Source organism: Netta rufina (genome assembly GCF_964035555.1).
Source record: "Netta rufina genome assembly, chromosome: 1".
In the NCBI taxonomy this organism is placed as follows: Eukaryota; Metazoa; Chordata; class Aves; order Anseriformes; family Anatidae; genus Netta; species Netta rufina.
The window spans coordinates 160,105,924-160,178,012 of record NC_140123.1 but is presented as its reverse complement, the minus strand read 5'-3'; the positions used below and the strand labels follow the sequence as shown (position 1 = coordinate 160,178,012).

General features: G+C 41.8%; 2 protein-coding genes across 2 annotated transcripts; one reads left to right on the top strand and one right to left on the bottom strand.

Moving 5' to 3' along the window:
• Positions 1–11,725: 11,725 nt before the first annotated feature.
• USP44 (ubiquitin specific peptidase 44) lies at positions 11,726–29,560 on the top strand. Its single transcript, XM_084306941.1, has 6 exons — positions 11,726–11,797; positions 16,162–17,676; positions 26,035–26,233; positions 26,733–26,841; positions 27,602–27,807; positions 28,199–29,560. The coding sequence occupies exons 2-6, from the start codon at positions 16,243–16,245 to the stop codon at positions 28,393–28,395; spliced, it is 2,145 nt and encodes a 714-aa protein (XP_084163067.1). The 5' UTR covers positions 11,726–11,797; positions 16,162–16,242; the 3' UTR covers positions 28,396–29,560.
• Positions 29,561–33,450: 3,890 nt separating this feature from the next.
• METAP2 (methionyl aminopeptidase 2) lies at positions 33,451–51,585 on the bottom strand. Its single transcript, XM_084305366.1, has 11 exons — positions 51,301–51,585; positions 50,721–50,822; positions 47,452–47,517; positions 47,017–47,119; positions 40,666–40,827; positions 38,782–38,963; positions 38,606–38,700; positions 38,422–38,518; positions 37,822–37,925; positions 35,498–35,613; positions 33,451–34,250 (listed from the first exon to the last, which is right to left on the bottom strand). The coding sequence occupies exons 1-11, from the start codon at positions 51,467–51,469 to the stop codon at positions 33,998–34,000; spliced, it is 1,449 nt and encodes a 482-aa protein (XP_084161492.1). The 5' UTR covers positions 51,470–51,585; the 3' UTR covers positions 33,451–33,997.
• Positions 51,586–72,089: the final 20,504 nt, after the last annotated feature.

Here is a 72,089-nt window from a genome sequence, read left to right as displayed (position 1 = left end):
TGTTTCCCATACAACAGCCTGGATGTCTTTGCAAATGCCCACAGACTCCTGCTGTTTTACCTTTCACTTTAAATGACTTCATTTTAAAGCTGTTCACTGTGGTTGCCTTCCTCCCACCACAAAAAAAAAAAAAAAAAAAAAACTACAGTGGTCACCCCTGGAAAGCCCCAGCACTTATCAGCAGTTACCACAGTGTTTAAGGCCCCTGTACACTGCAATTCTGCAATTCACTGTGTGGGAGCAGATCAGCAAGTCTGTGTGATGTCGTGTCCCCCCCACACCCCGATCATGCCCAAGATACCACAGCATCTATAATTGGAGCAGGAAATGCCTGTGGCATTGCCCTGGTGAGCACCACAAACAATTTCCTTTCTACTGCTGCTTGCAGAAGCTGCTGCTGACATACCCAAGGAATTAGGTTTTCTTTTTGGCCCTAGCTGGGTTGCAAGAGCAGTGTTTTTTGCTCCACCTTTCTCCCTACTTTGCTGCTTGAATGGTGATTTTTTTTTTCCTTGTTTTTTGAATGTCTCAGTGGAGGGACCGTCCTTTTGTCCTACAGGTGCAGTACCTATGGCTGTGGGGCACCAGTCCCTAGTGGACACAAAGGCAAGATAACTGCCCTGGGTTAGCGGTGTCCATCCTGCCATGAGGCTGAAGAGCAAGCACTGACCACCCATCACAGCACTGCAAACCCGCTCACCATCAGGCTGGCTCTGCAAGTCACAAAGGTTAAAGCTGACTTGTGAGGAGGCCTCCAGTGCGTATCAGTGAGCCCCGAGCAGACAGCAACAGTGTAGAAGGCATAGTTTATACAGGAGAACAACCTTGTAGTGTAGGAGTTATCCCTCTATTTCCTAGTTTAAGCTCTAGGAAAAGAGGTTTATTTGTTTGTTTAATATCCCCAAAGATGTCATTTTCATAAAGATTAAGCCCATGAAATGTAAGATTAAAGTAACAGTCTTGTTCTCGCCCCAGATCGCACCATCAAGTTCACAGCATTGGCTTTCATGAGCCAGACTGCAGAGAAGACCATGCAATCACAGGCCCTGTGACCACTTTGGGGAGCAGGCAAGCCACAAGCAGAGGTGTGAGCAGAATCCCAGCTCCTGATTCCCAGGGCTCCAAGGGAGAAATGGAGAACAGCAGGACTAGATGGGCCCCCAGAAAACCCTGCACAGAGGCAGCAGTAAACCACTACCAGATCTGTTCTGATACAAATGAATCTTTTATTTATTTATTTATTTATTTATTTTAATTCAGTGGCAGCAAGTCCATAAGCAGTCACTACATTGCACCTCCTCAGCTAGCACTGGTTTGGCCAGCTTGGAGGGAGACACCAATCTCATCTGTCTCTGCCCCATGAGAAGAGCTTCAGGGACCTGGGATGGTGTCTACCAGGGTGTTATTGAGGAGAGGCAGCTGGGCTGCTCGCAGCCTGATGGGAGAACAAGGGGCAATGGGCAGAAAGTTGAAGCACAAGAGTTTCACATGTAGGATATAAGGAACATATTTTTCCCTGTGAGGACATGCAAACAGGGCTGCCCAGAATGGCCGTCCAGTCTCTGTCCTTGGAGGTTTTCAAGACTCAGCTGGATGAGATCCTGAGCAACCCGACCTCACAGCTGCTCCTGCTTTGAGCAAGAGGTTGGACTGGATGCTTTGAGCTCCAGGGAGGTTGGACTGGAGAGCTCCTCACAGCCCTCCCAACATGAACTAAGCTGTGTTTCTGTGAGGCTCTGATCCTCTGTGTGACAGAAACAGATAGATATGCTGTATAAGCCAGCCTTCATAGACAGTAAGCTTCTCAAGTAGAAATATCTTTGAAAATAGGATTCCTAAGGGTAGAGGAGGACCTAGTTCGGTGCTTTATTCCCAGATCTGCATACTCTTCAAAGAAAGGTCTGATAAAGTTGATACTGGTGAAAAGCCTGGCAAATTAGAAAGATACAATTACGTTTAAATCTAGTCAATTGAAAATAAAAAATCAAAGTGATTTCAAAGGTCTTGCATGTCAAATGCCCTTTGACACCATAAGTGGTTTCACAATCCCATTTTATTGCATGACTTTCTCACTTTTATTGCACGGAAGTCTCACCCATTTGGTGGAGCACCGAAAAAAAATGAACGACTAGAGAAAGGAGAGGAGCAGTGAACTTCCCTAAACCCAGCATGTCGTTGAGGGTTTCAAGTAAACAAGCGGGAAGGATGTTTCCTTCAATTGCTCAAGTTATAGTACACTGAGGAGGCGGCTGTTGCCGTATTAGGTGAAATATTTTCAGAACTGCGTTTCCAACTGGTATTTCTTAAAGTGACATCTCAAATCCCTCCCTGCTGCTGCCTCCAAACAGCACAGCAGCCTGTAATGAGCTCTGGTTCCTGAGCCGCTTGGCAGCAGAACCACGACAATTGCAGCACCACCCCCTCCACGTAAACCACAGCGTCTCATCTGTTTTGTAATTGCAGCTTTCGTGAAACCTTGCAGCAACAGGACTGAGCGCCTCCGCAGCAAACTGTGCGAAATGTCATTGTTGTATAACCAGGAATGGTCAAAATCCTGGGTTAGGCTGAAAAGTCAAAACTTTGTTTTTTGCATTTTTCCCCGTGAGCAATAAACAGCGGAGGAAAGAGAAGCCTCCAAAAAGTTTCAAAATATGAGACAAATAAAAAGTATTCCAATGCTGACAGATTTTGAAATATTCTTAAAATAGCACAGAGACAGTTGTTAATAGGATCAGGCATTAATTAAAGCACATAGACAGTTGTTATGTGTAGGAAGGTGTGCGTTCACACATGTATATGACAGCGGGGGCAGGCATTATGTTCCCCTCCTCTGTGGACTGCCTCCTCCACACCTGGATCTGGCCAGGAAGGTACAATAGACAGGCACACACACACACACACACACACGGCCCCCAAATCCTGCCAGAGCTAAATCCTGAAGGCCACAGAGAAGAGTTGCCAGACAAATGAGCGTGGAGAGCTGCTTTTCCTTGCCCCAGACAGGAAGGTCCCACAGCAAGGCCCCACAGCAAGGCCTGAGGTGATCCTCATGGATGGATGGCCTGCCCCAGGGCCATCGCAGCGGTGCCAGTGCCACCCTCTGCATTTCCAGGACTGGGCAAGCCAACTATGACTCTGTCCTCACCTCTTCCCCTCCTGTCGGCAGCCAAGGCTGGGCTGAGCAAGGGGAGGGACCCCCCTGCCAAGGAACCCAGCTTTGCCCCAGCCCAGCCTGGTGGGCAGGCCCCCAAGTGTCCATGGAGGGGGACACCAAGCTCCTCTTGTGACGTGACTTGGCCCTTCCAACCTTACCTCCAGCACTGTGCGGGGAGGGAAATTCCACCATATGGAGAAAACATAATTAGCTTTCCAGCATGTTTCCAGATGTCCATTATTTTCCTCTTTTCTTTACATGAGGGCTTTCAGAGAGATACCTCAAGTTTTGGAAAGTCAGCTGTCACCCAGAACTTGCTTGTACTTAGCCCCATGCAGGTGAAGCTGCCCAAGAAGCATGACAACTATCATAAATTAATGCCTTACACTTCCTCTCCTATCCCCTGTGTCTATGTAGTCAATTTAAAATGCAGGCTCCTCACTGTAGGAACTTCCTCTTGCTATGCATTTGTACCACGTCTAAGGGAGCAGGACGCCGCTGGCATCCTGTCACATCTTGCAAGAGGTGGACTTACGTGACTGCTTCCTCACACGTGGAGCAGCATCTTCTGCTTCCGCAGGGCTGTGCTGCAGCTCCCCACCTGCCCCCTATCCACCCATGAGCCCCACTATCCAGACACAGCAGTGATATGCCAGCATTTTGGGATCCAAATGGAAGGAGGTAATGCCCACAGCACATCCTGGATAAAGCACAAGCAGAGGGAGACCTGGCACCCCTCTTCCAGGATCTACTGTCAGCTGCCCACTGCTGGTATCTGGCTGGCTCACACATTCAGTCATCATCTCGTGCAGAAAATCCACTGTCAGCATCTGAGGCTCTTTAGCCCTGTTCTGATACAGGTGAAAACTCATCTTGCATGAGACACCACCACCCTTCATGGGTATGTGAGCATGCACCCATTCAAATACACAAATACAATGAAAAAAAAAAAAAAAAAAATATATATATATATATATGAAGCATAAACCATCTTTCAAGACCATGTCTGTACTTCTTGTAAATCCTCAAACTCCCACCGGATTCAGCTGGAATTCAGCAAGCACAAAAAGTACACATTGTGTAGGAGATGTTTCTGTGCTTTTATTACTGCGTGATGGTCTCATGTGAGGCAGCTGTTGGCTCTCCACTGTCAGTGTTTAGGCGGTAACAGAAAGGAAGCAAAACAAAATGTGGCCTAAAACCCTGGAAACACACAAGTAGATATTAACAGCTGGGATGGAAGAGAACCATTTTTTCTAAGCCCACGCTGAGATTTTAAGGTCTTTGCTTCTTCCACAGAGGGAACGCTGAGTGAAAGGCACTGCAACCACCAGAGGATATATTTGAACTATTTGGAAGTCATGAGAAGTTGGTATGAAAAACTGTGTCTCTAATTGCTGCAAGTTGGAGAGCTAAAACTTTCCAAAGGTGTTTTTTGTTGTTGGGTTTTCCATCTAATGCAGATTCTTTCTCCCTGACTCAAAATACTCATTTAGGCATGCATGAAAAGTATGAAAGTCGAGTGAACACTCTGCAAGCATAGCACCAAGTCTCCAGTGGTTCATTCTGGGGGACGACATCTACGCCAACAGCAGATCTCACTGTCTGATGTGGACTTTCTGCCTGACCCTGCTCTGCTGAGGGGCAAGGGGAGCTGGAGGCCCCCATCACACTGCGATCCACACCACATGACAAACGCGCTGTTGCATTGCCTCCCTCTTCTGTACCATTCTCTTACACACCTATCTTACATTCCAAAACTGGGCATCACGATCAGCAACCATGCAAACCAGTGTTCTGCAATCAGGGAAATTACAGAAAAGTTCACTTTTACAGTTGGTCATCAGAAAGAAAGTGCTTTTATGACAACACCGCTATTATTTTATGTGCTGCTTTCACATTCTGTTTTTTGTTTCCTTTCTCTGTAATTTACTCAGCAGGAGAGAAGCATATAAATTTCCTGTGCATGCTCTGAGCATTTTTGCCCTCAAGAGATCAGATCAGCATGCAGTGAGCGGGGGCTCTGCAGAATTGACACAGGAGCGGCAAAATCAGCACTGCAATCTGTAGGAAGCAAGGAAGCAATGAAATTGCATTAAGTTGTTACGGGTGTAATTTAGGAAATCTCTCGTTGTCACATACCTTGGAAAATAACAACCACAAGACCCACAATAAGTAAGAGTGATAGCAGCAGTATATAATGGCATGTTTACAATTCAAGTTCAAAAAAAAAAAAAAAAAAAAAAAGGAAAAAAAAAAAGGAAAAAAAGTCTTTTATTGTTTCCCAGGGCTGGTTTCTTGCAACTTGAAATAAAGTACTGGAGCAATGTAGTGTTCTCTTGGGGTTAATGTTACATTAATCAGAACTGACAAGCATGAAAATCATTCTTTGTTGTCTTTAAATTGCTAATTTAAGATTGAAATCTAAAACGCTTGAGCACTGATCGTTAACACAGACAATCTTCTCTCCAATGGGCCGCTACACAATTGTTTTACAGTTGGTTGAGAAAACAAATGCAAAGTCTGTAACTAAATCCTAATGTATCATTTAAGTGTTTCCATTCAAAGACATTCTTTGACTAAACTTCACCGAATTGTACTACAGTTTAATTTAGAAGCAGCATTTGCACAGGCATTTACATCTGAAGGCAGAAATACTGTCATTGTGTCACGCAGTGTGGTGGCAGCAATAATTTCCCCAAATCCAGATATTTTTTTTTTGTTTCCATTTACAGATATATTTTATTGAGCTCATTCTCCGCTGACTTACCAAGCAAAGGCTGAGATACTCAGGAACAAACAAAATAGTTTAAATGCTTACTTAAATTAAAAAGAAAAAAAAAATAAAATAAAAAATAATAATAAATAAATAAATAAATAAAAACACAAGCAAAATTATTAAATGATACAGACCAAATTCAGTGCAATAAGGAAAGGCACAAAATAAAATATAGGGGAACAGAGCACTCTTAAATGTGTGGATAAAAATCATAGTACCTAGTAGCAAAACAAATGGGATACCTGGTTAATGGAATTACAGATTGTGTTGGGGGCCAGATAAAGCCCAGTTTGAGATGTGTGAATCTTTACAGGTTCAGGTCTCCTCTCAGCCCCCATGAAGGCCGTGGATGTATGCACTCAGAGATAAGCTGAAGTTCAATCTTCAGCTTGGCTAAAGCTAAAACAAACTCTGTGACCTAAAACCATTTTTTTCACCACAAAACCCACCGGCAGGTCTCATCTGGTGTGGCCCCACGCAATAAGGAAGGAAGGGGGGCGCCATTTTGGCAGAGGGAAGGCTTGGGAGAAAGAAGGCCGGGGAGAAGAAGGCCAGGGAGAAGAAGCCTGGAGGGAAGGAAGGCTGTGGGGAAGAAGGCAAGCTGTGCCCTCATTCCTGCCCCCGAGGAGCAGGGGAGGCAGAAGCTGTGGCACCCAGCTGCCATTTATCACGGCTGAGCACTCTGCCTTTCTCAGCAATTCCAGTGAAGCGGGGCTGAAGTGCGCTTACTGCATCCATTGAGCTCGATGGGAGATCCGCAGCAAATCCCGGGGCAGGACTTGCCTCACAAAAGATGCGTTGAGACACAAGCACTGTCATGCAGAACAAGCTCTTAGAGCAGAAGAAAAGGGCTCAGCATTTGGCCAAGGAGTGGGGTCATGCACCAGGAGTGCTTTGTGCGCGGGGGAGGACCGGGTATGGCTCCCCAGGCTCACACCCAGCAGAGCCCTGGAGCACTGGGTTCAAAGGACAGGAAAATGCAGAGATTGTGCACAAGGACACTTTGGGCACCCAGCTACCAAGTACAAAGGTGTTCATGGGCAGTGCCTGCACCAGGGGGCACTTCTCTTTCCTTCTTATCGACAGAGTAGGCGCACAAAACTGCCCTTGGATGTAGAGGCAATCTGAGAAGCGTTCCTCTCTTCATTCAATCAAAAATCATTAAGAAAATTGTGCATGGCTAGCCTGAAGGCAAGTCCAACACAAGCATAACAAAATGTCCATCATGTCCCATGCTCCTTCACAGCCCCACTGTGTACAGCACTAGGGCAGACCCCAGAAGTGCAGATCAAGAAAATATTGACAAGTGTGTTGTCACACTGGATTCAGAGTTGTAGACTACTCCTGAGTTTGAAAACCAAACCAAACCAAACAAACAAACAAACAAAATCACCATACAGATGTCCTGACAAGGAGCATTAGCAAGATTTGATTGGCACATTTTTGTTCCGTTAAATCCCATCTCTCAAGATTTCCTACATGTGTTTATTTTATGTGTATGGAAGAGCAACAGGAAGAGGATCTGTTTGAGCATCTTTAGTAACAGTATTTGCAGTGCAGCTGAGACTCAGAAGCTGACCACCTGCACAGAGACAGAAAACCAAATGCGTAATAGTGAAAAGGAACCTCAGTCTCAGAGTCAAAAACTACAGCACTTGCCTGAACAACTGTTTGTTAAAGTTCTGCTTTTATTTCAAGCTATTTAAAAATGAGAAATTATAGGGGAAAAAGAATCTAAACTTCTATTAAGCATTTAGGTACATTTAACATTGTCAGTAGGCCTCAAGAGCCCTGTGCCCAAATAATTGCTAAATGTTAAACAATTTCAGGCGCGGGGATGAATTTGTTTTCTTTCACCTGGACAAACCAATGTGAAGAAGCAAAGGGAAGTCAAAGGTGATGAGGAGAAGAATCAGCATACCGTTATCTTTGTCAATAAAATATTTTCCCGAAATTAGTTTTAGAATGAGTATTTTCTGTTTTCTTGATTCTTAAGCAGAAAACTGTAGAAATGATTGGAAAAGTATCCTAATGCCATGTTTACACATTTATTGACTGACTAGCAGAATTTTTGGTTTTGCTTTTAAACCTGGAGATCATTGAGAGACTCAGCAATCCTCCCAGACATTCATCCCATTTAAGAAAAATATGTATTTGCAAAATGCATCTTCTACTTTTGGACCTAACCCAAATTCAATGGGGTGAGTAGGGGTGGGAACCAATGCACAAGGCAGACACACAAATTTAAGTAACCCCCCCCCCCCCCCAGACTATGGGCAGGACTCGGTTGCCTAAGCATAAAGCACCCATTCTTACTGAGGGAGCTGAGCTGGGGACACTGATTCATTTAAGTAACCATCAGCTGCCTGCTTAGAGTTTGCCTGAAGAGATCTCCAGTTCATCTGTCCCATCAGCCAGTGCCATCTGAAGGGCTATCGGTCATCCCATCTTGTCCCCAGCCACTGCTCCAGAGGGGCACCACAGTCCTGCGGGCCCTGTGCCAGACTGGCCAGCCCTGGCTGAATGCCTCGTACATCAGAAGTACCTCAGATGTAGTTGGTTCAAGCCCCATTGACCCTGATGGGAATTAAAACACCCAGCTTGTACGGATGTGTGCATTGTCATCTCAAACTCAGCTGCAGCCCAAGTTTCACAGATGCTGGAGAAAATCCTGTGTTATCCTCAGGGTCTCACACACACAGAATTCCTCTCTGAGCCCTGAATCTGTTTATACACAACTTAAAGCATTTTGTTTGTATTGCGGAATATTGCAACACAACAAACGCCCAGTGATGAAGGTAAGTACGCAAGTATTCCCAAACTGTGTAAATATTGGTACATGTATGTATCAAGCTTTTAGATGAGCTCACCAAGATTCCCCTTTTCATGTACTGTTTTAAAATGCTCCCATTGTTTTAGAAAAAAAAAATAAAAATTTCCTATTTATCATCTAGAGCTGAACTGGAAACCATCAGGCTGCTCATATCAGTCTATGTAGTTTCGTGATTTATTATTCCTCCCCTTGTCCCATCTATTTTCTGTGCCTCAGATGTGCAATTAACTCCATACCATCAGTCCCATCTGTTTATGTCTGCACGGGACATGTCTGTACCATCATAAAAGTGAAAGAACAAATTTCCTGATGACCAATATTCCTTAACTATTGCCTCACACTTCAGGGAAGATGACAGGCTCTCCAGGAGCAGAAATGTCACAGAGGGGCTTCTAGAACTCAGAACAGTCCCAGGGCAAGTAGTGCTGGTCCCAGTGGCCTCCCTGAGGCTTGCACCGATACTGGTTTGCATTACTGTGCAAACCAGTATTGGTGTTCATATCAACAAGAGCAAAAGGTCGCTCCATATTTGTTTAAAGTTAACTTTTTGTTTAAAGCTCACTTTTCATTTCATTTAAAATTTCTGGGCATTTATAGAAGTTCAGATGCTTCATTCAGAATAGCATCTTATGATGTCTTTGTCTGTCAGGTGGACTAAGCAAATATTTTTCTGTAAGTGCACACAGTGTGTGTGTATATATGCATATATAAACATAATGTTAAGGGACATTTAAAAATGCATTAAAGTCTCTGCAGTATTAAAAAGGTTTAAACACACACTGTGTGTGGAAGTGGTGCTCTCCCCTCCAGAGAATGTTTTTACATTTAAAAGGAAGACATGAGGTTACATTACTTTTAAGGATTTATTACATTTGTTTGCTTCTTGACAATATCACATATATCTGGCATCCATTTTCATAAATACCCAATGAATTTAAAATTAAATTACTTTTAGGAAATCAATTTCTGGCTGTCTCAATAAATCACAAGAAATCTAGCTATAATGTCTGGATGGTAAAAAGTCTTGTATACGTCCCTGAGGATCAGGCATTCTCTTATCAGCCTTGAATGTTTTTAATGTGGCCATTACCTTAGCAGAATAAATGCATGACTGTAAGAAAGGCTAAAGGAAGGTCAAAAAAATTAATTGGGATGTCACTAAAGGCATACATGAACCAGGACAGATCTGGTAAGAGCAGCATATAGCAATTCGCTGATTTACCTGTTTGGCTGGAGCCAAATCCCAATCCCAAATCAATACTTTGCAATGGATTAGCCAACATGCAGGAAGAGAGATTGAAGGCCTCCCTGCCTCAATAAGGGTATGAACTGTGCTTAATGAGAATCAGCTTAAGTGTTGTCAAATTAACATGGGGAACCGATGGGGAGAAAAAAAAAAAAAAAAAAAAAAAAAAAAAAAAAAAAGAGAGAGAGAAAAGGAAAGAAAAAGAAAGGAGGAACTTTATTTTCTCTTCATCTGTTCTATGTAAAATCAGATACTGCAGAGATAATGGGCACAGCAAATCTCTGTTATCAGCAGAATGGAGTTTTGGAAGATATGCACTGTCTGGTGGAGGGGAAAGGGGTAACACTGTGCACTGGGGACAGTGATAGGTTGCCAGGATATAAAAACCAGCCTAAATGAAAATGAATTTCTGAGGGATTCTTTGAGGGACTTTGGGAATGGCCAGGCCTTGGGTTGTGCCTGACTGAGTTAACCCTTGGCCCTGTGGTGGGCTTAACATCCATGTTGTGGAGCCACCATGTTCTGCTCTCACTGCTGGCCTCCCTGTGAGCATATGAGGACCAAAGCCCCCATTAGACACCCATGGAAAATGGGGCTTGGGATGTCCCAAAGTGCCCCAGGCCTCACCTCGAGCTCACCACCTGAGCAGTGTGCTGGGGCGTGGGGCTGAGGGGCTTGGATGGAGGCAGCCTGGGGGTCACAGCGGGATGGCGATCGGGTCCGTGCCAACACCACTTAGCTGACAGACAGGCATGCAGGCAGGGCTGGACAGAGATACCGCGTGAGAGAGGCACTGGTGATGCAGCACTGTGGGAGAGCTAGTTTCCCAGCTAGGACTGAAGGAAGAAACGCTACTGATAAAGATGTGGGTAGTGACTTGACAAAAATACACATGGTAGCTATTTGGAAATAGTGAAAGTTGTCTTAAAAACACCCAAGGATGTGCAAATACATCCACTGTGCTGTTGATTTTCGTGTTTTGAGTAGGCAGCATCATTCCTCACAGTAGAGGCTAGAAACGCATTGAAATCACGAGTGAGAAGCTCGGCGAGTCTACTTTTTCATCCCCTGTGGGCTTCTGAGAGCACCACAACAAAGCGACCCTGAAGGAAAACTGAGCTGTGCTGTTCAGCTGCATCCTGCTGCCTGCACCCCGCGGCTGCCCTGCAAGCAGCGAGGGCCGAGCCCCACAACTGGAGGGGAGAGGAGGCAGCCGGGGCCGAGATATTTCACCACAGGTTTTACACCAAAGCGCATTTTCCATGACGACACGAGCAGAAGCACGGAGGCAGATGCACGGAGCCTTGCTGCTGTGAAAAGACCCTGCTGGACGCGGGGGGCTCAGGAGAGGGCTTTTGGTGCTCGTGGCCATGCCTTAAAACCCCCTGGGGGCTCGTGGGACACCATGCTCACCCTGAGCCCGCCCTGAAGCCCCCTATAACACCTTTTTGGGGCACATTCACACAAAGCACGAGCAAACCCGTGCGTGTATAGGCATAGAGCAGCCCAGCGAGGTTTCGCCGAGAGTTTATTCAGCCCTCCCCACAGCACGGGGCTTGCTCCTGCGGGCTGCCACCCGCCCCACAGCCCCGCAGCCCCGCGGGGCGGAGCGGAGAGGGGATCCCCGCGGGGAGGGAGGGAGGGAGGGACGGAGGGAGGGGAGCGGGGGGCGGCCGCGGCCCGGCGCTGACGTCGCCGAGGGGCCGGGACCGGGGCCGGGGTTGGGGCCGGGGCCGGGCGGCTGCGGCTCGGGGCGCGCAAGATGGCGGCAGCGGCGGGTGACGGGTGCGTGAGGGGCGGCGGGCAGGGGGCGAGGAGCCGGGGGGCGGCGGGGGGCGGGCGGCGCTGCCGCGGGGAGCGGGGGGGGACAGGCGGAGCTGTCAGCGGGGAGCGGCGGGGGGCGGCAGGAGCGCGGAGTTTATGCTAGGAGCGGAGCGGGGAGCGCGGCTGGTGCTGCCGGAGCGGGGCACGGGGCGCGGGGCTGCGCGGCGAGCTGCGGTGAGGGCTGGGGGCGAGCTGCAGGGATCGGGGAGCAGCCGGGGGCGGTGTGTGGTGGGGCTGATTTGGGAAAAAGGGCTGTGCGCGGCGAGCAGGGCGGCTGGCTTCAGGCTCGTATCGTGCTCGGTGTCCACAGCTTTCGGTTCGGGAGCTGGCTGTTTGCTCGCCGTGCAGGTGGGAAGCAGGTATGAGCACGGCGAAAATCGGTGGTAACCTGCCCCCGAGTGAGGGACAGACACACAGATACACACAGATACACACAGAGACACACACACACAGACACCCGGGCATCCACCCATGCTTGTGCACACTTCAGTGAAGCGACCTACTGGAGTCTAGCGCTTGAGATCCTGCTCGATTTTTTCCTCATGAGCCAAGCAACTAATTACAAGAGTAGTGACTAAAAAAAAAAGATAACCTTTTGTTTCTATCTGAGTTATAATTCTCAATTTAACAGCTGTGAGAGTGAATCTCTTGTTTATGAGTAACTCAAACGGAAGAAAAACATCTATAGTCCTGGCTTCTGATTTTATTATTATTTTTTTTTCGAGTACTTTTTCAGCTAACAAGTTACCCCACAGTGTAGTTTGCCAGCCATCGTGCAGTAAAACCAGCTAAAGAAATAACCGTGCCTCAGCCTTATCGGCATGCTTTGGTGAAAATAAATACCATGCTCCGTACACATTCAGTGCTGGTGGGACTTTGGCGCAAGGAGACTTTTGTATATCCGTATTTTCCCAGGCAGCTCGCTCCTTTCAGCCCGCTGCTCTGTGTGTTGGTGCTTGTTATCTTGCTTACTGCTTCTGCTTGGGTCTGTGCTAAGAGCACAGGGGGGCTTGATCTCTGGAGTGCTGGTCAATTAATTCACAATTTCTTTGTGTGTGTGCAGAGAACTGAGCCTCGGGAGAGAAGAATGCACAAGCTGGTGCTGAATAACTTTCTTTAGAGAATTTTAATAGTGTAGCATTTGCTTGAACTGTTTTACACCAGCTGCGGTTTTCTACTAGGTGTAGCAATCAAGATCCAGTATTTTTTATATTTCGACCATTATCTGTTACTTCAATTCTATTTTTTTTTTCCTCAACCTATTCTATTTTGCAAATTGTTTGTTGTAAGTTAGTAAATTTTCCCGCTTGATTTAGTGTTTTAGTGCTCCACATCTTAAAACGTTCATGCCGTCAGTGTGCTGCCTGACGTTGAGCTGAAGTTTTCCCGGTCTCGATTTGGCACTATTAGGTTTTTTGTGGTCTTTTTCAGATATTTGTGTCTCTGACCAAACTGTGCATTTTGCTTTCTTTCCATGTTCTTCAAAGAAACTGCCTTCTCCCATGCCAGGCTGGTTCCTCCCCCTCCTCCCGGCTCCTTTCTCCGTGCCTCGGCGGAGGTGGGAAGATGTCGTGCTGGCTTGGCTGCTGGTGGGGGGCAAAGGCTTTGGGGCTTTTCTCTTCGAGGCGTCAGTCGGTCTTGCGCTTTCGTAGAATCCTGTTGCTTTCGCATTTAGAGCTTGGTTGCACAACCCTGGTTTACGCAGCGCTCATCCTGAAATCAGCAGGCTGCTTCTGTCCCCAGTCCAATACGTGCTGAAGTTCAGCCATGTGAGTAGTATCGCTCTCGATGCTGTTTTTTTTTTTTTTTCAAACAGAAAAAAATACAATATAATACTACAAAAAAAAAAAAAAAAAAGAAAATAAGGTATGGAGTGTCTTTAAATGTAAGAAGATTGGAAAGGGTTGGTCTGTCAGACTCGCGGAGTGACAGTATTGCTGTATCCGACAGCCCTGTGGGAATTTTGTTGGTTGCCTTCTGGGAAGCACTGCTACTAATATGTTTTGCAGGAGGGTCTGTCTTCGTTGGCCCGAAAACATATGGATGAATCTTGTCTCTCTGAGTTCTGTCAACCATTTTTAATCATTGCAGCAGACTTTATGTAAGAATTTCTCTAGTATTCCAGGAGGATTTAACATACGTGACAACTCTGAGATTTATGTAAGTTCCTCATATTACGGACATCAGTGTTAGAGAAGCTCAGCTTTGTTGGGGGAAAGCTGTGGGAGAAGACATGGGATAAAATTGGTGGCCTTATTTACAAAAACAGGATTAAGTAGAAACGTAGTATGGACATTTGTAAAAGAATCTCATTAGCAGCCTGTGAATAGACTGCCTTTTAGAAGGAATGAATGTTGTGGACGCTGGCAAGCTGAAAACCTTCAGCAGCTATTATTTTTGTGGTCTGTTGACCGTGGCACTCAAGAGATCTTGACCTCCCGTAGTACGCCCGGGTTGGTGCTTAGCCTGGGAAGTACTGGCGGGGTACCCAGAGGCCACAGCGCCTGAAATTCTTCCCTGCAGTTAGTACGGACTGGAAACAGCTCTGAAATAAATTGAATGGAAATGACGAACGTGTAAAACCGTGTGCACTTCGCTAGTTTCACTGGAGCTGGCTCAACCTTTTCTGTATGACGAGTAATGACACCAGGTGTGCAGGGCCAGGTGCTGGTTTTGTGCTCGGAGTTGTTGGAGCTCTTCGTTAACTGTATCAGAACATCTTAAAAGACGTTGGCCACAGGACAATTAACCAATCCAAGTCGTTTTTCGTTAAATCTTTTAATGATAGATTTCATCCAGTTACCAGAGGAAAAATGAAGCTACTTTCCTATCCAGCTGCTGCTTGTTCACCTCCTTGCCTTCCTTAGTAGGCATGTCGTCAGATGCTAGGATTCCCCCAGTATAGTGCCTTCTCTATCGTGGACATTTTCCTAACTCAGTTAACCTATTCTTGTGCATTTCAGGACTATAGCAGTGGGGAAATACTAACGTATTGAAGGATGATAGCTGGATTTAGAGACCTTTGGATTCTATCCAGAGCTGCCTAAATCACTTAATTTTTTTGTAGCTTGGCTTATTCATCTGTGAAGCCTCGAGTGCTGGACGTTGTACAGCCTAGGCAAGGTCCACAGTATGTATTTGTAATGGCAAAACTTGGGTCTTGCTTGGTGTAACCTGCGTGTTTCACAAGCGCTTGGTCCTCCTCAGGTGAAGCAACTGTTTCATCTGGCAAGTACTGCGCGTGATGTGATGGGTGCTGTGTGCTATGCAGCCTTCCTACTCAGTGACATCGTGGGCACAAAGGCTCCAGATCAAACATAATTGCTTCCTGACACATCATCTGTCTCCAGATGATATCTCTCAAACCAGATTGTAAGGTCGAAAGAAAGATGGCAAAAACAAAGACTGAATCACTGTCTCTTTAAGTCTGTTAGTCAGAGCCTGCCTGTTTGGTTTGGGTAAATGCACCTTACGGGAGAGAGCAAATACAGCAGCTTTGAACAAATAAATGCTGCCAGATATACTTATAAAAGGATATAAGCCAGGGTAAGCCAAATTTTTTTTTTTTTTGAAGATGTATATTAGAAAAATGTTCAAACTGCTATTTTTTAAGTAAGGTTTTCAGCAAATTGAGCTAGATATCTAATGGTATTTCTTTCTTATGAAGAAATCAAAGTCTGTTTTTCCCTGTCACCCTCATTTTTTTTTCTTTTTTTTCTTTTTTTTTTTCCCTCCAGTGCTGATAGGATAACATGTTAAAGTACACATATCTGGAAATATGTTATTGTAGAAAGCACTGGTACAATGGGCTTGCTTGAGCACAAAGGTGCAGTGATTTAATTAAGGGTGTGGCTTAATTAAGGACTTGAGTTATACGAATTCTCATTTGTCTAAACTGGTCATACTGTGTAAACATAATAAATTGAAGTGAACCTTGCACTCCTGCACCTGCGTGCTTAGGGATGTAATTAATAGGAACATTTTAAATTGTGTTTCTATCCAAATTCTAAAACAGTGTATTTTAACTTGATCAGTGCTTCTTTGGGGGGAAAAATCAAACAAACAAAAACCAAAAGAGGCCAGCATGCTCCAGTCCTGGGCCAGAAAGTACTGAAAATATGAACTAAATAGTCTGAATGTCAGGCTGATGATGGTAACACTGAGTGTGGCTCCAGGGAACTGCCTGCCATTATGTGTTTGGTGGGACTTGGTTGGATGAAGATCGTGGTCCTGACCTCAGGTAGCAGTGAGGTATATTGACAGCCATCAAAGTGATACAGCTGGGTATTTGTGCACTGTAACTTAAAACTTTTTTTTTTTTTTAGTTGCAGGTTGAAGTATCATGGACAGAAGATAGCTTGGACGATGCGTTTTGCTAGCGTCTCTCTGCAATTTCAGTTTTAACGATGGATAAGTGTAAGCACATCGGACGTCTGCGACTGGCCCAGGATCACTCCATCCTGAATCCTCAGAAATGGCACTGCGTGGACTGCAATACCACCGAATCCGTGTGGGCGTGCCTCAGCTGCTCGCACGTGGCCTGCGGCAGATACATCGAAGAACATGCACTAAAGCACTTTCAGGAGAACGGTCACCCCGTGGCATTGGAAGTAAACGAGCTGTACGTTTTCTGTTATCTCTGTGACGATTATGTTCTTAATGATAACGCAACGGGAGATTTAAAGCTGTTGCGGAGTACATTAAGTGCAATCAAGAGTCAGAACTATGAGTGCACTACTCGTAGCGGGAGGACTTTGCGTTCGATGGCGGCCAGCGACGACTCCTACCTGGCGCATGACGGTGCCCAGGCCGTGCTTCGGAATCAGGACCGCATGTTCACGGCGCTGTGGCACAGGCGGCGCGCGTTCATGGGCAAGGTGTTCAGGTCATGGTTTCAGCTGACGCCGAGCGGAAAAAAGATTCTGGAGGAAGAAAAGCGTTGGGAAGAGGAGGAGGAAAGAAGGGACAGAGCTAGAAAGAGGAGACAAGAACGAAAGCGCCAGCTGAAAGAAGAGATGGAAAAGATGCCCCCAAGGAAGAGTTCTCGTTTACAAAACCAGATTAGAATGTCCTCAAAATCAGCACCCTGCATGCAAAAAGCATCACAGAACGTGGAATCTGTGGCAGAGTTGAAAGAAACGTATACCTCAGATGAAGTAAGATTGAAAAAAATAAGTGACTCCCCGATTAAACGAAGGCCCACAGTGACTCCAGGAGTAACAGGACTGAGAAACCTGGGAAATACGTGCTATATGAACTCTATCCTGCAGGTATTAAGTCACTTACTTATTTTTCGAGAATGCTTTTTAAAGCTTGATCTCAACCAAACTCAGGAACTGCTGGCAACGGCAGCCAGTGGTAAAACCAGATCTTCATCTAAACACCCTTCAGTAACTGCCTCAACATTACAAGTGAGTGAGAACCAAGAGAAAGGAAAGGGATCATCTTCTGTGAGGCGGTCTAGTTTATCCTCTGGATTAAGTGGAGGAGCATCAAAAAGTAGAAATATGGAACTTATTCAGCCCAGGGAGCCCAGTTCAAAGCATATTTCTCTTTGTCACGAGCTGCATACTCTGTTTCAAGTGATGTGGTCTGGCAAATGGGCGCTTGTGTCTCCGTTTGCTATGCTGCATTCTGTGTGGAGACTAATTCCAGCCTTCAGAGGATATGCCCAACAAGATGCTCAGGAATTCCTTTGTGAACTTTTGGATAAAGTGCAGCAGGAACTGGAGACTACGGGGACCAGATACCCAGCTCTCATCCCTGCTTCTCAAAGAAAACTTATAAAACAGGTTTTGAATGTGGTTAACAACATTTTTCATGGACAGCTATTAAGTCAGGTATGTTTTTATGATGGTTTTAAGATGTGTAATGATTTGTAGTTATGAATTTGTACTGGTTGACGATCAGTGCACTTCAAAGGTTAATAAATTTGTAATTACCAAGGAAGGATGGGGAGGATATAGTATATACTATTTTAGAAGAAAGGTCATCTCAGTACTCCTAAAAATTTCAGTAGCAGAGTCACCCGATTAACATAAAAGTTATAAATTTGGTATTACAAAGCACCTTCCTGAAGCTACTGATAAACATCTGACTGCCATTAAACATCAACTGATAAGCAGTAATAAAGAATTTACAATTTCAAGTATCTAGTAGGCTGTGGTGATACCAGAGAAAAGGTGTTATTCTAGTATAAATGGCAGCTGTTTTTGTAACGGATGCCTTGCAAGGAATCATTTGTATTATTTCAGTAAATAGATTGAATTTGAGATTCATTACTACCAAGTAATTGTTTGCTGCGGTGCTATGTACAATGGTGCTAATCCTGTCCGTTACAACACAAAGATACAGAAGGCTCTGTCAACACAGGAATCAAATTCGTAGGGTGGAGGCAATGGTTGTTTTCCTCTTTTTATGACTGTTGTTTTTTATTATTGTTTTTGCTTTCTTCTTAGCTTCCTGCTAAGTGCTTCAGTGTGTCCACATTCTCTTAGGCACATCCCAACTGTGTGTGTGTGTGTACAAACAACTGAGAACTGCCTGAACCAACAAATGCTGATTTCTGTTGAATGCATCAAAAAAACTAACCGCATTGCAACAGGAGCAGAGGGTAGAAAGGGGTAGAGGGTAGATCATCCTCTACTGTGTGTTTGGCCCAGTGTAAGAGCACTTCTACTGGCATATTTAGTTTTCTCAGGGTAGTTAACATCTCCAGGGTAAGGATTGTGCTGGTAGAAGAGTCTTTTATATCGTATCATCAAAGTTTTTTTTTTTTTTTTTAATTTGAAAATCACAATCCTCTCCAACATAGTAACTTTGATACGAAAAGAAAGAAATTGCCTAAGTATACTGTCACGGTTTGGTTTGCATTCCAAGCCTTCGTATAGGAGTGATTTTCTGGAAGAATTTTGAAGGCTCTGAAGACGTATTATTTTGCTAGCACCACTCCTTTCACTTGTTTTTAGCTCTACGTGAAGAGGCTTGTGGCTAGAAACCCTCCCACCTTCCTGAAACTAGGGAGGGGAACAGTGAGAATTCACTCAAGTGTCATCAAGTGAGCCTGAAAAAGAACTGAACGCGCTCAGGCTGTGCTGTGACTGCAGCTCAGTGCTTCTACCCCAGCTGGTCAGGATCTGTATGCAAAATACAGCCCCGGCGAACTTCACAGCGCCTAGAGCAGGCAGAACAGGAGGAAGGGCGTGAGGCTGCTGCCTGCCCTGATGTCTCCCCGGCTCCTGGGGCAGTTTCCACGGGTGGTGTCCAGCACTTCACCTCCTGACGTTCCCTCTGTGCTCTCGCTCCTCTGCTCCAGTCCAGTCTTCACCAGCCTTTTGAACAGAAGGGGTTTTTGAACAGAAGTGGTACTTTGACAATCCGAACACTTTAAGGGATGTTCGTACTCCTTGTCCCTAAGTGCTTAACCCTATCCACCTACAAGCTGCACGAGTATTACAATTTCTCTGTAGAAGATAGCTGGAACGGTAGCCTGCTGCCTTTATTCAGAAAATAGGGTGGGATTTTAATCTAGAATATTTTGGAATTACATCTTTGTTCAGTGAACAAGGGGAGCGGGGAAGCTGGTTTCTGTGCAGCAGTTGCCTTCCATTTTAGGATCACAGAGTTGTTACACTCGCTGCCCATTCGTACCACGAGTATTAGTTAAAGACATTTGATTCTGTGAGATACTCAAGTGCACTGAAGTCAGTCTACTTGACCTTTAAACCTCGGGAGCTGCTGTTGATACAGTACACAGAGGATCGCTTGCAGTGCAGATAAGCTGTCTGTTTGCTCAGGTTCTGCGTTACTTCCACGTGTGCCATAAAACACAGCCCTTGTGGGTGCTGTGCCATAACCTGCAGGGAAGCCCCAGGCCGGAGCTTGCCATCAGCCCGTTGCCGGAGGGACGCTGCCTGCTTCAGCGCTGCACCTCCGTGCAGAGTGCAGGGCTAAGAGGGGAGGAAATGGGACGTGTGAGAGTCTTGCTCAGGTTTCTTTCTGATAACCAGAAAAAGCTGTAGGTGTTGTCAAAATTACGCCTTTTAGATGAGTTTCTTTTTGTTTCTCTTTTAAAGTTCTGAGCTGATCCAAAGTAAGTCTTCCCCACCTACGACTTCTCTTTATGGAATACAAAACCAGGTAATGAGTAACTCCCAGAATAGCATGTGTGTGTGTGTGGACAATTGGATTGCCTCTTGGCTTTTTTATCGACTTTATCGACTCCAATATCCTTTGTAGGATTAAAGATTTTTGTTTTGCAGTACTGATTGTGAAACCTTACTTCCCCTAGATACTGTGGCTATGTCAGAGACAGCTACAAAGCCTTTCCTCTCTCTGCTTTCCTTTTTTTACACGCTAGTCTTCCTCCAGTGGTTGCCTGGGGAAAATTGTGCTGTGGTACTTCTTGGGCAAAAGGAGCCTTCGTCTTGTAAGCCCATGCTTTCAGACGCAGATCTGCTGAAGCAGTGGCCCATTCCTCAGCCCCGCTAGGACTGCAAGGAGATGCCAGTATGCCTATTAAAATACCAGTTATTTTCCATCCCTCCATGCTTGTACTCTTGTGGAAGAAAGGATACCCATTCTCTGCTGTGCTGGAGTGGAAAATGAGGAGAAGAGCTCACTGTGAAGTTATGTGCTGGGGTAAACTGACCTCGTGAACTGATCCACAGCTCCTTGATGTACACTGCAGGAACTGAAGTAGGTCAGCTACCATCTCTCTGTTTTTTATTGGCTTAGGTTTTTTGTAACGGTCCCAGCTAATTAGCACAGTGTACAGCAGTTTTTAAAGTATGCTTATTTCATTTTCTTCCCAACATTAAGTAAGCAAGGAGTGGTTTTCATGCTACAGGGTGAAAGCCTTGCTGTAGTCAAAATAAACAACATCACCTGTTCTCCACTGCCCGCTGGTGCCCTGCGCTAGCTGCCTGACTGCAGAAAGCTGTCGGGTTGGTCAGGCCTGATTTTCCCATCATAAATCCACGCTGGCAGCTCCTGATCATCTTATCCCTTGGTACACTGGGACATGTTTTCCAGGAACACTTGCTCCCTCAGCCTTCCCACAGATGAAGGTGACGGTTCTCCTGGCTCTGGAGGCTCTCCTCCTCGAAGGCAGGAGTGACACTTGCTTTCTTCACATCCTCAGGGACCTCCTGCAGTTGCCAGGACCTTGCCAAGGCTGGAACAGCCTCGCAGAGCCAGCAGCCCTGAATAAATACAGGATTTGTGTCAGAGCTGCTTGGGACCCAACTCAGTGAAGAAAACTGATGCTGAGTTGTGCTTGCAGTGTTTCACTGAACTGCGTGTTGCAAAGCAGCCAACAGCTGTTGATTTCCCTGTGTTGTGCTGTTGAATAACCCCAGATTTAATGTAAATGACGAAAAGTAGCTAGCCAACGTAATTTCAAGATTTTTTTTTTTTTATGATGAGCCCTTTGGAAACCATGCTGTTCGGGGGTGGGTTTTGGAAGTCTGTTGTGAGGGTTTTGTTGCCTTTGAGTCTGGTGCCTCACGTAAAGCTCTGGGCCTGGTTTCTGTAACAGCAGCAGCAAACCCAGCAGTGAAAGCGCAGGGCACTGGCTCTGCTCCTGGAGGCCTGAGTTTCCCCTGCAGCAAAGCTGTGAGCAGTTCCCGTGTCCTCTTAGGACAAACCTGCCTTTGGTAAGGAGTCTCTTTCCCCAGTAATTACCCTTTAAATATCCAACACCTAGCTGGAGCTGGCTTTTCCTATCTCCAGACACCCTGAAAGCAAACAGGATCCGCTCGATAACCCTGGGGAAGCGGCTGATTGTGTTTAAGGGGGAATGCAGCCAAGCAGTTTGCAGCGCCCTGGGAAATGGATATGCAGGGCCCGGGGAGTCCTAACAAATGTAAATGGTGTCGGGAGTTTCAAAAGGCACAGCCTCCCTGTGCAGGGCCTGCTCCATTTACTTGCTCGACTGGGATGAATTTGCGGAGAAAAGGGGAAATGAGCGGTCGCTGGGCTGTTTGAAGCCCTGGGGTTTTGGGGGCTGTGCTGTGAATGCAGGTCTGGGGACAGCCCGAGGGGGCTGTGATGCAGAGCTGGGAGTGCAGGCTCACTCCGAATAACCTGGTAAAGGCTCTGAGGACTTCGGGTCGGTAATGGGAGCATTTACACTCAAACCAATGCACGACCCATGGGCTGGTTTTCCTATTCCGATCTCTCGAGCATGCTGACTCCTGTGCTTCCATATATTCTCCCTGCTGCCTGAGTCAGAAGGGGACGGGCAGTTGCTTGCCAGCTGGATGAAGGTGACTTTTTACCTTAATCTCTACAGGCCATTGAATCACAGACCGTGGTTTGCCGTAGTTTGCCCGTGTTGTTCTGTTAAACACAGATCGTTTCGATGACGGGGTAGTCAGCACCACGAGGTCGGGTTATCTTTGTAAGGGAGGAAACGCCGAGTGGCCGTGGTGTTGGAGGTCGTGTTATAGCAATCAACCCCCCTGGATTACTTTGCTGTGGAAAAATTGCGCTGCTTTTTGTGTGGATGTTTCCTATCTTGTGAAAACCTCGGTAGCAGTGGAAGCCCAGAAATGGGGCTGCCCATCTTACTGCGCTTAGAGCAGGGATGATAACAGTTGCCTTTCTTCCATTCCTGTGTTGTAGGGACCATAAGCAAAGCAGAGCTGCTCCTGCTGCAGCAATATGTTAACCATTTCCTTCGGCTGCGTTTAGGCTGAATGCCACCCGGGGCAGTGGCTGTCCATCAAATCATTGCGGGCTCAGTGATGCTTGTCTGAGTGGCCTCCGTGCTTAGCTTGAATCAAGCAATCCGATCCAGCTCTTTTCAGGCTGGCCTTTGGCCCATGGTTGAATGCTGAGCTTTAACCAAACAATTGTACGTAGCGCCCGCCTTACAAGGCAGGAGAGGAGGAGGAGGATGGTTGGGGCAGAGCATAAAGCAGGGATTTCAGCCGGCTAAAAGCAGTAGTTTACTTTCTTTGCTTTCTAAATGTAGGCTTCTCATGTCATTTTGTCATAATGGCAACATTAAGACTTCCTAAAAAAGCAGGTACTGAATGTAACAGCGAGGTGAAATTAAACTCTGAATTTGTAAAATATAGCAATGAAAAGTAAGCGAATTCACTTCCCTTTTACTCTCACGAATACTCACACCAAAAAAGATGTTGGACAGATGCAGAAAGATTTTACCGGCTCTCTGAGCTCATATTTGTCTTTGTTTCTTTTGTCTTTTTTTTTTTTTTAAACTCTCATCTGGTTCCACCTACCTTTCTGCAGTTCATACAGTTTTAACACTTTCAGTGCAAAAACAGCACGTGGGTTGTGCTGTGTGAGTGCTGGTGGAGCGTGAGATGAGGGGATCCCGCTGGAGCAGCAGCAGAAGTGGTGGGAGCCTCGCCAGAGGACTGGCGCAGGTGGCTTCCACGGGAGGGAAGGATCCTCCTCCTTGTTGCGCCAGGCCTGGCTCAGAAAAATAGTTTTGATCTTTGTCCCAGCCTCCATTTACATCTCATTTAGCACCCAGTGTGTGTGTGTGCAGGAGCAGTTGCTGCACAGTGGCTGGCAGGGCTGGGCGTATGGTTATTCGAATACTCCGGGGTACTTGGCTGTTTGGGAATTTGCAAATCCCGGGTAGCTCCCAACAGCCCAGCTCTGCAGCACCCAGCCGGGGAGGCGTGTCGGGGAGGAGAGTCTTGCATTTGAGGAAAAAACTGCAGCTCTGCATCGGCACAGAAGTCAGCCAGCACGAAGCAGCTTTGCTCACAGTTGCACAAGGGGATGAGAAGCAACGCTTGCCCCAGCTTCTCTTTTCTGAGGAGCAGAATTTGGAAGCTGAACCAATTACATGTCTTTTACTTTGGGATAGCGTTTATTAACTAGTTGGGAAAGAGGATCTTAAAATAACCTAGGTTATTAACGTGGCATGCTAAATTTAAAACCTCAGAGCTTGTTAAAATGATCCATTCTTTGTTCATGTGTGTACTTCATCCTAAGCCTATTAATCTTCAGTGTGCATTCAAGTTCAACAAAATCTTGCTTGAGTAACTTGTCAATCAAGCAAACTTTTGGCTCAACAAAATCACCCATTTGTACAGCAGAAATCTATTAGTCATTCTGTGTTTATGCAGGAGTTAGTTTGAACTGTGGCCAAACATATCATTTTGTCTCCAAGTCTAGATTCCAGCTCTGAATTACTAATAGTTTGTGGCTTTGAAACGTTGCCAGATGTTAGCGCTTACAAAAGGAGCTCCTGTCAGTGTAAATTAAAACGGAAGATTCTCCTCTTTTCTGCCATGTAAGTTCAAAGTTTTGTTTTCTAAGAACAAGACAGAGACGTTCTCTTCTTAGAAGTTAGAGCAGCTAACAGCTTTCCTAACGCTGGTGCTAAACACGTGTGCCTGTACACAGACGTCCATGTGCATTAGGAAGCTAATGCATAGATTGGATATAAGCTGCTGTGGCTAATAAATGTATTAAATAAAGAATTGCTCACAAGAATAGCTAGAAGGAAGGTACCATGAGGCGACAGATTTGCCTTTATGTTAATGGTCATGAAATAGCAAAGCAGGGTGAATAATTGTGTAACAGCAAATCTCCACAGGGAAATAAAGGAGCTCTCAAACCCAACAGTGCATCTTCACATTGGTGTAAGCTTGCTAACCTAACTGCAGACCCAGCAGCGTTGAGGCACGCCTGCGTGATGATGATACTTGAATCCCTCACGGATCTCCATTCCTTTTTTGCTACGTCTTTGCATTAGTTGTTCCAAGCAGCTTGTGGTGTTTCCTTAAATAGGAAGCGTGCTTATAGAGATGGTATTTGGCAATTGTTTGCCCTTGTGGTTGCAAACTTGCATATTCCATTGATATCCACTTAGTGTAGAGCAGGAGTGGTGGTGTTTCATTGCAGTTTTCTGAGCTGATAAGTAACAGCTATCTTGACAGTAGGTCTGATATGAAAATTGTGAGTTCCTGTAGTCCTCCATGGGCAAGTTCAAATGTTGGGAAGAGTTGGGAGCGTGTTGGATGCTTATGGAAGTTTTGTGAAAGCTATTTACCTATCTGAGCTCAATTAAAATCCAGCTTGACACAGAGTTTTTCAGAAGGCATGTATACTAGAGCAGCAAGGTTAGAGCTGCTTGTGGTAGTGGTCAAGAGCAGCTTTGAAGCCAATTAATACACTCCTAACAATAGAAAACTTCTGTAATTACTCTTTAGGATTGTATTGTACTTTGACTATTGCACTGAACGTATGAAGGGGAACTTTTTAGTCTCTCACACGATTAAGATTTACTGACATTTCTTTATAACCTTTATGAACTATGTTTGTTACAGTCTATACGGAGTTTCATTACCAAATAGTAGTAGCTTCAACTGCTGATAGAAATTGCTCATTCACATGGATCACAGAAAGGTGGAGGTCTGCTGGAGGAAGAATAAAATGATGTGATGCTCTTCTATTGGCAGCTCAAGCTGGCGTTCAGAAGATTGTATTGCAAATCAAATCCTAGTATGTTGCCATTCTAGCTTAGAAAGAGCTACTGCTTTTAACTTACTTTCCTAAATATTAAATAATTTCATACATTGTCTGCATCTGTATTATCTGCATTTTGAGGTAGACTCACTTCACTTCTTGATATTTTATTTATGTTGTCTTACTGCTTGTCCTTTCCCTAGTGTGACGATGGATCCACTTACTGAAAGAAGAAATAATTTATTTTTACCTGTTAATTTTTCTTTGAAGAAGTGTGCTTCCTAATCCAGGCTTCCCTGGAAGACTTACAAAGTAAGAAGGATATGACTTTAAAATCCTGAGCTGTGTTTTTTTTTTTTTTTTTTTTTTAAATTAACCTAAATTATAGTTTCTTTCTTTCATATAATTTTTTTGTTTTGGAGTATTTCTTTTTAGAGAAAAGACTCGTGATTCTGCCAGCTGATTTCTCTTGGACAGTGCCAGACAGACCATTTTGACACTTCTTTGTTTTCTCAGTAAAACGTAGGAACACTTAGCCATTTGTGGTAACACTGTTGGATACGCTGCTTCAGAGAAAAGAAATTAGGTGCATCATTTATTTTGTTAGGTGACTCTGTCCTTCGTTTGTTTGCATCTATTGTCTCTAGGAAAAGAATATATATATATACACACTTATTGTTATGGTACATTTTTAGCAGAGTAAGCTTCTGAGTGTAAGCAATTTGTGAAATACTGTTTTACAGGTTACGTGTCTTGCCTGCGACAATAAATCCAATACCATAGAACCTTTCTGGGACCTGTCACTGGAGTTTCCTGAGAGGTATCACTGCAATGGCAAGGAGATGGCGTCTCAGTATCCCTGTCTGCTGACAGAAATGCTGGCCAAGTTTACAGAAACTGAAGCTTTGGAAGGGAAGATATATGCATGTGATCAGTGCAACAGTGAGTAAAGGCAGTATGTACTCATACATATGTTCTCTGTGTAAAGTATGATGTAAATTGACAGTAAAAGCATAGAAGTAAAGTACTGTGAGTCTTCAAAGTACGTTGCATTAAAAGGAAAGTCTTTCCTATATCCTGCTGTGGTCACTGTGGCAGCTATAACTGTCTAGAAGGGGGATTGTACAAAGAATGTTTTAACGTGTGATGCTTCTCTTAATGTAACTCAGATCACACACGTGGGGATCTGAAGAACCTATCCTTTTTTTTTTTTTTTTTTTTTTTTTTTAAATTTTAGGAGAATAACCTAAGTGACCCAAGTATTTCATACTAAAATCACAAAATAAGCCTTGCAGAATGGATCTCTTGAGTGTATTCTTTTTAAGGAGATGCATTCGGTAGCCATGTAGGTTCACGCAAATACAGTGGCTAAATCTTAGAATGAAATACAAGGCTATTAATTAGCAAGATTTGTATTATGTAACTGTGTGTTTGGCCTCAGCAAAACGCAGGAAGTTTTCTTCTAAACCAGTTATACTCACAGAAGCTCAGAAGCAGCTTATGGTGTGTCGACTACCTCAGGTTCTCCGATTACACCTGAAACGGTTTAGGTAAGTACTACCACAACAAACAGTGTTGCAAATTGACCCATTTTTAGTCCCGCTCTTCTGTTGTTTGGGATCAATCTTCTCCAACAGCAGATTAATTTTCATTTACTGCTATCATGAGAAATATAAACTTATTTTCCTTATTTAATTTAAATATCAGTAAGGTACAATGTAAGTAGAGAATTGACCTTTTGGATTCCAGCTACTTACTACTTTAATAGTAAAATTATTTCATCCTTCTTTTCAATCAGAACTTATTAATCCTGCTGTGGACTCTGTTGGTAAAAATAACGTTATCTTCAACAAGAGTGAACACTCATATTCACTAATGTACAAAATGAGATTGCATTCAGTCAGATGTTTCACGTACCCATCATATAACCAAACACCTTTAATTTAATGCATTAGCCTGAGAGTAAGGAAGTGAAGATTGCATCTCTGTGAGCTCTTGGTCCAGGCCTTGGCACAGAATAGGAAGAAAATTGAAAATGGCCTGGAGTATGTGGGAAATACCTCCCACTTACCATTACAGTCATATTTTAAGAGGTGTCTTATCTTCAGAAGATGAGAACAGTAGGTATCATAGACATGTTCAAATGGTCTCAAAATAAAGGAGAAGTGAAAAAGGAAGCCTGGGGAAAAATATGCAAATTCACCTTTATTTTGTGCACAAAGACAATAGCAAAGATAACTTTTAAGAACACAGTATTATGATTTTTTTTTTTTGAAAAAATACAGGTTTTCATGTGATTTAATTTTCCAGGTGGTCAGGACGCAATCATCGTGAAAAGATCGGTGTGCATGTGAATTTTGATCAGATGCTGAACATGGAGCCTTACTGCTGCAGAGAATCCCTCAAGACTCTCCTACCTGACTGCTTTATCTACGACTTATCCGCTGTAGTCATGCATCACGGGAAAGGATTTGGCTCAGGGCACTACACTGCCTACTGCTACAATTCAGAAGGAGGTAGGAACCAGTTGTGAATTAAGAAGTGTGAGAGAGGGGTGTTGGTAATTCTAATCTGTTAAATTTACAGTCTCTTGAAACCAGAAGGGGAGTTGCTTGTAGCTGAACTGCCTGGGATGAGAATTTCAGTTTTATAGACCAACACAGTCCAGTTTTTGTATTGGCTAGTTCAGCTTGTTCTGGCTATAAACTCTCTTGTAAATCTGAGGAAGTTAAGGTGGGCTTTTAATACTTAAATATACTAGATCAACAGAAACTGTATACTATGTCAAAGCAACTCTTGTTTAAAAGGGACTAAGCACTAATTAATTAAGTACAATGCACTCGCCTCCAAACAGTGTCGTGATGTGTTTTTATTTGTCTGTTTCTGTGGTGTCTTCCTTCATTCTAGGATTTTGGGTACACTGCAATGATTCAAAACTCAACATGTGCACTATGGAAGAAGTATGCAAGGCTCAAGCCTACATTTTGTTTTACAGCCAACGACTTACTCAGGCAAACGGACATGGTAAAGTATGTCCTAGCACAGCTGAAAGTCAGCAGCACACAGAATTAGCTGACTGCTCTGTGGAGAACAGTAGCAGCTAATCCAAAGTGAATTAACTGTGTGTATGGTAAAGTTTGAATTGTCGTAACTATATATTTTTAAATGTAAGTACAGTATTGTACTTCCTGACTTTGTGTACAATGTTTATATACTTTTGTATTAGGTAAAATACTCTTTACGATTGTTAGTAAAAGTTTTTATTGACAGTAAGTAACTTTCTAAGTAACTAGAATTTCAATACAGCTATTTTTTTAAGAAAAAGATTGCCATTTGCATTTAACTCTTACCTCAGGCTGGTTTTTTAAGCTGTTTTTGTATTTTGATAATCTTTTTGAATTGGTTTAGAAAAATGACTTTCAATGGATAACTGATGTTTCTCTGGTTAATTTTCTGTATATGCTTGTGTACATTTTATAGTGTAGTTTTAATGGTATCAAGACTCTTACTGTCTGCAGGAATTGTTACTAGGTCTTAGAATATTAACATTCATCTGCAAAGAATGTTCTACATGTCAAATAGAAACTGAACTTTTTGTAAGAAACTTTTTGTATGTTCTTCATGACTAAAATGAAATTTATGTGCAGGCTTCTCCACAGGCTTTCAAGTGAGCTACACTAAAGCTACACTGATGGATTTCCTTAAAATCTGAAATATATGAAAATAAGTATGTGCTTATTTCCTTAAAGTATTTCAGGAGGAGTGTTCAATAGCACAAGAATGCATGTTTACTAAGACTTGCGTGTTTTAGCCTTAATGAGTCTGATGATTTAAAATTCAAGTGCCAAATCCAAAGTACTGATTTTGACAACCAGGGCCTTTTTATTCCAGTAACTTCAGAAAGCTTAAGAAAGACATCTCCACCCTGCCCAGTCAGTGTGACAAGACTGTTAGCATCTCCTTTCTTAAATTGGACAAGCTTATTTAAAATTGTAGCATTTTCTGTTTCACAAGCCATTAAAAAGAAGCTGTAAGAGTTGTAGTTGATGAAACCAGTCAGGTGCAAAGTGCTTTCGTACAACTGCTGTACCTTTTCCATGGTCCTACCACTAGCATTAACAGAAGTGTGCATCGAGGAGAACCTAACAAGCGGGAATCAGTCTTTCTCCACATGCAGTAGTTAATGCCACGTAAATTTTAATTGTGAAGTTATTTTGCATAAGTCCTATGCAAATTGTTACCTCATCTTCTGCAAAGTTTATACCTCAATAAAATGCCTTGACGTGGACATAAAGACGGGTGTCTACTGAAATTATTTTAAAAATTTTGCTTAATGGGGGTTGAGGCATTAACTACACGACTGCTTTGGATATCTGTCACTGATTTAACACTGGTTTTGTTCATAACTTTAAGTTAAATAACAACAGCACTGAAGGATTTATGTTACTGAATGGTGCTGTATTTTAGCGAACACATAATCACCATAGATCTCGAGCTTTCTTTGCCTTCTGCTATCCTAATTAAGTGCACAACAGCAGCTTGGTTCTTTTCTTTAAGCCAAGGACTACTGTTACCTAGAGCAAAGCTTAAGCACGATCTAAATCTACCTGCTTACGTTCTGCCTTCCTCCATGCAAGTATTTTATGGAGAGCTCTGATGAGTCAAAGTCCAGTTCACTTTGCTTTTGCAAACTGCAGTCAAAAGCTTCCGCCTCACCCCGCTCCTTTCGCACAGGCCAAGGGGGCAGGCTTCAACATCAAAAACTGGTAAAGGCTGCCTCAGGCTGGCAGCACCCACTGCCCACACCCAGTACACTGCAGTGCTGTTAAGGCAGCTGAACGCAAGGCAAAGCAGCTTGGTTATTGTACAGTCAGAAAACTAGCACAAGACTGCATAAAGGTAACAGGAAACTTATTTGGCTGAAAGTATTCAAACACGATCAAAAAGCAGGAAGGAAAAAAACAACCAGCCACCCCCCCACCAAGAAGAGATGCATATGTGTTGAGTCTAAAATCAATCTCTGGTTGGAAAAATGCTTTCATCAAAACAGAACAGACCACGTGAGGTTAAACTGTATTCCTTAATGACATCTCTGTCTCACAAGACCTGCATGAAAAGCAACACACCCACTGCTTCAACACTTGTAATAAATGTGCTCTGCACACAAACCATTACCATTTCTGGTGCTGCACAGACTCGAGAAGCTTTGTGATGATGCCAATCTTCTGGATACTTCAGTATCTGACTGAAAAGTCTTTGATAGACTTTGGTTCCATCAAGTGCCAAAGACAGTGGTGTCCAGTTATCAGACAGCATGGCCAGGACTTTTTGAGGACTTTGTGATTACTTCCAGCAATAGGAAAAGGCAGCCTGAGGATCATGAAAGCATAAAGGAATATTTTTTGTATGTGGTGCAAGGACGTGAAAATAGAGCTTGCTTTCACCTCTGGCATGTAAATGCAGAATGGGGAGCAGCACAGGAAGCGTGCATCCAGACAAACTCAATTAAAGTTAATAGAAACAAATAATCCTCATGTATTCTTCTGAGGCAGGGTGCAACAGATGCAAGCCATTTCCGCCAGGATTGGTTACACATGATATTCCACTTCCATGTGTGGATTAGCAAACAGTAAGTACATCAAAAAGTTACAAGCCTAGGCCCATCATTCCAAGTAATTGTGCTAGTCTGGATCTTCCTGTTTGGTTCTGGGGAAAGAAGAGACAAAAGGAGGAAAACACATCTCTGAGCTGCAGTACCAAGTGTTCCTCATGAAAATGAAAAAAAGCTTTAAACTGTAGGAACAAATGCCAATGAGCTGCTAACAGCCTAGCGAGAAGTCTGCAAGCAGAGGCTGAGACCTGAGGTGGGCTTGGCGGCCTTGTTTTTAGCAGTATCTGCAGCAACCATGCTTGTTACAAAAATAGGGTGAGCGAGCTGGAAACTGAATTCTCGCAGAAGCTGTTTGGATTGAGTCAAAAAGCGCATCAGCAGTACGGCCCTGTTAGCATAAATAAAAATAGCGTCAGCCACCGCATCCAGCAGCCCTGCTCATCACAGATCCTCTCTAATGCCAGTTTTTACTCTGCGACGTACGAGCACAGGCACTTGCTGCTGTGTGCTGGGAAGCTGAGAGACGTGCCCACACAGCTGCTCAGATTACTTTGAACTCATTGCTGAGATGCCAATACTCCCACATGGCAACAACAAATACAAATTTCAGTATCCTATTACATGTTTCTACAAGCACTACAGTTTAAGCGATACACAGATAAAAACAAAACGCTTATATCTACTATGCTTAAACATCATACAGTACATGACGCCGAACTTCAGCTCCCATACTGCAGCTTTAAAAGCTAAATGCAGCTCTTACCAAATGCAAAGAGGGAAAGAAATGCTGTTTCTAAAATAATACAAACTTTACAACTAAACACAGGCTGTCACCACAAAGGAGCAGGTGAAGTCTCCCTATTTCCTAAGCAATTACACTTAAGGCAGTACTACTGACCTAGTAAAGCAGCTCTCATTTTTGTTACCAGTAACTATGTAAAATTTTAAATATGAGAGCCCTACGGTGAACATACAGCATTGGAAGGCAGACTGCGATGTAGGCCTGGAGAGCCATGGGATTTAATTCAGGTTTGCAAATGAGATTCGCCAGCAGACAGATAATGACCTCATGTCAAGGGAACACCAGATATTCCGATCAATTTGCTGTATGAAATATCTTCCAACAGTCAGGGGAAAAAAAAAAGGAACATCTTCATTTTCCCCACAACTGGTCCAATCTAATGTGTACTTTAAGGAGACAGGGAACCACATCAAAGGAAATTTCACTCCATGCAAAAGTGCACACCCGTGACAAAGGATATAACGGGATAGAAACATACTCACAGGTAGACTTCAGCAAGAAGTTGCACATTGCTGGTAACAGCAGCGGAGACCACAGAACGCAGGCACCTTCCAACACAGAGAATGTCAAAACTGAAGACTGCCATACTCAAAACCAAATTGTATCACACATCTCTACTGTAGTTGTCATGTTCTGTCCTGGAACGAGGGGATAACTTACTGCCCTGACCCCCAGCACAGACAACACCACTCAAACAATTGTGCTGGGCTGACCTTGGGCAGCCACCAGGTACCCACCAAGCCACTCGCCCTTCCCTCAGCAAGGCAGAGGAAGAAAACACCATGAAGCAACTCGTAGGTTGAGATAAAGACAGGGAGCTCGCTCTCTAGTTACACTCACAAGCAAAACAGACTTATCTTAGGGAAGATTAAATTAATTTATTGCCCGGTAACAGAGTAGGAGAATAAAAACTACAAGCAAACTAAAGACACCTCATCTCCAGGCTCAATTTCAGTCCCAATTCTTTTGCCTCCTCCCTCCCTGAGCAGCACAGAGGGACGAAGAATGGATGTTGCAGTCAGCTCGTAACACCTCATCCCTGCCATTCCTTCTTCTCCTGCTCCATGCGGGTTACCTCCTGTGGGGTGCAGCCCTTCACAAACTGCTCCAGCGTGAACTTCTCACAGGCTGTAGCTCTTCACAGCTGCTCCAGCATGAGTCCCCCAAGGCTGTAGTTCCCGCCATGAAACCCAGTCCCATGTGGGCTTTCTGTGGGCTACAGTTTCTGCCAGAAGTGCTCCTGTGTGGGCTCTCCACAGGCCAGATGCACCTGCTCCAACGTGGGGTCCTCCACGGGCTGCAGCGTGGTTATCTGATGCACGGTGCTCCTCCACGCGCTGCTTGGGGACAGCCTGCACCAGCACCTGGAGCACCTCCTCTCCTTCTTCACTGACCTTGGCGTCTGCAGGGCTGTCTCGTTCTTTCTCTTCTCTGCCAGCTGCTGCAGAGTGGCACAGCAGTGTTTTGATTTTTTAAAGCCTTTAAACATCACGGAGGCACAAGCAGAATCATCCCTTAGCTCATCTTTGGCCACCGGGGGGTCCCCTTTCCATGCAGGTTGGAACCAGCTCTAATGACGATGGGGCACCTCCTGAACTCTTCTCAAAGATACCAGCCCAGCAGCCCCCCGCTACCAAAACCTTGCCACAAACTGAATACAACATTAAAATGCAAAACCTTAAGTTAAGGCTAAGAGTTTCAGTTTAAAGACGAGAGAGTTCCAGTTTCGAGAGAAGAAACGGCAAATCAAGTTTGTAAAATATTTAATAGAGCAGCTTCCCAGCAGACTCCTGACCAGAATCATAACCAGACTTCTAAAAAGTATATATATTTTTAGATCTGAAAATTTGTGTTTATTTTTTATTTTTTTTACAAAATGGATTCCAGGAAGTTTAAAAGGCAATATCATAGAGGACTTAGGCGCAGAAATCAGGTGTAGTCATTCAAAGCATTCAAGTAGGAATATGGTAATATAAATATTTGAAAAGCATCTTTTATCATAAATGTTCAAAACAAAATGTATAACTCATTCCAAACTAAAAATTGAGCTTTATAGCACATATTTCCCTGAACAGAAAAAATAAGTAACTTTTGAAATATTTCTAAAGGCCTGAAAGCTTTTTCCTTGGTTAGTTACATTAGAAGACTTGCCTTTAATTAAATTACTTCCTTTCCAAATATGGAAAGTATTACATCAGTCCACTGTTAAAACAGACAATATGTTGCAAATTAATTCTGGTATAATATGTTCCAACAAAGCCTAGTGTATAAAGGTGCTGAGGTGGCTTTGAGTTTAGTAGTCATCTCCTCGGCTGACAACCTCTTTGCACGTTGGGCGCAGCAGTATAGTGTGCTCAAACTGCGCTGTGTACGAGCCTTTGATGTCGCACAGGGGAGGATATGGATCCACTATACCCAAGTCGCACAGGTTCTTCAGTGCCATTAGGTATTTGCTCTCTCCCAGGCGATCTAGCCATCTGCGGCAGAAGGCAAGAGTACCAAAGTTTTCATTGATAACATTTAGCAAGTGTTTCGCCCTTGGGAGCCTAGGGGAAAACAAAGAAGAACACGTTTGAGAAAAAAGGGGCATCACCAACAAGCATTCACCAGAGAAATAAATAAAACACTGATTAAAAAATAGTTCAGGTTCCAAAGTGTGTTAGGACTGCACAGTCCTGGGATGTTTTTCCACACCAACCAGACATTCTGTTCACAAAAGAAAGTGCGTTTTCCTACTGAGAAAAGACATCCTTCAAAACAAGCCTGAAAGCTGCCAAGCACACTGGCCAACCATACCAAACAGAGGAAGTTTCATTGTGAACATATCGCCATCTCACTACCCAGGCAAGATGAAACGCAATGGCAGGAATTCATCTCTTAAATATTTAAGGATGTCTTTGTTGTTTTGTTTTTTAAAGAGAAAAGCAGAACTCCTCCCCATCCAAGCTGGTTAATATTCTGAACTGATTTGGTAGTAAGCTCAGTGGTTTAAAATTCCCAAGTTTTCTTTTTGAAGTCAAATACTTGGTAAGTTTTTCACTCCTATTTCTTACAATATATGAATGTCAACATTAGACATTTATAGATAGACTAAGAAATAAACTCATGTCCAAACATCACTGTTTTTTTTTTTCCAACCACTGTGTTAAGTGTATTCCCACCCCTCTTTTTTCATATTATTAGATTGTTCTATGGAGACAGAAGTATCTGGAATAGCATCTCAGCCTGCTATGTTTCGAACCATAACAGTCTCCAGTTCAGAAAATGTCACAGTCCTAGAAATGCTAAAACACTTACGTTTTTAGTGAAAACTGGAAAACCATGTGCCATTTAATTTTATAGCAATACACCAAGCCTGAAATTTAAAAACCACAAGATACCTACCCAAACAAACAAGTGACCTGAATAGCTCAGTATATTCTGGGGACAACACTAAGACAAAGATTATGGCACAAAACCACAATAAAGATTTTTTTTTTGTCTATACATCTTATATAGACCGATACACCACCGAGGTCTATATATTATTATAAGGACCAAAATTCCTGAAGATCACGTCTTCTCCATTTTCAGGTATGTTAGAATAGTTCTGTGCTTTTCCAGATTTACAATCTGAGCTCAGGTGCTCGTTTCAGAGCACATTTCATAACAAGAACATTCCCAACAATACCCCTTGAATTCTTTGAAAGCATTATTAACTAGCGAAGGAACTCTATCTTATCAAATCTGAACCCAAAGAGTTCTGCAACTGTAGCACAATATACTGAACAGCAACAACAAAAAAAATTCCAACCTTATTGGCACGTGCCCAACATCAAAGTTCTTCATATAATGAGAACACTCCATGTCATCGTGAACAACACCTTTCCCTGTGCTACCAAAGGTTTCTATAGCATATACTTCACCTTCCTAAGAAAGAAGGAAAAAAAGGAACATGTTAATATAAATGAAATAAGCAACACCAGGCCATTCTGATACAACCATATCAGTGTTACAAGCTATGATTACAAGTAATTAAATGCAAATAGATTCAATCACCAAACCAATTTAGAGGAAAAAAAAAATCAGTAAGGACACTTAACATGATAAATTTACAGAACTCCAAATAATCAGCTGTTTTTATTAATACCATCTTATTTGTTTCAAGCCATAGATATCAGCATGTTTCTAGTCACAATTTGTCAAGTCATTGCAGCTGGAACGTTGTTGAAATATGTACCATAGCTATGAAACTACACTGCTGCACAATATTTGTTGAGTGGGAGCAATTCTCCTTTGCTATTCAGATAGCAGTCCTAAGAAATGTGTAGTTTAGACATAGCAAATAGAAGGTGATTACAAAGAATTACTGCATTGAGGAACTTTCTGCTCAATTTCTGCAAGAATTTTCTGGTAGCAGCTGCTAGTATAAACCCTTAACCTGCTCAATTCCATTCCACAAGATGGATTTCTTCAACAAATGAAGGTGATCTACATCTGCAAGGGCATTACCAAAATTCTAGCCAAGAACATGCTGAAATGCCATTACATAAACTCCCTTCTGCCAAATGCATTCACATATCCTTATTTGCAGGACTGTGAAAGGCACACAAACAGGATAGTGCATCAAACAACTACAACTGTTGTTTTTTTTTTTTCCCCAATTTATTAGACCACTTTGAAAATAAGAAGCCATATGAGAAAGAGTAACAAGAGGCTTCAAATTAAATACAAACTCCTAAAGATATCACTGAACACTCAACTGATCTAATAAAAACAAAGACAACCTACTCCAAGTGTCACCAAAAAAAATTCACACCCACTTTTTCAGAATAAAGACTGTCAGAGGCTGTATTCCTCTCTGTCACAAAAAACCTCCCTGGGTTGCAGCTGATACTATACTTAGCACAGTACAGTAAGAGCCTGGCTATGCTCCACATCCTTCACTGGCAAAACTCACCGTCTTTAGTGGTGTCAGACTGTGTCCTAAGTAACCTCCAGAAGCTGAAGAAATTAAAAAACATCTTCTCCCCAGTGTCTGGATATGCAATTAAAGCAGCCTTAAAGCTCTGAAATCTTTAAGTAAGATTTTCTTAAAGAACACAAGTTTTATACTACTGATACACTGATGCTGGATGATATGCAAGACCTAGCCATTCATAAAGCTAAAACAAGAAGGGCATGATACAAACAAGGGCTGTTTCCTCCTTGTCTTCCCAGTATTCTTTGCCCTTTCTGCACACTCTTAGAAGCAAGACAACAGATGAAAATACATTTTTCTGCTCACAACATTAAACAAAAATTATCTAACTTTTGGGCAATGAGAGCAAGCCTATCTCAAAAAAAAACAATGCTGTCCAGCCCATACTTGCTCCCATTAAGCTTATACAAGTCTTGTTTACTCTGACAGGCTTACTACTGATCATTGCTTATCGGTGGTCAGGCTTAGAATTAAATTAAAACCTTCTTATTGCATTACCAATCTTTTAAATCAGCTTACTCATCTTGTTAGAACACAAGCTTACATCAAAACAGTGGATAAATCTGAAATTATGCATCTTACTACTGTCTTTTTAATTTCTGTACCTTGCTGCATCGTGTACAACAATCCCCTTTCCTCAATCCAAAACCCTATTCAAACAGCACCTTTCACCTAACCTCTCACATTAACTAAAATATGCTCAACTATTTCACATCTGCAAAGGAAAATACACTGGAAGCTTTTCAAGACAGATACTGTATTTAGCTGTATTTGAAAAGTCATCCATAGCTACAACACTGCAGAAATATTTCCCAAGAATTACCTAGCAAGTGAAAATTGTTAATTTTGTCTTTTTTACAGAGCAGACTAGGAAAAAGTGAGTGACCAGCACATCCAAATAGCTTCCGTGCAGCCTCTGGTCTCTCAGGTTCACCCCAGTCCGAGTTCCTGTCCTTATCCCTGCTCCTAAGTGCAACATTCCAACTAACACATACACACAGAAATAAACATGCAAAAGTTTCCGTAAGTTTCAAGTTTTCCTCTACAGTTATCAGCCACCAGGATCACGAATATGACCCATTAGGGCCACGCAGGAAATACTTGTTCTTGAAATGACAGTTGGGAAACTTCACAAAAAAAATTTACAAACTACTTACCTCCATTCTTGTGGCTTCTCCTCCTTTCACAATGGGCACGGTTTTTCCAGCATGTATCCTGTACGGCCCAATTGAGTGTCCGTTCAAATTACGGATTGGTTTCACTTTTGAAGGAAAACATTAGTATTACAGGCAGCTCCTTAACTAAATGCTAAACCCTTCAATGCAATTTGATTTATTAGCCCGTACTAAAACTGCAGCAGTGCCCCTGCATATTGCATAGGAACTAAACACAAAACTATCCATACATCTCGTACAGATTCCAGCGAAGTAAGACTGATCACAGCACACAAAGCTATTACTAAAGACTAGCAACTTCAACAACAATAAGGAAAGTTATTAATAAGCCGGACAGCAGGTATCACATTATTTGTATATTTTGAAACAGTTTCTTATCCCTCATCTTATCTATTAAAGACACACTACTTGGAAGGACAAGCGAAGAACATTCCTTTAAAGTCCAACAAACCAGAGAGAAACATGTATTTATGCAAGTTATGCATGCTATGCTTCTAGTACAGAGGTCTTTTCACTATGATACAAACAAATCCAAATCAGTATTTATACAAACATATATACATAGTAAAGAGAAGAACCTGCCTTGGTATGTTTTGCCATCAATTTCAACTTCATAGGACTCCATAACTTCTTGTATGGCCTCCCCCACATCACAGAGGCGTACGTCTATTCCCGCACACTGAAAACGAAGTGCAAATGTAAGTGGAAAAATACCTGCAAAGCTCACTGTAAAAGACTCTGTAGACAATTTGCATAACAAGCATACCTTTATTCCAGTATTAGTGGCATCCTTTACAGCTTGTAATAGTCTGTCATATTTTGGATTGAATGTGACTGTAAAAGCACAGTCAATAATACGACCTGAAATCAGAAGTTAATTAGTTTCACGGTTTCTGCACTGAAAAATATTTTCAAAAAACGTAATTCAAATGAAGAACTAACCACTAATATGTGTCCCAAAATCTATTTTGCAAATATCATCATACTGCAGCACTGTTGGATCTCCTGCGTTGGGAGTGTAGTGGGCAGCACAATTGTTCAGAGAGCACCCAGTAGGAAATGCAAGGCCTGCGTTTAAGCCATTTTCCTTTATCAGCTTACGTGAGCAGTCTTCAAGTTTTTCACTAAAGAGCAGAGGGGAAGGAGAAGAAAAAAAAAAGAAAAGAGATAAGTGTCATTATTTCTTTTGATGACTTTAAATAAAATAAAGCAAGAACAACACCTCAGAAAAATAGTCTTCATTTGAAATCTTTAAGTACTTCTATGCTAATTAGAAAGAGACCCTAGACTGGAAAACAAGCACAGTCATTATCTTCAATTCTGTGTTGTTTTTTCTACTTTTTTGTGGGCAACATCAAGCACTTCACTACTGTTTTTAATCTAAATTGAAAAGATGCATCTTTTATAAGCTACATTTACCCTGTTCTTCCAGAGTAACAGTTATTAAATTAAAGTTTGCCCAAACTGAATGCCCTACTTTTTTTCCTTAAAGTTATATCCTGGTAACTGTTAAAGCAGCAGTAATATAGTCTTCTCATTCATTAAAAAAATCCGATTAAAGAAGGGCTTTATGTTAATTTAACTTAAGGAATAACTGCAATAAAAATACAACCTTACAAGACTAGCACTTGTCCTTGGTTTTTGGCTACTCTCAAGTTTTTGGCCACTGGAAGGCTACAGATGGCTGTCCCTCAGTGCATGCCCCTACAGTCACTGTGAATGATGCAAACTGCAACTCGCATCAGTGCAGCATGTTCTGATTTCATTTAAGAGAGCTATTCACTCAGTGCAGTCTGGAAAAAGAAAAGAGCTTATTTTAATAGGCAAGTCCCCACAGCCTTAAGTATTCTAGGAAGAAAAGTCATGTTTTGAGAAAATTATTGCTTATAACTAAAATAGTCAAGCTACGTACTCAACATGACAGATTTGTTTCAGCCAGAGAACTGATTACTAAGGCAGCTGCCTGTCTTTTGCTTTCCCTGACGGCATATTATTTCCTTCCACTTCCCCTCATAGAGTTATCTTGGGGCTCAGCTCTGATAAGCTTTCGTACTATCTTTCTTGTCAACACAGTCCTCTGCTGTATCAGGCTGGAAGCACCTGTATTTGGAAGCTAAACCCTCCTGGATTTGTGCAATACTCAGACAGCAGACATTCACTCCAGATAAACCAAAAGATAGAGAAAGCAATAGTTGGAAGAGTCAAGAGAATCTGTCCAGGCATATTATTTCTTTAAGCTTTACCTTAACCAAACTCATGTTTATTTTAACCAATTTGTTATTTCTTAGAAACTGAGAATAACACAAGTAGTGTTGTTGCATTCCTTCAGAAACATTAGTCAGGGAAGATGAAATACAGACGAAATCCTACTGCCCTGGACTGCATCTATGCCTGTGCAGTTTCTATACCTCCCAGCCACAGACTGCACCTGCTGTGCTTGTCCACGTAACATTTCTCTTACAATTTTGACAAAGCGAGAAAAGCTACCGCTATCGCTGCTTCTCTACACTGCTGCAGAACTTGCATGCACGAGTAGCAAGGGCAGAGAACAGTAAAATCAAGCTCAAAGTAACTGAGCATAAATGAAAGCTGTTTGGCATTCAGTATGATCTCAGGCCCTGTAAAGCTGCGTAAGCTTTGAATCTGCTGTAAGAGGAAACTTGAAGTTAACTAGAGATACTGTTTGCATGCTTCAAACGGAAACCTCCAAAACACTCATGACACAGTCAATTAGGCACACAAAATTGAAACTAAATCCCCTCCCCCCATGCTGGACAAAGAAGAAAAATCAGTAGCAGAAGTCTTTGAGAAGATCTATGTCCTCACCAGATTTCTATCATCGTCATTCCAGGTTTTATCCAGCTCATAACATATTTCCTCACTTGTCTGTGTGCCTCTGCAGCCTCCCGAAAATCATTCCAGATTTCCTCACTGGCTTGGTCTAGTGCTTTCTTTTCTTCACTGGTTATTCTCCAAGCTGCAGTTCGCCTTCAAAATAAAGCACATCATGAAAAGTTATTGCAACTATAACCACAGTAGAAGTTATAATTTCTGTCTAAACTGCAAAGCATTTATTAACCAGTCAGGCCTACATTCTAAGTCAACAGAAGACATCATTTATACATTTTTCAGAATAAAGGAAGCCTAGAAAAATTAATCAGCACCACATCCTGGCACCGGTGAAAGGTGTTAACCCTGCAGCCAAAAAAATTCATTATGCATACATGTAAGGTTAACTCGGTTATGCTGCAAACCAAATTATTCCCTTTACATTTTTGAAAGCCTTACCTTCCAACCTTCCCCAAAGCCCAAAGTAATATTCTTGAACAATGCATGCTGCTCTCCAAAGAGACAGGACAGGCCTATAAAATTCGTAGCAACGTGCTCAATTGTACCTTGAGCTTAGCAGAACAACTCACTGCAACACGCTCTGCTCAGGCAAGAGGTTTCTTACTTGCGTGATTTTACTTCCATTCCAGCAGTGCTCAGAGAAGAATCCTGGCACAGAAACTGCTTGCCCAGAAACCGTCACGAATGCAGACAACAAGCTCCTTCAAAATTTAAAAGCCTGCATTTTCAGCAGTGTTTTTGCCCAGCCTCAGAATACTTATGTAACTATACTTCATGCACTGCATGGTAACTGTGATACCTGCCAGGAAGCTACTTTCGGGATTTGCTGGACTGTGAATTAACGTTTGTTACAGGAAAATACCATTACCCTGGAACTTGGTCTCTTTGATAGGTTCACAGAACAAATACAAGAATAATTTTGAATACAACACTAAATATAAAATTTGTTTCGAGTATTTTTTTGTTCTGCAAGAGACCTTACAACCACAGTTCCAAGAGGAAAAAATAAAGTAATTTAAGCACTCTATCAACTGTCAGAGCCTAATTAAAGGACTACTTCTCTGCCTATGAAATAGATAACCTTCAAATAGCGAAGCTGAATCCCTGTAATGACAAAGAAAATCCCAACAACGACCCAAAGACCTTTGTACACCTTGTGCAGGAGGAGTACTACTAAAACCAGTAAGCATCTGCACATCCTCGTGGTCAAGTCATAAAGGAAAAGCAATGGAGGATAAGACAGGCCAAAGATGCTGAACTATGCCAAAGCTTCTGAAATGTGAAATCAACTTGTACCTTTATAGGAGTTACAGTAAATGGGGTTATATCAGCCTGGCAGCCAGTCACTAGTGGGGTTCCTCCACAGAGCTCCATTTCAGGGCCAGCTCTCTTCTGTGTTCTCATCAATGACTTACAGACAAGACTAAGCAAGTTTGTGAGTAACGCTAAATTGGGAGGAGCTGCTGACTCCTTTCAGGGCAGAGGCCACAGAGAGATCTCAACAAATTCAAGGGCTGGATGATCACCGGCTACATGAAGTTTAACCAGAGCAAGTGCTGGATTGTGTACCTGGGAAGGGGCAACCCTGGATATACGTACATGAGGGGGGATGGGAGGCTGGGGAGCAGCCCCATGGAAATGGGTCTGGGGGCTTTGGTTGACAAGAAGTTGACTGTAAAGCAAGAGCAGTGCAAGGGGAGAAATCCCACGCTCGCTGTTCTGAGCAGTCTTCTTGCTCAAAGGAGCACTGCACACACTGCCCTTAACTCACAGAACTTGCCTTAAAACTGGTAAATTCCACTGAAACAATACAACAGGCTGCACCACCTGAGTCTGCGAGCTGCACTTTGAAATTGGGCTACAGCCAGCACCCCAGTCATGTCACACGAGATAGAAAAGGCACACTGCAGAAAAACGATAGGGAGACGGACCCAAGGGCCCTTTCCAGCTGCCCCGGATTCCAGCAGGGAACACCCTCCGGTAGCAAGAGCTGCTGCCAGCCCGGGCAGCTGCCCTGCCAACAGCCGTGGCCTTCAGTGCAAACTCCTGCACACTGGCAGGAAACTGTTCTCACTCTATCAGACCCTATTTCAGCAGACAGTCACTTTGTGCACGACAACTCGGGGACAAAGCAACCTTTGCAGTTAAAGGCGTTTTATCAGACCCAAAGTGTTTTGCTGCCAAATGGCCATCTGGGAGCTTAGGAAAGGAGGCTACTAGAAATACTGCTCGGGCCGAAGCACTTCAGGACACATGAAGGTGAGAGGGAAAAACAAAACAAGAAAAGATCAATTGAACAGACAAAGGTCTCACCTCAAATATCCCAACAGTTAACAGGCACAGGAGTAGGTAACAAGCTTTTCTGAGGAGTTTCCTTCCTAATGTGCTGGCTACCACATAAACCAGCTTAAGAAGTTCACCTCCTGCTCCAAGCTGTTCCTGCCTTTCACTCCAGTTCAGAGCCCCCAGTTTTCACTAGTACAACTTTTTCTAGGATTGTGCTGTAAAGCAGATTTTAGTGATCAAAGATCCGAATCCTACAAAAGGATTCCCCCAAATTATTTTAACCCAGATAATAGCATAGAGATAGAAACAAACAAGTAGGGACAAGAATTTCTTACACCAGCTTTACCAAATCATGAAAAACTGCTCATAGCTTTCCTGCCCTTCATGTAGCCATTTCAATTCAGGCATCTTTAACAAAAAGGCAAGCCTTCAAATAGAACTCGATATCCGAGATATAAAAACATCAAAGCTCTTAGACTGTTTGCCTATAAAAAAATTGATTCTCTGCTATTGTTTCCCCTGAAAATTGAACAATACCCATTTTTAGTTCAGCTTCCTGCACAAAATCCAGAATCCTAGGTTGATGAGAACGTATGTGATATGAAGAGTTACGAGTAGAAGCACAGACCTTTTTTGAAATCAAAGACAAAACCTGGCTGACCTCAGCATGAACAGTAGAAGCGGCACTAAGATGCCACACCAATATAAAATAAATATTATTCAGAGTAGGAAATATTTTAGTGTTTATGTCAGCCGCTAATTTAAGTAACTGCTTATGCTAGGAAATGCTGAAGTAGCACCATTAAGATTTTAATATTTACATTAGGAATGAAACTAAGCAAATTTAAGCGAATTATATAAAAAAAAACAATTCAGGTTCCTTAGAAGAATATATTCTTTCACTCTCAGAAGAACATTTTGAGTACAGAAAAGATGCTCCACTTACATCCTGCTAGAAAAGCTTCTTTCAAATGAATAGTACCAAACCCAAAGCTAAACATTTAATCTTCAACAGCTGGCTAAGGAACTGAGGTGTAAAAATCGTATGTCATTTGTTACAAAGCTATGAACATGCTTGCAGTGTTTATAATCTAATTTCCTGAAGTACTTAAACGATGCCCTTCTGAATGTGACATATGCATACACAGACAAACGCTCAACTCTTAGGCATGAAAAGAGTCATTCCTGGATCAGCCCTTCAGAACTTCCCTGTAAAAGCCCTACCATTAGCACGTGAGCACAAGTGCATACAAAGAAGGCAGTCATTTATAAATAAATACGAATATACCTTGTGATCAAACTGCAGTTATTAGAGAGAAGAAAGGCTTCCTCAAAAAGATGTTTTAATTTCTTGGAAGTGAAACCCTACTATCTGTCAGTACCTGAACACAATTTATGGGATGTACTGGACTCTGAACTACACTGCATACTCTATAAAAAATGGGCAATGGCTTTAAACAACTAGTAAGTGTTTCAAATTACTTTTTGAAAAAACACTCACTGAAAAATAACATTTACATTTTGGAAAGCATTGTTTAACTACTGCCCTCCCATTTGTACTTGTGTTTCCAGAGTTTTGATCCAAAGTTTCCTGGGAAGTTTGTAAAATCTTATTTGGTCTTTTCATTCAGACTTTCATGCATTTCAAGCTGATTGCCTTCCCCAACCCTCCACACAGATAAAAAGTGACCTTCTGCAACAGTTTCCATAGGAAAAGTCAGGAAGCTCACTAAGGCTGGTTGGTATATTCTATTTCCTAACAAAGCATAAGGCAACGGTAGCACCCTCTTAAATTGTAAAGATGCAGATACCTGTTCTCATACACCACTACAAGGTTTGGCTCGTTTAGTGAAATTGCACATTATTCCCATGCCACTATGAAATGTAAAAGACAGGGCAGGTTACAACACCTACATATTCATACAAAGACAAGCAAAGTGCAGAATATGCCACTTAGGCTTTTAAATTCAACTCTCACTAAACTCTCTCCTACTCTGTGACTGACGTGTCCCTACAAAGAAAAAAAAAACAAACAGTGGATGAACTTATTAGGCTGCCTTTTCCTCTTTAGTTTAACCATAGATGCAGTTGGGGACTACAATTATTAGTTTCCATTATCTCAATCAAACAGCCACATGAAAACTTATAACAAACTCTTTGTTATAAATGAGTCTTCTCCTTTACTCATTCCAGTAATTTCAGGGAAAAATATTGTTAGAATTTAAAAATATTTTTCCCCCTCCCATTTTTGAAAATAAAGTATAGAGGAAACAATTATAAGGAATAAACTATATTAACGACAAAATGCTAATTAGTGACATAAGAATAGAAGTCCGGGGAACAGTGAGCTGGCAGCATGCAAATTCACTGCTGCCTATCTGTCACCACCTTTAAGAGCTTAAAAATGGAAGATACAGAGGCCAATGAAATGACTACAGGGCAACACATACAGATCTTCCCTCTTTGTAGTGCACAGCAAAGAGGAGAGAGTTCCACAGGAGTGGGATGAATTTAGGAACTAGCTTCAGGTGCCTGTTTGTGCAAACCAGAGCTGGAAACGCATATGAAAAACAGCTCTGTTTAAAAAGTGTTTTCACTGATCATCCAACAACCACTGAAACTCCCTTCTACACCAAACCTACAGTTAGCAATTTGATGCGTGGAAAGCAAGACTACTACTACTAATAAAAAAAAAATAAAATAAAAAAAATCAGTAAAAGTTCACAAGTAGGAAGAAAACCATTAAGTGTTGGAGTACTTAGACATCTATACAGATGATCTGGTGGTTTTATAAAAAGGAGTATTTTGTTATGTTTCTTTTATTCCTTTAACATGATTTGGGACATTTCATTTTTAGCTATTTCAAATAGCCACAAAACATGTCCCATAAATTCATTTAATCAGGGAAAAAAAAAGGAAAACTGGTAGGAAGAATCCTGTAAATGAGGGACTTGACTTTGAGTTGGATCAAATCACTGAAACAAGATTTCCCTTTTAAGCACTGACTTATAAAGCAAAAAAGACCAATGAAGGTTTTTTTTTGTTTTGTTTATGGCTATTAATATAAATTAATTTCATTAATTCGAACAATATAAAAATATTTTCCTGGCAGTTTTTCACCTGGCACATCACTTAGTACCTGCCAAGAATCCATCTTTATTATTCACTTCTCCTGAATCCCCCAGGATTGGGAGTATTATTTAGCTAAAAAAAAAAATAAAATAAAAAAAAAGCACAAGAAGTTTAGCCATTCTCCCAGTCAGTTAACAACAGATTTATTCACACCCCACAACTGCCACCTAAGAGTCTCTATACAGTTTCTTCTTCCTCTGGAGTTCTCCTTTTTATTTCTTCAGCAACAGGGGAGAGAGGGAAAAAAGAAATGAAGAAAAAAAACTAAGCTCGTCTGTCATACTAGGGATACACTAGAAAGATGCAGTTATTTTATGATCAAAATCTCTCTCCAACCTCTACCCTTAGAAAAGTCTCTTGCAAAACTATTTGTGTTCAGAAACTTTCACCTCAAGTCTTTGCTACTGGTGAAGAGTTACTACAAAGAAAAGCAGTTAAAATCATGCTCTACACTTCAGTTAGTACTTTCGACTCTACAAGAAAGCAAACTACAGAAGTTACTAAAATATGAACTTCCTTCTGGCACACAATGTGAGAAATTCTCCCCTAAAACTGCTGCATAACTATCTCACATCTCACTAACTTTCAAACCTTCTCACAACTCTAATTTACACTACATTTTTCTTGCAAGCAGCCTACTGACATCCTGTTGGTCCCTTGGTCTTAGGGTTCCCTGCTTCATGGTGATTCTGCTCATAAAGGCCATACTTCAATTAAAAGAGCAGGGATGGAAGAACAGTTCTGGCCAGCAGACCTCCATTCAATAAGTTGTTGGATGATCCAATTAAAAAAAAAAAAAAAGGCACATTACAACTCAATTTTAAATTTGTTCATTTAGTTCCACATTAAACCTTTGCAATTCAACACATCTTGATGATGGTATTTACTTTTTACACTTAAAGCACTCACCCATCTTGCGTTGGTGGATATTCACATTCTTCTCCCTTTGGGTAGATGTTGCTGGGAAATAGCTCACATATTGGAATAGAAGGTGGATCCGTCTGGACCTTAGCTGTTGAGTACAATTTTTAGAAGTTTTACACACAGTACAATGGAAAGTCTCTTATTTCAACCTTGAAAGTTAGACAACACAAGTTATTTAAGATCTCCCTTCTAGAATTTGAGCTTCTACCCAGAAGACATCCCATCACGATGCCCTCATATGACTTCATTTAGCCAGTGCTCAAGGTGGCATTCAGCAATATCAGAAAGAAAACTCAGCCAAGTAGTCTACAGACCCAAACCACATCCCAAAATTTGTTTCAATTCTCCAGCACAGCACTTACACAGACTTAACCAAAAATTTATGCAAAGTCTATATTTATTTTTGTGCTTGATACCTACGTCCTTTCTTCTTTTTCTTCTTCTTCTTCTTTTTCCCTGTTGCTCCATCTCCTTCACCCTCTCCATCTACAGAAAACAACGTGATGAACATCAAACAACTTTAAAGAAACAAACAATTTTGAATGGCATGCAAAAGCATCTCAACAATCTGGAAACACCTCTTTCACAGCAAAACTTAATGGATTTAAAATATCCAGAAGCTGCTGCCAAACCATTAGCATTTTCAGTCCCTGCACTAAGCACAAATGTAAGAAAATACTTCCAAGAGTTGACAACTTGAGCACGCCACCAATCACGGGAAGAGTTCTCAGAGAGTCCTACTTCAAACACCACTATTCTCAATTCACCCAAAATGATGCCTGGGGTGGGGGATGGCATCAGAGAGAACTATTTTAGACACCACAGCTAATAAAGAGTTAGGGACCAATACTTCAAACACATCTTCCAGTGCTTTAGCTACAGGAACTTACTGTACAGCACAACAAAAAGCAGTAGCAAGTACAGATGACAACTCTTGAGTCAGAAAGAATTCAGTCTGGAGATAACAGGAAAAGTCACAACCAGCACCGAGTTGAAAGCACCGATTGTGCATGCAAGCACCAAGAATCAGTCAAACCTTATTACATTCACATTTGGGAGTTAGCAACAACCCCGTGGACCTCACGTTTGCTACATCTGATGCTTAGTTACTTCGCACACAAAGAAGTACTTATCGAACGTGATGGTATCTGACTAAACATTCTGGACCTACCCACAAATTTATTTCAAAATGGTTAAGTGGTAGTCACCTACACTGAGAACATTTACTTTTCTTTAAGGGGAAAAGTAAAATTGAAAGTCCTTCTGGAGTCAATCAACTCAAAACGTTACTATTTTTAATGCATTTATACAGAAACTCACATTTTCTCATTTATTAAAAAACAAAACTGACCAGCTTTCCCCGTCACTAGATGTCACGCCTCTCGTGATAGTCAGCGTCACCGAAATATTTACGTGGTAGTGACTGCTGTAATCCTGCAGATGGGGAAAATCTCAAAAAACGTGTCTACGCTCAGCCTTTCTTTTTTTTTTTTTTAAAAAAAAAAACACTTTAAAAGTTAAAAAAAAAAAATGAAGGCATAAATACTTTATGACTACAATGCAGTCCAGCCTAACAGATTCTCCATTAGGCAGTATTTCATATGCAGCTGACAATACTTAACAGTGCATATGTTCTTTGTTTATAATGTGGTACATTTGCCACATTTCTTTCGACCTTGAGCTCTGCTCAAACCAAAAAATGAATTAGACGTAACTCTAGTTTAATCAGTGTTTTTGTTTTTTTTTTTTTTTTGATCCTTAGGCCTAAACTGCACAAACAAAATAAAACATTTATTTCTTAAATGTTATCACTGTTGCTATTTGCTTATCATGGCTTTTTCATACACCACTGCACACGAATCTGTCATTTGCAAGCAAAATCTACTGGGCCTATGCTTTCACGTCCTTGAAGACTGCTGCAGAATAACTGTGCTGCCAGAAACATAACTACCGCATCTGACTAATACCCTGTTTGTCGTCAGGTTGTTTAGCTGGTATTGAAAAAAAACCTTCACCAGAAAAGCAATTTAAGATCGTTGTGAAACTGAAGCCCATCCTTATGCTATTGTGGTATAGATATTTAATAACTTACCCCACCACTATGCATAAATGTTATCTATTCACTACAACGGAAATCTGAAAAGCACTTCCTAATTGCTCACAGATTTCAAAAAGCATGTAGGTTTATTTCTGAGGCCACTCAGTTATGGATTTTTTTTTTTCTTTAAAGAGGGTGGTTATTTTATTGGTTTTGGTCTAATGTCTTAAGGAACACTTCTACAACTATGCTATTACTACAACTACACTATTAAGATGTCAAGTTGTGATTACCAGTACAGGCAAGAACATGCAGTTGTCTTCAAAAAAAAAAAAAAAAAGGGGGGGGGGGGGAGTGGAGGGAGAATTTCCCCATCTTAAGAAATATTATTCTTTTTCTAAAAATATATCCAAGTCTAATATGTGGAAAATAGGAAACTATTATTTCAGTGACAGCATCACTTCACGTTTGCAGTTTTAAAATACTTTCTAATACTGTAATACGAATTGATAATACTGTAGAAAGCATAAAGAAAATAATATTTGTTGAAATAACACTGTATTTCATCTACTAGTAACAATATTTCCCCAAGATGTAGCCATAACAATATTAATCTAAGAATTCTTTCCACTGTATGAAATTTTCACTATCTTCCTCAATACTGCCTACTTGAGTATTAAAGCACAAATCGTATTATCTTTCAATGTTGTAACCTGAAATACAGCATGGAAGAGATAATCCATCAAAATATACTTCTCAGCAAAATTAGTTATATAAAACTGAAGGCTATATATAGTTTAATATGTTCGGTATAGTCACAATTTTGTAAATGCCAACACTTCTCTCTCAGAAGAAGTTTCTGCACCTGCTTTATTCAATTAAGTTCTGGAATACGGAATCCCACCGACAATCTACTAATTAGATTTCTGAGCATGATACAGAACATTTTAGGGTGCTGAGACAACTTTTAATGCCGATTCACAAGAAGGAAACTAAAAAAATAACTAGAGAAATGTATTTTCTTAAAAGTCCATTTCTATTTAACACTGCCCATCGAAATGAAGAAAACACAGCGTTTTTTATTATCCGATATTCCCGCAGAAAGGTGCATACAGCCTGGATTTCAATACCATACACTTCAAAGTTATTTGTTTTTAGTATCACCGGTGTAGCATTGGCTACACACAAAGTGCACGCCTTGCCTGTGCGTTAATCTCTCCCCAGTTTAGTTCTAATGAAAAAAATCAGGATTTCGGACAATGTGTCAAGTCACCAGTAAAGATTCTGAGACATTAAAGTGCTCTCTTGCAATTTCCTATTTTTTGTTCTAAACCAAGAAAGATAATTTTGGAACATAACTTTACGTTGCCCATGGTAATGCAAATAAGAGCGATTTATAGTTTGCCTTATCTTAACGTTTCTCTGTGGTAATAAGATCCTTAAAAACAAGATGCTTTAACAACACTTGTGATCACTTAAACTTGTATATGCATGCAAGACAGCTAAATTGCTGCAAAAAATTAAGAAGTGTATATATAGCTGCACCTCATTTTTCCCAAACAAAAACACAGAGCTCTGTAGATGTGTTAAAATGGAAGTCCAGGTAAAGGCTGAACCTGGAAGCGTCATGTGAAAAAGAAGTTACACTTGCCTTCATCATCATCATCCTTGTCTTTGTCCTCCAGTGTTTGCTTATCCAATTGTTTTGCTACATCATCGAGGGCACCTTCCACTTCTTTATCCGTTTCTTGTCCTGTTTGTGAAATTAAAATACAGCTTACGGTACAGTCACAGCTCTAGGCCAGAAGGTGATAATCCCCAAATATTTTCTAAAATAGCGTGCTGTACTCACCCTACGGATACCAGAACACAGGGATTTATTTTTTTAGAGCAGACCCAGCGTGTAAGAAGACCGTAGGGCCCGACAGGGGCTGTTCCTGAGACCCGTGCACGAAGGACACCTCACCCCCACAACCCCCACGCTCCTTACCGTCCCCTGCCAGCACTCCACGCCTGCTGGCGCAGCCCCAGCCCCAGCCCCAGCCCCGGCCTGCCTTGACGAGATAAAGCGGGCGGGAGGCTCCCAAACGCCCGAGCATGGCGAGCCGCCGGCCTGCGGGCACAGCCCCGGGGCCCCCCCAAGCCCCGCGGCTCCCCCCGGGCCGCTTCCCCCCGGCCCCTGCCCGGTGCGAGGCCGCCGGCCGGGGCTCGGCTCGTCGCGCCGCCCGTACCCGCGGGCCCGGCCCTGCCCTTCTTCTTCTTCTTGCGCTTCTTCCTGGCGCCATCGTCCGCGCCGAGCCCCGCCGCGCCGCCCTCGGCGCCCTCCTTGTCGCCGTGCTCTGGCGGCAGCTCGCCGTTCAGGTGCTGCTCCGCCTCGGCCGCCCGCCCCGCGGCCGCCATCTCGCCGCGGCCGCACCGCCTCCCGCACACGCCGCGAGCGCCCAGCGGCGGGGCCGGGCCTCCGCTCTATGGCGGCCGCGGCGCACGCCGGGAAGGCTGGAGGCCGCCGCCGGGAGGCGAGGAGGAAGAGGAGGAGGAAGAGTGCGGGGAGGCCCCTTCCCCTTCCTCCTCCTCCTCCTCCTCCTCCTCCTCCTCCTCCTCCTCTTCCTCCTCCCCGCGCACCGCCCTCGGCTCCTTCGGCGTGAGGCAGCCGCCGGCCGCCCCATGGGTCCGGGGGAGCGCGGCCCCGCCGAGCCCCTCTTGGCCTCCTGCCCGCCCTCCTCAGCACGTACCTCCTTGGGAAATGCAATAAAAAAGGAAAAGCAAAGCGCTGAAAGCATAGCTTCAATAGGAACAACTCCACGGAGGGGTTTCACAGCGTTCGTAGAGTAGAAGGCCAAACGTATTAAGTATGCCACGTGAGAGGGAACTCGTACAGAAAATGTATAAATAAATAAACTTGTTCCAAATCCCACACATCAAAACAAGGAAAATTCTAATACGCAGTAAAGGGCACAGCCCTGACCCATAGCCAGCAGGACCTAAGATGCTAAAAAAAAAAAACAAGCATTCCATACCATACCAGCATTCACTAATGGCTCATTAAATCAGCATAATTCTCCTGACAGGTTTTCAACTGATAGAACCAAGCTCGCCAAAAATACATTTATTTATTTTTTCTTTCTTCCTTACTAGTATATTTTAACAACTATTGCTTTAGCTGTATTTATAGTGGGTAGTATAACATAGTGTCACGATAATTTATAACACATAAAGGTCATAAATGGGCCATATCCTGCACAGATGTGGTTTAAAAGGCTTTTGCATCCAGATCTGTGCTTGGGAATAGCAGAAGCCCCTTGCTGAGGCACAAATTCTCCCCCCTCAGCCTTGCTGTGACCGTCTGTTTGCCTCCACTTTTCCCTCACTGCTTCCAAAGATGAAGCTAAAGCTCTAGTGCTGACCAGATGAACACCATCCTGGGCTGTGCAGGGGTCACAGCAGCATGTTCTCTGCTGCTTTTGCTTGTGAGAGCACTCAAACGTGGACGCCTGCAGCTGGGCACAAGGAGTTATTTAAAAGTTATTTAACATTTTGCTGCTGCTTTGCTGTTCTGTTGTCCCCACTTCAGTCAGATTTAATGTGGTCTGAGGCTGATGAAGAGAGCCATCGAGGTTTGGATTGGGTGTTAGGAAAAGGCTCTTCACCGAGAGGGTGGTTGAAACTGGAACAGGCTCCCCAGGGAAGTGGTCACAGCACTGAACCAGTCTGATACGTACCGGGCTGTTCCTCTTACCCCTTGCTATATCCCCTTTGGTGCTTCTGTCAGCTGGAAAGAGAGAATACTAGTCTGTGTTCTTGGTCCATTTGCTTTGGTACTTGCCAAAATAGAAGAGTCATCAGGCCATGGATTTTGTTGATTATAGAACCAAAGTCACAGATAAAGGTGGTCACGAAGTCTACAGAATCCCAGGGAATTCATTAGACAAGCTGACCAGAGATAGATAAAGGTAAAATAGAGCAGGTGAGAGCACATCTCACGCAGAGACTACAGACATGACATCCAGAAGTAAGGACATCAGAGGAAAAATGTTCATTAAAGCCTTGGGGCAACAAGCACAACATTTTTTTTTTTTTTTTAGTGCGATCAGCTGAATTAATGGAGCCAGGTTTCCGGGGGGTTGTTTCACTCCTCCCCAGAATGACTCCAGCACCATTCATAACCACTGTGATACCCCAGTGGAGCGAGGGGTGGCTTGTGCTGTAGTTGTGCAGGTGCTGTGGGCTGCTGGCTGCTGCCAGAGTTTGTCTGAGCAGCAAGATTCATGGTGTCTCTGCAGCTTGACTGCATACACCGGGTGCTGTGGCTGGACCCAGGAGCACTCCACTGTGTGCATTAGGCCTGGAGAGAAGAGGGCATGTTGGACAGAGTAAAATACCTTCCAGGCTATGCAGTGTCCAGTCCCAGACTTAGTGCTGTGCTCTCTGTACCAGAGAGTACAGATAGCCAGCGGGATAGTTGCATGGCAGCCAATGTGCAAAACCAGGAATGCTATATGAAAAAAAATGGCAACTTGCAATTGGACTGGCTGCATCAACAAAGTGTGCATTAGCAAGAACAGACTGACAGCTGGACAACACGTTCCCCACCTGGCTGCTTCTGAGAGAACCTGGTCTCTTAGAAGGCAGGAGAGAGCACCGTGTCTTGTCGTGCCCTTACCAGTTCAGAATTTTTTCCCTTTCCATTACTGCCAGTCAGCTGATCCTAGCATTTAATATGCTTTATATTAATGAATGCTACATTTTCCAGTTTCATTCTATACCAGCCAGCATGACAGGAAGACAATATCAGACAGGTTGTAGGCCAGAGGAGGTGCATGAAAAGTATTTTTAGCTGGAGAAATATACTGATTTTTTTTTGTTTGTTTTGTTTTCTCACAGTAGCTATTCATTTTTATTTTATTTTTATTTTTTAGCCAGCCAGGCAGGCAGTGGCTGGGGAATCAAGGGAAGGGCTGAGTGCAGTCCAAAACCTGTGGTAACTAAGCAGAAGAAGTTGAAACATGGTCCTGAAAGTAACACAGAGGCTCACCTCCTATTCCTTTTCTCCCAGAGAAGCACCCATTGCACCATTTTCCTAGCAAAAGAAGTTACAATCTTCAGGAAACAGCTTCTTTTAGAGTACGTTATATTTTCCTTTGTTGTTTATTTGTTGTTGTTGTTTTCCAAGCTGTAGTATGTGTATGTCAAGAAATGGCATGGAATAGAGTGGGGGAGTTGGTTGTCTCTGACAGCTGCAGGTTAATCCTGGAAGGAGGGGGAGGCAGGAGGATTTAGGCACTAAGTGGCCTGCATCAGTCCCAAGAAGAGTTGAAACGTGTATGATGTTTGTTTTTCTGTTCATATTTCTGGGGCCAAAGCCATTATTTATGTGTTTACAACACTTTAATACTCTTCTTCCTAGCTTAGGGCAAAAACTCATAGTCCTTACTCGACTCTAAAAATGCACTGAAGTCAATGGGACAATCTTTCTGACTCAGGGTTTAATATCAGGCCTAAAGGCTGGATGGAAGGAAAGAAAAATGTTTCTTGAATGAGAGCAAAAAAACTTGTAAACTCTAGAAGGCAAACTACTGCCTCCTCACCAGTTGCTGAAGGCAGTTGTACTTCCTCTGCCATCATTCCTAACATTTACTGTGGGAATGACAGCTGTCACCAGTGTTTTCATTAGCATGAGCAGGATAAAGAAAATCCTTAATTCTGAAACCACTCCTCTCAAAACCTAGATGAAGTATCTCAGTCAAAGTTAAATGTGGCAAAAGCAGATGAATAATTCCCATTTAACACGGCTCATTGTGGAGTTCTTTTACATCCCATGGCGATTTCCATTTTTTCCATCAGTTTGGTTACCGCCTTTTTTTCCATCAGTTTGATTACAGTCTGTCAGCCATAATCCAAACATCCTGGCGTGCATCAGATAGTGTCACAACATCAATGTCCTTCAGAGGACAGCTTTTCAAAGGATTCAATGAGTGCTTCTGAAGAGAAGCAAATTTCATCTGCCTTACTCCTTAAAGCTACCTTGAGAATCCCAGACTTGTTTGTGCACTCAGACTCAGACCATGACTTAGCACATGCTCTTCAGTTTGCATGAATAATGGAAGTATGCCGTGAAATACAAAAATAAGTCAGTTTATTGTCTCCTCTGAAGCTCATTTTTTTAAAAATTGAAAAAATTGCTTATAAATGACAGGTTTCACATGAACAGAACAATCTGTTGCCTGGACCTGTGCTTCCAAAAGATTTATTACATTTCTGTGATAAGGAGCTATTGCATTAGGTATGTAGACAGATATGTGTGTTAAGTTGTGATACGGTGAGGGGTGCCCTGGCAGCAGGTCTTTGTGCCTTTGTACAATTTTGGTAGAGGATGGAAAGTTGCACAGAGCAAGAGGTCACTACAGTGGCATCTTTGAAATCCATTTTTATATTTATGATAGAGTCATAAAAAAACTTTTTTGAATAAAAGCATATTTGATGACAGTCACTGGGTCATACCTCCAGACAAAAGCAGTCTTCTTTTTCAGATAACAAATTAACTGAGACCTATGAAGTAACAGTAGGCCATAGCTCGTGAAGACACCGGTTTGGAGTGGTGTGAATCTAAATAACCAAAAACTGATACTTGGTTCTTCAGTTTTGTAATCAACTTCTTATGATTTAATCCCCTGACCTATGACTGTATTCCCATTCAGTGTTTTTTCCAATAATATTGGAAGCAGATTTTCAAGGCCTCACATGGAAAATAATGGCTTAGCTTCACTGTTAGTGTAAAAAAAACGTAAGCACTTTATTTCTCACAGCCTGCTGACATAACTGTCTTCCTGTGGGGTGCTCCACCCCTACCTCACCTAGGAAGTAATGGAACCAATACTTAGAGCAGCAGCACTGGAGGCAGGACCTGTATATTTCTTTGACTAGGTATTTTCTATCATTTCTAGGATATTCTTCTACTTCCCTCTTCCCCTTCATACATCCTCCAAAGTTAAAATGGAAACACTCATTTTATTGTGGATGAAAGATAGAATGAAAGAGAGGGGCAAGCAGATACCAGAACTGTCCTCATATTTCAGTGTGCTCACTATACATCCTCACCCTGTAAGCTTTACTCCCAGGTGTTGTGCCAGTAGTGGTGGGAAGTTTCTGCCCACTAGTTTTTCGGGGAAGACACGGACAGGAGTCCTGAGGTAGATGTGGTCAGGGCAGACTGGGACGGATGAGGAAGGTGTGTTACTAGAGGTAACTGCTATGCAGTGAGAGCAAAGGGGGGCAAGTAGGAAGGTAACAGTGTCCTATAAGTACCCCTAATTCCCTGAGATTTGATATCTAATGTTCATTTCTGCTGCCAACAATTCACAAGTTTAATATATTTAACATACACATATGGAACAATTAGCTAAGAATACCACATAATGGCCTTGTTCTATTGTTTTGCAATGGCCTGGACAACACATTGCTGGGTGCAGAGTTCTGCAGATTTCATTAAGTTCATATGTCCTGACTAAAGTAGTATGAGCCCTTGTCCACAGCATTCCTCAGGGCTGTGGCTCCCTTGGATAACTGGGTTTTAAATTCATGTTTCATCACACTTACTCTAAAGTGCTCTTTTTGTTCCAACAAGGATGTAAAGAAACAGGGATGACAGAGGTGGAATCCTCTTAAGTTGACATAAAAAATACTGTTAGGTAATCACCACTGCTGGTTTGCTAGCAAGTACATTACTACCTACATTTTCAAGTTGTATTATGTCTTACCAGCTTTTTAGCCTTTTTATTATTGATACTTCATGACTTCTCAGAAACCACTTCAGAACATTAGTTTTTTGTCTGTCTGTGTGCAATTGCTGGCTAAAGCATAGCAAGGTGACGAGAGTTAGAGAAGGATTAGAAGGAACTGATGGTGTTTATAACCTATTTCATACGCAGGCTTCTAAAAGTCTGTAAGGAGAAAATAATGAAAAAAAAAAAAAAAAAAGGCATGGAAAAAAATGTATTAAAAATTATCTTCTTTTTCCTGTACTGTGTGAGCTTAGAAATTTTAAAGATCCAATGAAACCCTGGTATTTAAGAGAAGAGAGTAGAAGTTGAGCAGCTAGCAAGAAAATTTTACTTGGAGAGTGATATTCCCAGAAATAGCAAAAGAACAAAGATATTGGACTTTGTTTTCATTGAGCTCTGTGCCCTTGAATGGCCATGTCACTTTTTTGACAGCCCTTTGCTAAAGCCATGAGCATCTAAGACTGTAGACAACACTGGTTTTGTAAGAAGCAATATATTTTATTAGCTATCTTCCAAAAAGTTTTTTTTTTTTTTTTTTTTTTTTTCCAGTTATGAAAACTGAACTGAGAAAAAACACAGCCTCTGCCTTCATACCTTGCTTTGCCTAGCTTGCTTTTGAAATTCAGATTTCAAAAATGTACTTCAGGCTGTTTTATTCCATGAACACATTTGTATGCAGTCCACCACAATAGTGAAAGAAGCTACTATTGAAACTGGAGGGGGTAACCATGTGGCTATAGCTAAGCCTGTGTGTGTTTAGAGGCCTGAGGACTAAGACATTTTGTAAACTTCCTTTGTGTTTCACATTTTAAAACTGTTAAAGCTTGTTAATAGATTTTCCACATTGGCAATCCTTTAATTAGCTGCTACAGTTTCAAATAAAGGTGGTCCTCACATAACCATGGAAGATCTGAGTTCCTAAATTGGACAACAAAATAAAATAGGGTACATAGAATCAGCAGATACTGAAAAAGACTCCTTTAGACATTCAATGTTTCATTACATCTAAAAGCTAAATGTCCACTCTGTGTCACATCTAAGCAAGTGAAGTCTTGTATTTATTTGATTTTCATTTTACTAGGGTAAGAAAAAATCATGTTACATAGGAGAGAGGAAATCAATCACCGTGTTACATTACACTGCATTTCAGCAGGCACAGTCCTAAGCGTACACTGTCAGTGCAGGTGCTCCCTGGTGATGGCTGCACTAAATTACCTCGTGCTGCTGTGCAGGTATTTCTGAGCTTGATTAAGGAGTGCCTTCCTTGGGAGGAAATGTAGCTCGGTGTCAACTGCCAAAGGGACACTGGCAGCCTGTCCACATATGTTTGAGGCAGCAAAACTATCAGGTCTGTGTTTTCTGTGTTCTTTAGCTGTTACTGCTCTCACTGGATGATACAGCTGTGTTTTCTCCTCAGCCTGACTAAAAGCAGGAATCCTATCTGTACAAGGACATACAGAAAGGCAAGAAGATGGCTTCTTAAATGATGACACACGAAAAGAAAAATATCCAGTCTTGTGTCAAATATCTTGTCATTCTCTCTGTAAAACTTGTAAAGAGGACTCCAAGCCAAAGATCTCCCAAGCATCTCGGATCCCACGGACAGATAAGGACTCACCACTGAACATGTTAAATAAGTCTGTAGCTGCCAACATGTTACAGGAACTTGGTAGAAGTTGCAGCTCCTTGCTAGGTATGAGATTGGTTTCCCAAAGGGACTTGTGAAAGTGCTATCCTACAGCTGGAGAGAACTCACTGAGCGGGCTGATCACTGTGAATGGCACCAGAAGTCACTAGCATACCAAACGGTGAGGTCCAGGAGAAGCCAAGCCTCAGAGGAGGGTAAGAGTGGTGCTCTGGTGTCCAAATGTAAGGAGTGTGAAATCACTGCCATAAGAAAAGAATGAAAGAAGAAAAGTTTTGCTCTGCCAGCCTGCACTACAAAGGCAAAAAGAAACCCTGAGACAGCACTAAACATGCCTTTAGGAAGTGAAGGTAATACAGTGCTGCGTAAATGTGCTATGTTGTAATGTTTGGCCACAAAAGGAGAAAAGTGCTTTCTGTTAAGACTACACTCTCTATTGGCTGGGTAGACCAATGTGCTTCAGTTTATAGGTTGATATACTGCAGTTCTCTGCAAAGCATTGTTTTAGGACATGATGAAATAGCTTTGCAGCTGAAGCAAGAGGTACAAACACTTAGAAGAACAAAGCTGGTGAAACTGGGCAACATTTCAAATCATTTATCAAAGCATTTTTAGTCTCCTCTTTCAAGGTGAGTGATAGAGTCATAACGTATTGCACCAGCGAAGAACATTTGCATCCAGAGTATTTCATTCAGCAAGTGTCAGTGATTCTCAGTGCAGAATCTTAGGTCAGGGACAAGCCTGTTCCATCTCTCCAAGTGGTACTGCAGTCTTCCTCTTTAAAAATAAAAGAATTTTTGTCTTTAAAAGCTGATTTACTTTTGCATGTGTGCTTATAAGCTCACTCTGCTTTCCTCCTGTCTAGTTCTTGTTGTACAAAATGATGCTGTCCAGTTGCCCATTGCAATCAGCTTCTCACTCTCACCCAACGTTTGTGAGGAAAGAAGTAAGAGTAGCAGGCAGCTCCTCTGAAAGCCTGGTGCTTAGCAGAGGTGGTTAGAATTATGCAGTACTTGGTCATGCTATTCTGGATGCTTGAATTAATTAAAGCATAGATTAGTATGAGAATGGAGTAATTATCAAGTAGTAATACGCTGCTTTTTCAGTACAATCTGATTTTAAATACTCAGTCCTTCTCTGATTATCTGTGATCATCTGCCACTAAGGTTCAGTATCTGTTTGTTGTATGTAGCCACAGCAGGTCCACTACTGTGCTAGCAGAATACATGATCAGTCACTGCTTTGGCTTATTTTAAGACAAAAATAATCTTTCCCTGCTGGAAACTAACTGGCCACATGTATTTGAGTTAATAACTTTTGGTCTGAATGGTAACACTAATGCATCAACTGAAATGTTCATCACAGGGCATTATGTAAGTTTTGGCTAAAATGTGGACAAAATTAAAGATCTGAAGGGAAGGGCTGCTTACTTTGCAACTTTTGTTGGATTTATTTGAGAATATTGGCATGTGAAAAGAAAAAAAAAAAAAAAAAGGTATATTGTTGAAAGTGCTGCAGAGACATCCAGCATCTTAGCATAGAACAATAGCTTTATAAACCAATATACAGGGAGATAAGGGACTGATTCCCTCTTCAGTTGTTTCCTGAAAATGTGAAAATGTGACATCCAATTTCTTCTTGTAACAAAGCAACAGCACTCCCGGACCATCAGGAAATGTTTTGTTGTAGAGTTGCATGCCCTTGGTGTCACTGTGCTCTTAAGTCTGCAATATTACTGATTCCACCTTTAGCTCTTGGGTTCACAGGCAGCTTTATTCTGCTCAATGATCTCAAGATCACTGTTCATCTTGATCGTTCACACTTCCCTTCAGCACTCCACCAGAGGATCTGTCAGTGCGCTGTACAGTTAGGCAGCAGTTGGAGATTTCTTAATCACAAATGAATACCTAAGGGGTGGAGATAATCAGCTTCCACTAACCCGTCTCTACCCTTTGCTATCATGGGAGCATTACACTACATCCTTTTTCAGCAGCAATCTTGCACTTAACTGGCTAACCAACTAAAAACTGGCTGGAACTCAGATGGGAAGTTGGACATAGCTAATGTCTATGTCTCACTTGGAATATATCAGAATAATGCAGTTTTCTGGATACCCACCCTCCTCATAGGCATCGATCTACATTTTTCAATTAAAGGCACCCAGAATACACATTCCTTCTTTCTCCCATTGTTTTCTTCAAGGCAAAGAATCTGTTTAGAAGACAATTCCCAAAGTTCCATATATGTTCACATGAATGAACCTTACTTTCCCAAGACACATACCATAGAACAGGGCTGACATTACCATCAGTTGTATTCATTTATTACTAATCTCTTATTCTGTTTGTCTAGGTTTGATTGTCCAGCTTTCTGACTCAAATCTGAAGATACTCATCAGAAGCTGCCTTATGTGTGGACACAGGAGAGGCTACAGCAAATTCAAAACCAAACGTAAGTGATACTTTTACTTCCATAAACAGAGTTAGAATATATGGCAATGCTTTTTTGAAGTAGGGCATAAATTATGGGAAACCATTTAACCAAAACAACAAGCTAGTCTGGAGGGTGTTATTGCTCTGAAAACTCTCAGAGTTCATCTTAACATTTCACTATTCATGAAAGGGAAACATATTGTTATCTTTGTTACTGGTAACGGAAGATAAGAGTTATCTCAACAGAGACATTTTCAGGGATTAGTGGTGAGACAATATTTTCTGATTATGATTAACCTGCAGATAAACTTCCTGGTAGTTGTGAAAACCTATTTGAATATCTTTTGCAACAGAAACCATGGCCCATTAAAACCATTTTGCATTTTGATAATATGCTGTGATCTGTAATCTGTTGTCTTGTCAGGGCCTGAGAGAAGACTGCCATAAGATACAGAGGCCAGAATCAGGCCTTGGGCCTTCTTCATTCTGCTTACATTAAACCTTCTATTTTTGTTCAGCACAAGATGGCCTTACCATCCTGGAGGCTCCCCACAGAGAACTTGCCATATGTTTAAAGGTGTAATAGCCTCCAAATTCATCAATCATTCTCTGAGTGCCATCTCTAGTGCTAACATAATATCAAGTGACAAGACGGAGACATCTGAAATAGCTAGGATCTATCTACCCTGTCTGGATCAATTCTCAGAAGAAGTGCTGGAATTTTTAAACCAGGGTAAGTTTAAATGGAAAAGTCTTCACTGATAACTAATTATAAACATTAATTACTTACAAGGACTGTTATTAAAGTTAACCTGTATAATTTTGTATCTATGGCACAGTTTCTGAATTTCAGCTATTACGTGTCCTGCTGTTTAACTGATAGTTCCTGTACACTGACAAAAATTAAAAACAAATTCAAATTGAATGAAATCAGCATTGTATCTTAGGAGAAAATTAATGAAAATAGGTTTAGCAGCTAGTGGCTGTGCAAAATCTAACAGTTATCAGTGTGTAAGAACGTATATGATACAATGCAGAGTACATTGTAAAACAGAGTACACTAGGACATTTTTCATCATGGTATGGGTTATTGTCACTGATTTAGTCCTTGGGGAACCAGTAACACAAAGTCCAAGAGAATTGATACTGGAGAAAAAACTGGAATTGGGTTTAACTGACCAACCTCTGCCTCCAATAGCTATATACTGTGCTTGCAAAGCAAAGCAAAAGAAAAGCAACAAACAAGCTTAATATTTGAAGCTTAAACTGGAAACATATTTTCTGATCATTTAAATGAACACTGTTGTCTTCCTACCTGTGAGACATACCCTGTCCTATAATTACCTGTTTTAGAGAACACTCTAAAATGTATGTTACTTATTCTTCCAAACTCAGGACTTTGATATACCCCAGCCTGTAATTGTTAGGAACTAGACAGAACTCATCCAAACACTGAGAATACCTTTGTGTATCTGTGGCACAACTGTCCCAGGGTCTACCATATTACTGTTCTCAAAAGCTCTGCAGTCAGCAGACTTAGTCATCTAATTAAAGACAACATTTATGCCACAAATAGGGTCATAGGGTCTCCCAACAAGCAAAGTGTTCCCTTTCAAAGGATCTGAGCCTGTTTTCTTTGCAGCATTTGCAGACCCCGTTGGCCCATCTGTTTGGAAGTAAAGTGATGCTCCTCATCTTGCAGTACCCTGATGCTATCACTAGATTCCTGTGTCAGTGCCATGGGAGTTGGCTTAGTGTTCTTGAATATTTGTGCCTAGCCTGGTCAGCAAAAAGTTTATACCAAGCAATATTTAATGGCAAATTTGAAACAGCAAAAAATATTGGCTTGAAGACAAAAATGTTCTTTTGATTTCTATCAGCTAATGTTTTACATAATTAGCTTTCTCAAAATTGACCATCTCTTTTGCTCATTTTTTTCCTTTAGTGGTTTCATTTGTCTAGTACTACTGTGTTGACCCGCATATTTTTGTCACTGCTTAAAGAGTAGAAGTATGTATGCATTTACTCATATGTACGTGTAGAGGAGTACACAGAAAAAGTCTAATTGAAAAGAATGTCAGCCAAAGACTGTCAGGCATAATTAGCTTTCTCCTAGGTTTGAGTCAATTCAGCCAGCCTCAAACTCTCTGTGAGGTACTGGCTCTCACAGCCGGTGTATCTCTGCTATGTATGTGTGGAGGGTTGGTGTAGTCAGTTCTAGTGCCAACTTAATCATGGGTGACTTGTGTGATCTTGGGCAACTGTTTGACTCCCTTCTATGTGAGAGTAATGCGTAATATTTATCATGAAAGGATTGATCCATTGACATTACAAAACTCCTCTGGATTTTCATGAGAAAGACAATTTAGAAGAAAATACAAACCTAATGACTTGCTAAGGTAATTGTAAGTGTATGATAGCCGAGACTTTAAAACAGAAATTTTCACCTATCATTGACACTGGCCATGCTGGTCAGGTAAGAAGTCTGAACCTCCACACTTTACTGCATCTCATGAGCTAAATCCATTGACAAAGCACTGAAATATCTGTAAAAAAAATCAACAGCCAATGGATGGGCTGTTAACTGATGTTTTGGAGGCTGCTTGAATTCCTAGCTAAATTAGTAGCCTTGATCATTTCTATCACAGCTGAAAAAGTAGTGTGTTAAAGTATGCTTTCTGCTTAGGTCAAACTTTATTCTAAATTAGCAGAAATCTTGCCCAAGGATTCTGCTTAGCAAGAACTAATCAGAGGTATATTTTTTCCATCCTTGTGTAAACAGAAAAGAGCAAGCATCCAAGATGAAAGAAGTTGGGTTTGACAAACCAACCGTTCTATGGTGTTATGGTGATTACAGAGAAGAAACTTTCCCCAGGACATGGAAGGTTCAGGCTGGCATGACTGTCACACCAGAGCCGCCATATGACAAACAGCAAAACCCAGTGGTCAAGAAAGCAGACACAGCACGATTTTGCATTTTAAACAATTTTCAATTAAAATTTAAAATCAAACCCACCAAATTTACCAATTCTGGCCAATCTTACATTACAGAAAACAAGAAAAAATACACAGAAAATGTAAAGTGCAGGCCTTAAATCTCAGGATGTTGTGATTCTTGCTTTGTCCTTTTAAATATCTGTGCATTCATTTTCCAAAACCCAGTGAAATCTGAACATATCTTTTATTAAAGACTCAAATTCAGTGTTCTTCAGTCAAGATGTGAGAGAACCCAGCAAACCCTGAACCATCCATGGTACTTTAAGCCCCCAAATTCTCTAATCCTATGTGTGGAGGGAAGATCTGGCCACCAACACACAGATTCCACTTAAACTGTTTTGATGACATGAAAACCTTTTCTGTGCATTACAAAATTTGTATCTTCCCTGCAGCATGCCACGTGTTATTTACTTGTGGGTAGATAAAAGATAATAGCATCAGAATATGTATTATCCATAATAAATATTAAGGATAGAGACACAAAAATGTTCCTGAAACTTGTCAACTGAAGGCTAATACATGAATACCATCTACATGATCTTTATGTTATTTGTTTCTTCCTTCCTTTGAATTTACAGTATAATTTGAAGTGTTTTAGAACTCCTAGGACTGTAGTAGCAAGTGGAAATGGCATTAAAATCACACCATTTGACACCAGCTTCTTTTCCATTTGAATTATTAAAACAAGAATTTAACTCTACTCTTTTGTCTGTAGCACAGGGATAATAATTTATACCTGCCTCACAAGCCTATAGCATGAGAAATGCTGGATGAAGGAGTGGATATGCAAAGTGGCTTTTTAATTAAAGACTCCTAGATCAAAGAGAGACTCTTGGATTGTTTAGGTTTTACTGAGATACACCAGGAAAAACAGGTTTTGCATTTCGGTCTGTTTACAGCACCACCGTAACAGTGATGTTTAATCAGGAAGGAGGTCTGGTGACTAATAAAGATGAAGAAATGGTCAGAGAATGGAAAGGGCCTCGGGATGGCAAGCTTGCCCAGCCAGTTATCGCACAGGTAATATTTATTGCTTTACCTTTATTAATATTGTTCTTACCTCTCCCCTCTGCCCCCCACTTTTAGTATCTCCGAGGTGTCTGAATTGCAAGGAACATGAAGCTTACATTTCTTCTTAACACATTTTACAAAGATTGGCTTTCCCAACAACCTCTACATGAGTTACCTCTTTTTTATTCATATTGCTCCTTTGGGAAGAAAGACAAGGAGATTGCCTAGGACTGTTCTAACGCAAGATTTCAATAAACAAGAATTCCATCATCCCTGCTAGATGCATTTTGGAATAAACTTTTCTGAGCTGGAAATATGAACGAGCTATTTCTCACTTTTCTTTTCGGTATGGTCGCTAACAGGCTATTGTTTGCCTTATTGTTTGCCTGCCTTTAGTCCCAATCCAATTACCCCTGAAGTTCATGAAAAGACTTCCACTGCTTTGTAGTTACCAAATCTGGGCCTAGCATGCCACAAAAATACCAGAAATTAAAGTAAAACATTTGCAACCCAAGTCAGTAAGCATGCCTTCAGGCACAGAGTTTATAAACACACCATTATTTACTGTGGTTGGGTCAGGTGATTTGCTCTTTCTTGCTACTAATACAGAGCTACTGGCGGGAGGCTTGGTATTGTATGCAGGGCATGCAGTAAGACCCAGACAGAATGACAGGTAGCCAAGTATATAACAGGTTTTCTTTTCTTGGCTCATGCTACCCAGGCTGTCAGCTGATATGAAGGAGTAACTTCAAACAAACAAATGGCAATGAAGTTCTTACAGCTGACATTACTCTTTAGTATAGATAAATATTCAGGGTTGCATATTTTCTGTAAACTGACCTTTGTTTATTCTATAAGGTCTGCAAGAGTTGGAGACTTATGAAATATCATGCTGTATCTGTGGTTTGGCTTTTACAAAGTCTGTAAAGGTTATATCAGATAATTATCGAACCACTTTGAATTATCAAGTACAGATTATAGAGTGTTACTGCAAACTATATGCTGTAGTAAACTGATGTTCTTCAGGAGTCACATGAAAATGGATATGAGTTCAGTAAAACTGTGCAACATAATTCTGACTTTCTTTGAATGGGTAGGAGCATCAGAGACAGTGCAAACTGGCTTTTTGTTTAAATAGAAGATAGGAAAAATGGTTCCAAGTCTTCTGCTTGGTGTCACTAGGGCATTTTTCATGGTCTGTGTGCACAGACAATGCTAAAGGCTTTAGTGACCATGATTTTCATAAATTAAATTGTATGTGTCAAAACGCTGATTCTTTACTGGTGGCTAAACAGTCCAAACCTTGCCTACTCTCACCAACAGCAGTAGTTAAAGGGCAAGCACAGACTAGCTCTTCATGGATCTGTCCATGCCTGACTCCACAGCTTCTCTGCCTCAGAAGCAGATCCACTTTCCTGTTTCTTTCCTGTTTCAAATGTTTCTTGTACCTTCCTGCCATACAGCATCACCTTCCAAAACATGCACAATCTCAGGATGCTTTCTTTGGTCAGGAGTCATCCAGACAAAGTGCTGTCTGTCCACAGTTCATATGTTAGAAGGTAACTTTACAGGATTCAGATGAGACTGACCAAACTAAACTTGTTTGGAAGAGTAACTCTTATCATTTCCTCACCGATGACACAACTGTCTTGGATAATCAACTCATTGAGGCCTCTTCAGTCGGCCTCTTCCATCTACCAGAAATGAGAAAACGTGGTGGAGTTAGTAAACCTTTTTTCTCTTTCAGATTAATGAATACATCGCAGTGAGGATTACAGGGTGCTTTGCAGTTAGCTTGGTCTACAAGTGGCAACATGAAAGTGCGTGCTTGCCTTTGTCACCGCTGCAGGGTGTGGCTCTTCCACAATTAGAGGAATCAGTATGTTGTAACTGCTACAGTATTGCATTTTACTAAGGACCTTGAAATTATTATTTGCTCTGCAAACTCTGGAATCAGTGAGCTTTCCTATAAAGTGCACTTCCCAACATAAGTGCTAAGTGCAGCACTACAGAGTGATCAAGTAAGAGCTTCCAGAGACTTGGGTATTCATTTCCAGTGCATTTATGCTGAAGTCCACCTACTGGCCCAAAGTGAGGCATCTTTCCATGTGCTTAGGTTACTATTTCTGCCTTTTTTTTTTTTTTTTTTTTTCCTGGCTTAATTTTTTAATGTATTTCCTGCTAATACCTTTTGGTGATTAAGTCCTTGTCACCCTACATCCCGTGTTTAGTCTATAGGTGCAGCTTTAACACTTTCAAATGTTCATTTTTGCTCAGAAAGAATGGCTAAGTCATATCTATAATTTTCTAGAATTCTGTGGCCCACCAGATAAAATATTAAGTGCATTGACCCAGCCCATTTTGAAGTAGTTATATTGTGCTGCCAATGAGGGTATTGAACAAAGCCCTAAGAAATCCTGATCCAAATCTTCCTTGTCTTCACTTCTGTGCAGTGAGCTGGTTATTGAGCTAGGTTAATCATCTGGCCAATGCCCTACATCTTTGTGGCAAATACTCTATTGTAGTTCAAAGTTGGATTGAAATATACTCTTGGTAGAACAGACTTTTTTTTTTGTGGTTTGGAGGTCAGGAAAAAGATAGTTATGAAATAGTTGTTGGAAAAGCAGAAGAAATCTATCATCCAAGTAAAAGAAAAACAAAACAGTCTATGCTTGTTCAGAGTTTATTTCCTTCTTCCTGCTATATATGAAAGTATTTAGTCTAGAAAATGTAAAAACATACATTGCAGGTCTATAAGAGGCGTGTATACACATATTGTTGGTTTTAAGAGAAATATTAAGTCCTAAACTTCTGAGAAATTAAATTTGTTGTTTTTAAGTGACATTTTGTAAAATCATTTCATTGTGTGTAACTTAGATGTTAGAATGCAACCAATGGAACAATTACAACTAGCATCACCATCTTAAGCAAAAAAAAAAAAAAAACAACCGAAAAACTCACACATATTTCTGCTTATGTGGGAAAGGAAACATTCTAAATGAGGGGACATAAAGGTAGTAAACGATCATATTTGAAATCTAACCTATTTCTGATTTGTTTGGAAACAAAAATGATTCAAGCTATGTTTCATGAGCTGGATCTTAGTTTTTTTTACAGTTTGTCAGTTCTTTGTTAAAAGAAAACAGAAACTCTTAATACATCCTATAATACTGTACTCTAACACTGGGATGAGAAGCTATATTTTATTTCTTCTAATTCCAGGAGTGCCTGGGCTGTAACAGAGATAGAACTACCCTTGAGTCCTTGCAAGACTGCTATCTGAAATGCCACCAGAACAGGTCTTCTTGAGATTAATAACTCACTGGGTATCTTTCTCCCATGGAGTTGGAAGGGTTGCTGCTCTGTGGGATTACAAGGAAATAGGGATAATTGGTGTAGCGGGAGTCACAGTTTTGGCTCATTCACAGCCTGGTGTAGGTGTTTAGAATGTATACAATTCTCAGTTCTGACTTCTTTATACCCAGAGCATTCCTCAACACAATGCGGAGGTGGAGAATTTGACTTTAGGAGGATTTGACTTGAAATGGCTGACATAGCAAATTCCACCTGGATAAATTTTATAAAAAAGGTACAGCAGATGGCCAAGGTCTGAGTCAGAGACAGCCTATGTCTTCAGTTACCCTGCTGGCACAAGGGAGTGTCAGTAAAAACCTGTGAAGAAGGTGTGTCCCGGAGCTTTTACTGAGTCAATTTAATCTGTTATGGGTCTTCACTCTCTAAGGCTCTGCACTGACTCGTTTAGAGACACCTCTGTTACATACACCAGATGTACATGTATATGGTGTTCTGCAATTTCCCTCCTCCAAGCACATTCATTTCTCTTTAAACACTAGTGGGCCAAAAGAACTGATTATTTTGAAAGGTCAGACTTTTTTGAAAATGGATATGAGAAGGTGACATTTGCTTACATCAGAGTATCAGCTGTAGTTAGTGCCATTTTAAATACTTGTACTTGTTATTTCATTGTAGATTAACTGACAACACCAAACATGGTCAAAACTAAGAAATGAATGAGACCAAAATCTAGCATAGAATGAAAAATATATTTTACTCTTTACTGGAGAGAATCCTACAGCTGTGGAGAAAAGTGGGTTATCTGGTGTCTACACCAATTTAAAGAACTAGGGAAATAAAAATAAAACCACAACAGTCTGACAGCTCCTGTCTGAAAAAGAAAATCACAATAAGGGGCACAATATTGCAAATGATTATTGTGGATGACTGGGTGAATTATTACCAAAGAGCCCTAGGTCAGGCATGGCCAGAAAACAGCTCAAGTACAGTTTTATGAGTTTGGTTCTGTCTCAGCAGGTACCACATTAGACTGAATATTTATCTGAAAGTCAGCCCCAGACTGACCATCAGAGAATCTAGAGACTGCTGGCTTGAACACCAAAGTAGACAGGAGGCCTACAGGCAGCTTGTTTCTCAAATTGGTGAGCAGGCACTTGCATATGTGGTTCCTATGAGGTCAGCAGATATTTCTGTGCTGAGTGTTTCCATACAGCACGGCACCAAAATTACCAGTCAAGTGCTAAAGAAGCCTCCTAGATAACTGGCCGAGTTCGAGCTGCATTGGTGTGCCACTGCGTTTGAACTGGTCAGTCCTGCAGGGACCAGGCAGCTTAATGAAGGCCCAGCAGCATGCTGATGCACCAAAATTTGCAGGGCCAGGCTAGTACCTCCGCACTGTACTGCCCTGAGCCAAGCAGAACAACCTGTTCAGGGATCTCTGAAGTGAGGTACAATGCACTGTACACATACCTTGATATTATTCAAGCTGACCACAGACAGTGGATTCCAGCCTGATGCTGAAGAAATCACTGTGGACGCTGGGGCAGATAATGAATGCCCTGTTTGATTCCCTACTTCCTTGATACTGCAGCTTCTGTTAGACTGAGACTGTAGAGACAGAGGAATAAAGGCCGGGAAAAGAGGAGAAAAAAAAAAATTAAAAAAAAAGAAAAAGAGTGTGTAGTAACCATAAACCTCTTTGGAAGGTTGTTCTCTGTATTCATTAGATTTAACATTTATATGAACTGTCTGGTAATGTAATCCACTGTAAGTACATCTAACTCCTGACAGCATGAAAGCCAGACCTGGGCAGAAGGTGAATATAAGCTTGTTTTCATCCTTGAATGGAATGAAATTGATTTAGAGAGCTCATGCTGGTGTATTACATGCCATGAGAACCATTCTGTGAGTAATTGTTACATAAAAGCCTCCATAATAATACAAACAAAAGGTATAAAAACATGTGGGTTTACTGAACGTGGCTCAGTAAAAATGGCACTGCCTGAATTCTGTATCTTTTCTGATTAATTTAGCAACAGATACATTCCATATATTGGAGCTCTTTTATGGGGAAGACAGATTGAGCATCACCATATTCCTTATACAGGATTATTTTTCCCTCTTCTACCTTGTTGACATCAATACTCATAATATTTTTCCTTGTGATTTGTAATCTACCCACCAGATAAACCTGCCAACCTGCCAATTAGTTATACCTAATCCAACAGTCAGGAACTTGTACAGGGCACGAAGAGGGAAGTGTAAAAGGCTGAGGATCAGTTTTAAGATCTACATTTGAGTTAAGACTTTGGCCTTTCTGTGATTGACTTTCATTGTAATTTCTCCAGTTTGTATCATGTAGCAGCTGAGTAACAATTATAAGCACACAAACACCATCAGTTACCAAATCAGGGTCTACTTTGTTACCAATTTCTGTAGTGGTGGTGTATTTCAGGAATTAACTGCACACACATTCAGAAAACCAAGCTCACAAGTCAGAAAGTCCTCTCCTCGTAGATCAAATGAAGCTGACTCCTCCATATGGTATGCAGCAGGAACCACTCTTATCCTCTCAGGTAATGAGGAGGGGAAAATGAAAGAACTGCTTTTCCCCCAAGTCACTAAATGGTTCTTTCATGATTGCTTATTTATGCCACACAGTAGGAATTTACATTCTTTTTCCAGTATTATCAGTACTTCAGAGTCTTTTTTACAAACTCAGCAATGTCTGAAAATGAGCAAAATTAAAGGAGAAAAGTACTTTTAATTTCATATGACTTGCCAGTACCTCAACTAATGAAGTAGAAATACCATAAAACTCAAGTATTATATTAGTGCTAACAGTATGCTGAAACTCTAATCTTGTTTTACAGACACGTGTAGCTGAAAACCAGAATTTTGCATATTCTCCCCTAGTTCATGAGATCATCTATGTTCTCTTTTCCGTGATCCATTTATTTTAGCTTTATTTCCATTTTCCTTCTGTTTCCTTCAGCACATCTATTGTGGGCCTCTGCTCCTCACAGGTCTCTGGTTTAATGCTTTTCTCTTGGCACAACCATTTGGGGATTGATCCAATATCTCCAAACATGGCAACAATCTTTCTGCAGTCTTTCTGTTAGCTTCAAAAGGCTTCAGGAGAGACTTGTGGTTTTTAGAGCCCTTCCCTTCCCTTATCTTCCCTTCCCTTCCCCTCCCCTTTCTTGCTGGTCCAAACCCAGGGTTAGTTCTCACTGTGAAGTTGTGTTCAGAGATAGCATCACTCAGAGCAGTGTGGCAGGTTTTTATTGAAGAAATTATATCTTCACCAGAAGTGCGAAGGTCTCTGGATCTTGGCCCTTCTGCTGTGTGCTTTGGTCTACAGGACGAAATGACCTACAGAACCCAACTCCCCCAGATGTTGAAGGACTTCTCAAACAAATTAGCCTTCATCACACCTGTGAAAGGCAAATAAAGGCAGCACACATAGCATATATACCTGAATATGAAATGAGTACACTACAATCAGCTGTTGGAGGTGCCTATGATACCTTCAGATAGTTAGGGATCATCCTTTGAAATCTGCTCTTGGCTGCTACCACAGCCTGTCTGTCCAGCCCATCTGGTCGAAGCACACCCCTCTTCCTCCTGGTTGCATGGTTTCAGAGGCTGTGCTTTTGCAGAAGCCAGCAGCTTCGCAGAGCCCACAGTTGCATCAGACCTTAAATACTTGAAACATTTAGATGACTGCACACCTCAGATAACAGAGGGTGACTGGGCCTAGGCCTGTCATTTATTGAGGTGATTTAAAATGATTCTTCAGTCTGTGCTTGATGTATTTGACAATCTAACTTGCTAACAGT

Excerpts from the sequence above, each read along its gene's own strand:
- METAP2 (XM_084305366.1), bottom strand. The coding sequence starts at position 51,469 with ATGGCGGCCGCGGGGCGGGCGGCCGAGGCGGAGCAGCACCTGAACGGC. Across the intron at positions 38,964-40,665 it reads ATGACGATGATAGAAATCTG|TGAAAAACTTGAAGACTGCT; the intron begins GTGAGGACATAG and ends TCTGCTCTTTAG. Across the intron at positions 38,701-38,781 it reads TTTTGGGACACATATTAGTG|GTCGTATTATTGACTGTGCT; the intron begins GTTAGTTCTTCA and ends TTCTGATTTCAG.
- USP44 (XM_084306941.1), top strand. The coding sequence starts at position 16,243 with ATGGATAAGTGTAAGCACATCGGACGTCTGCGACTGGCCCAGGATCAC. Across the intron at positions 17,677-26,034 it reads ATGGACAGCTATTAAGTCAG|GTTACGTGTCTTGCCTGCGA; the intron begins GTATGTTTTTAT and ends ACTGTTTTACAG. Across the intron at positions 27,808-28,198 it reads CTGCTACAATTCAGAAGGAG|GATTTTGGGTACACTGCAAT; the intron begins GTAGGAACCAGT and ends CCTTCATTCTAG.